This window comes from Mustela lutreola, chromosome 2 (assembly GCF_030435805.1).
Source record: "Mustela lutreola isolate mMusLut2 chromosome 2, mMusLut2.pri, whole genome shotgun sequence".
In the NCBI taxonomy this organism is placed as follows: domain Eukaryota; kingdom Metazoa; phylum Chordata; class Mammalia; order Carnivora; family Mustelidae; genus Mustela; species Mustela lutreola.
Genome location: NC_081291.1, coordinates 10462651 through 10521596, shown reverse-complemented (window position 1 = coordinate 10521596; position 58946 = coordinate 10462651). Strand labels below are relative to the sequence as shown.

The 58946-nt window shown below is 40.6% G+C and overlaps 1 protein-coding gene across 3 annotated transcripts; it reads left to right on the top strand.

Annotated features, from left to right (window-relative positions):
- The first annotated feature begins 11030 nt into the window (after window positions 1-11030).
- Window positions 11031-47682, top strand: LOC131823658 (adhesion G protein-coupled receptor E2-like). 3 transcript variants are annotated; one of them, XM_059160262.1, is made up of 20 exons: window positions 11031-11202; window positions 13136-13189; window positions 19764-19913; window positions 21886-21936; window positions 22236-22370; window positions 26228-26353; window positions 26913-27077; window positions 27578-27624; window positions 27754-27831; window positions 28267-28444; window positions 36716-36823; window positions 36982-37184; window positions 37385-37564; window positions 39126-39323; window positions 39599-39834; window positions 42322-42388; window positions 42786-42877; window positions 43844-44012; window positions 44096-44206; window positions 45375-47682. In XM_059160262.1, the coding sequence occupies exons 1-20, from the start codon at window positions 11067-11069 to the stop codon at window positions 45423-45425; spliced, it is 2535 nt and encodes an 844-aa protein (XP_059016245.1). In that variant the 5' UTR covers window positions 11031-11066; the 3' UTR covers window positions 45426-47682. The 3 variants fall into 3 exon arrangements, with proteins under 3 accessions (XP_059016245.1, XP_059016246.1, XP_059016244.1); XM_059160263.1 differs by having other exon boundaries at window positions 26198-26353; window positions 42834-42877; XM_059160261.1 differs by having other exon boundaries at window positions 26198-26353.
- The last annotated feature ends 11264 nt before the right edge of the window (window positions 47683-58946 follow it).

Below are 58946 nucleotides of genomic sequence, written 5' to 3'. Positions count from 1 at the left end.
CCATATTCAGAGTCTGAATGCATGTGATACAATAAAAAAAATTGAATTATTTGACAAAAGATACATACATATAGATAGATATATACACACATATGTATGCCTTAAAGTCAGTAAGAAAAATAAAGTGGGGGTGCCTGGGTGGCTCAGTGAGTTAAGCCTCTGCCTTTGGTTTAGGTCATGGTCTCTGGTTCCTGGGATCTAGCCCCATGTTGGGTTCTCTGCTCAGCAGGGAGCCTGTTTCTCCCCACCCCCAGCCTGCCTCTCTGCCTACTTGTGATCTCTCCCTGTCAAATAAATAAAATCCTTAAAAAGAAAAAGAAGAGAAAAATACAGTGAATAAAATAAGGCATGCAAAATATAGGAGTATATAATTCACAGAGATGACTGTGAAAATACAAAGACATATAAAAATTGCAGCACTGTTAATGAAATACTAATTCTATATTAAGATAAATAAAAACATTTGATAATACATAATTTTAAGATTCCAAGATATCTGTAGACCCTAAGCCTCCTAATAATTAAATAGAAACTAGAATTGTTAAGTTGAAATGTCTTTTACAGATCATCTAGACTGATTGTGTCATTCTATCAATAAAAAAACCTGTCCAGGGACGCCTGGGTGGCTCAGTTGGTTGAGCAGCTGCCTTCGGCTCAGGTCATGATCCCAGCGTCCTGGGATCGAGTCCCACATCGGGCTCCTTGCTCCCTCTGACTCTATCTTCCACTCTGTCTGCCTGTGCTCGCTTTCACTCGCTCTCTCTCTGACAAATAAATAAATAAAATCTTTTAAAAAAATTTTTAAAAAATAAAAATAATAAAAATAAAAATAAAAAAACCTGTCCATCCTTCAGAGAGACTGGCTTATATTCTTGAAGTCTTTGATTTTTTTTAAAGGTTTTATTTATTTATTTAACATAGAGAGATCACAAGCAGGCAGAGAGGCATGCAGAGAGAGAGAGAAGGAAGCAGGCTCCCTGCTGAGCAGAGAGCCCATGCGGGACTCGATCCCAGGACCCTGAGATCATGACCTGAGCCGAAGGCAGCGGCTTAACCCACTGAGCCACCCAGGCGCCCCGAAGTCTGATTTTTTTTTTCCTGTCCACAATATATAATGGACATGCCTTCCTGACAATTTTAAGTTCCTGTGTCTTTCTCCTATTAATTTCCTTCTAAATGAGATAAATGATTAACAAGAGCCTAAGGGTCACTTAAGCCACAGATCAACAAAATTATTCATGTTAAAAATGAAAAATTTAAAAAGATATGATAGCAGTAGTGTTGATGGCATGTGGAAAATTGATCCTCTCCTATAGCACCTGGGTAATTTGATACAATCTCATTACATAGAAGAGTTGCAGAATTTATTACAATGTAAAATATATATGCTCTGTAACCCAGTATAGAGGCCACCTAGTCTAAGAAAATTTAAAAATGTTCTCCTTATGGTATTGTTGAGACATTCACTGCAGCATTATTTTAGAGATAGGAAACAGGAGGCCATCTAAATGTGCATTAAAAAAGAGAAAAGCAAAATAAATTTTCTAATCTACATGTATACAACAGCAGCTGAAAAGAAAGATGTGGATCTATATACAGTGACATGTAAAACCTCTCCAAATATTGCTGACTAAAGAGTAAGTTGAAAACAAAGTACATAGTAGGAAAAACTTTATTTTAAAAACATAACTTCAGCTAAATTATATATAAACAATTTCATACAAAACAAAAACACCACTCTAAAACATACAGGGAAGGAAGATAGAACAAGGACCTTGGGACCAAAAAGCTCTGCTGTGGCGAGTCCCACAAGCTCTTGTTTGGCTTCATCTATCCCAGGCTTGGAACTGAAGAGGCTGGCAGTCCAGAAATGCCAACAGGTGCAGACAACAAAAAATGTCTCTGAGAAAAGCCAGTTCTCCCTATCCAAAGGACCAGGAAAGGGAGCACCTGGAAAAACAGAAAGTATTTCAGCAGTAACTGCCCAATTCCAACCAAACAGCAGAGAAAAACTGACCCCACGCTTCTTTTCCTCAGCAAAGATCAAGTCTGGAAGCCCAGACCTCTACCCTTGCCCAGCTGTGATGGAAGCGTTCCTTCCCATCCCTTCGGTTTGTGGCAGAGACTTCCATTGTGTCAGAAGAGGCCATGTGGGGAGCAGTTACAAGGCATCCTACAATCCCACATCAGGGTGATGTACACAGAGGCTTGGCATGGAGGGAGAACTTTCAACTCCACCAGGAACAAGTTACCCTTCCAACACAGGAGCGTCAGCAGGCTGAGAGGGAATTCATTCCCACCCTTACTTGCCAGCAACAACATGGCCACTCTTCCCCCAACTCCCAGCATAATGTCAGAAAAGTCTTCCAAAACAGAAAAGTTAATAATAAAATCCACTTAGAAAACACAATACTATAAAGACCAAGGATACAATTTAAGAAATCAGTGTCATACCAAGAACCAGGAATACCTCAACTTGAGATGACACAAATGTTAGAATTACCTGACAAATATTTTACAGCAACAATCATAAAAAATGTTCTAATGAATAATTACAAGCAAACTTTTCTGAAACAAATAAAAAATTAGAAAGTTTAGAAAAGAAAAGAGAACTTTGATAAACAAACAGATTACAAAGACCTAATGGAAATTTAGACCTGAAAAATACAAAAAGTGAAATGAAAACTCTATTAGGCTTATTAGGCTTACTAGCAGAATGGGTACAAAAGAATGGAAATATCAGTGAACCTGAAGACAAAACAATATAATTTATGCAATCTGAATAAGACAAAATAAACTACAAAAAAATTATCAGCATCTCAGGGACCTACAGGACTACCCCCCAAAATCTAATATTTCTACAGTTTAATTCCATGAAAGACTCTTAATTCTAGAGAACAAGCTGAGGGTTACTGGAGGGGTGGTGGGTGGGGAATGGGGTAACTAGGTCATAAGCACTGAGTGTTATATGCAACTGATAAATTATTGAACTGTACAACTGAAACAAATTATGTACTATATGTTGGCTAATTGAATTTAACTTTTTTTAAAAATGAATTCCCCTAGTGATTTTCATTGCTGCCAGAAGAAAAAGTAATAAACATTCAATTTGTTTTAGCAGAAAAAAAATGAATTCCAGAGGGAGATAGAGAATATGGAACTGAAAAGTTCTTTGGAGGGAAAAACTGGTTAAAATTTCTCAGATTTCCAAAAGACAAAAACATAGATTCAAGAAGTTGAGGTAACTCCAAGCAGAATCAACTTAAACAAATCAGGGCCAAGATACAGTATAATCAAATTTCTGATAACTAAAGACCAAGAAAAAAAAAACTGAAAGCAATGAGAGATTATGATACCTCATCCCTATGGGAACAAACATTTCAGGTATCAGCTTATCTCTCATCAGAAATTATGGAGGGGAGGAGTCAAGATGGCGGAGAAGTAGCAAGCTGAGACTGCTTCAGCTAGCCAGAGATCAGCTAGATAGCTTATCTAAAGATTGCAAACACCTGAAAATCCATCGGCAGATCGAAGAGAAGAAGAACAGCAATTCTGGAAACAGAAAAACAACCACTTTCTGAAAGGTAGGACCGGCGGAGAAGTGAATCCAAAGCGACGGGAAGATAGACCCCGGGGGGAGGGGCCGGCTCCCGGCAAGCGGCGGAGCAACCGCGCACAAAATCAGGACTTTTAAAAGTCTGTTCCGCGGAGGGACATCGCTCCAGAGGCTAAACCGGGGCGAAGCCCACGCGGGGTCAGCGTGGCCTCAGGTCCCGCAGGGTCACAGAAGGATCGGGGGTGTCTGAGTGTCGCAGAGCTTGCGGGTATTGGAACGGGAAAGCCGGCTACAGAGACAGAGCCGACAGTAAGCTCGCAGCTCCGTGTTACCTTGAACCGGTCGCAGGCTCGGTGAGCTCGGAGCGCGGCCGGAGGTCAGGCAGACGGGAGTAACTGGGCGCTGTTCTCTGAGGGCGCACTGAGGAGTGGGGCCCTGGGCTCTCGGCTCCTCCGGGCCGGAGACCAGGAGGCCGCCATTTGTATTCCCGTCCTCTGGAACTCTACGGAAAGCGCTCAGGGAACAAAAGCTCCTGAAAGCAAACCCGAGCGGATTACTCACCCCGGCCCCGGGTAAGGGCGGTGTAATTCCGCCTGGGGCAAAGACACTTGAGAATCACTACAACAGGCCCCTCCCCCAGAAGATCAACAAGAAATCCAGCCGAGACCAAGTTCACCTACCAAGGAGTGCGGTTTCAATACCAAGGAGAGCAGCAGAATTCCAGAGGAGGAGAAAGCCAAGCACGGAACTCATGGCTTTTTTCCTGTGATTTTTTTGAGTCTTGCAGTTAATTTAATTTTTTCTTTTTCATTTTTTTTTTTTCTCGCCTTCGGGTAAAATTTTTTTTTTTTAACTGTTACCTTTTTCTTTTTTAACGATTTTTTACTAGTTTATCTAATATATATATATATTTTTTTACATTTTTCTTAGGTGTTTTCTTTTTTAAAAAAAATTCTTTTCTTTTTTTTTTTTTTTTTCTTTTTTTCTTTTTTCTTTCTTCCTTTTTGAACCTCTTTTTATCCCCTTTCTCCCCACTCACGATTTTGGATCTCTTCTAATTTGGCTAAAGCATATTTTCCTGGGGTTGTTGCCACCCTTTTAGTATTTTACTTGCCCCTTCATTTACTCTTATCTGGACAAAATGACAAGACGTAAAAATTCACCACAAAAAAAAGAACAAGAGGCAGTACCGAAGGCTAGGGACCTAATCAATACAGACATCGGTAATATGTCAGATCTAGAGTTCAGAATGACAATTCTCAAGGTTCTAGCCGGGCTCGAAAAAGGCATGGAAGATATTAGAGAAACCCTCTCGAGAGATATAAAAGCCCTTTCTGGAGAAATAAAAGAACTAAAATCTAACCAAGTTGAAATCAAAAAAGCTATTAATGAGGTGCAATCAAAAATGGAGGCTCTCACTGCTAGGATAAATGAGGCAGAAGAAAGAATTAGTGATATAGAAGACCAAATGACAGAGAATAAAGAAGCTGATCAAAAGAGGGACAAACAGCTACTGGACCACGAGGGGAGAATTCGAGAAATAAGTGACACCATAAGACGAAACAACATTAGAATAATTGGGATTCCAGAAGAAGAAGAAAGTGAGAGGGGAGCAGAAGGTATACTGGAGAGAATTATTGGGGAGAATTTCCCCAATATGGCAAAGGGAACAAGCATCAAAATTCAGGAGGTTCAGAGAATGCCCCTCAAAATAAATAAGAATAGGCCCACACCCCGTCACATAATAGTAAAATTTACAAGTCTCAATGACAAAGAGAAAATCCTGAAAGCAGCCCGGGAAAAGAAGTCTGTAACATACAATGGTAAAAATATTAGATTGGCAGCTGACTTATCCACAGAGACCTGGCAGGCCAGAAAGAGCTGGCATGATATTTTCAGAGCACTAAACGAGAAAAACATGCAGCCAAGAATACTATATCCAGCTAGGCTATCATTGAAAATAGAAGGAGAGATTAAAAGCTTCCAGGACAAACAACAACTGAAAGAATTTGCAAATACCAAACCAGCTCTACAGGAAATCTTTAAAGGGGTCCTCTAAGCAAAGAGAGAGCCTACAAGTGGTAGATCAGAAAGGAACAGAGACCATATACAGTAACAGTCACCTTACAGGCAATACAATGGCACTAAATTCATATCTCTCAATAGTTACCCTGAATGTGAATGGGCTAAATGCCCCTGTCAAAAGACACAGGGTATCAGAATGGATAAAAAAACAAAACCCATCTATATGTTGCCTCCAAGAAACACATTTTAAGCCCGAAGACACCTCCAGATTTAAAGTGAGGGGGTGGAAAAGAATTTACCATGCTAATGGACATCAGAAGAAAGCAGGAGTGGCAATCCTTATATCAGATCAATTAGATTTTAAGCCAAAGACTGTAATAAGAGATGAGGAAGGACACTATATCATACTCAAAGGGTCTGTCCAACAAGAAGATTTAACAATTTTAAATATCTATGCCCCCAACGTGGGAGCAGCCAACTATATAAACCAATTAATAACAAAATCAAAGAAACACATAAACAACAATACAATAATAGTAGGGGACTTTAATATTCCCCTCACTGAAATGGACAGGTCATCCAAGCAAAAGATCAGCAAGGAAATAAAGGCCTTAAATGACACACTGGACCAGATGGACATCACAGATATATTCAGAATATTTCATCCCAAAGCAACAGAATACACATTCTTCTCTAGTGCACATGGAACATTCTCCAGAATAGATCACATCCTCGGTCCTAAATCAGGACTCAACCGGTATCAAAAGATTGGGATCATTCCCTGCATATTTTCAGACCACAATGCTCTAAAGCTAGAACTCAACCACAAAAGGAAGTTTGGAAAGAACCCAAATACATGGAGACTAAACAGTATCCTTCTAAAGAATGAATGGGTCAACCGGGAAATTAAAGAAGAATTGAAAAAAATCATGGAAACAAATGATAATGAAAATACAACGGTTCAAAATCTGTGGGACACAACAAAGGCAGTCCTGAGAGGAAAATATATAGCGGTACAAGCCTTTCTCAAGAAACAAGAAAGGTCTCAGGTACACAACCTAACCCTACACCTAAAGGAGCTGGAGAAAGAACAAGAAAGAAACCCTAAGCCCAGCAGGAGAAGAGAAATCATAAAGATCAGAGCAGAAATCAATGAAATAGAAACCAAAAAAACAATAGAACAAATCAACGAAACTAGGAGCTGGTTCTTTGAAAGAATTAATAAAATTGATAAACCCCTGGCCCGACTTATCAAAAAGAAAAGAGAAAGGACCCAAATAAATAAAATCATGAATGAAAGAGGAGAGATCACAACTAACACCAAGGAAATACAAACTATTATAAGAACATACTATGAGCAACTCTACGGCAATAAATTTGACAATCTGGAAGAAATGGATGCATTCCTAGAAACATATAAACTACCACAACTGAACCATGAAGAAATAGAAAGCCTGAACAGACCCATAACCAGTAAGGAGATTGAAACAGTCATTAAAAATCTCCAAACAAACAAAAGCCCAGGGCCAGACGGCTTCCCGGGGGAATTCTACCAAACATTTAAAGAAGAACTAATTCCTATTCTCCTGAAACTGTTCCAAAAAATAGAAATGGAAGGAAAACTTCCAAATTCATTTTATGAGGCCAGCATCACCTTGATCCCAAAACCAGACAAGGATCCCACCAAAAAAGAGAGCTATAGACCGATATCCTTGATGAACACAGATGCGAAAATACTCAACAAAATACTAGCCAATCGGATTCAACAGTACATTAAAAAGATTATTCACCACGACCAAGTGGGATTTATTCCAGGGCTGCAAGGTTGGTTCAACATCCGCAAATCAGTCAATGTGATACAACACATCAATAAAAGTAAGAACAAGAACCATATGATACTCTCAATAGATGCTGAAAAAGCATTTGACAAAGTACAACATCCCTTCCTGATCAAAACTCTTCAAAGTGTAGGGATAGAGGGCACATACCTCAATATCATCAAAGCCATCTATGAAAAACCCACCGCAAATATCATTCTCAATGGAGAAAAACTGAAAGCTTTTCCGCTAAGGTCAGGAACACGGCAGGGATGTCCATTATCACCACTGCTATTCAACATCGTACTAGAGGTCCTAGCCTCAGCAATCAGACAACAAAAGGAAATTAAAGGCATCCAAATCGGCAAAGAAGAAGTCAAATTATCACTCTTCGCAGATGATATGATACTATATGTGGAAAACCCAAAAGACTCCACTCCAAAACTGCTAGAACTTATACAGGAATTCAGTAAAGTGTCAGGATATAAAATCAATGCACAGAAATCAGTTGCATTTCTCTACACCAACAGCAAGACAGAAGAAAGAGATATTAAGGAGTCAATCCCATTTACAATTGCATCCAAAACCATAAGATACCTAGGAATAAACCTAACCAAAGAGACACAGAATCTATACTCAGAAAACTATAAAGTACTCATGAAAGAAATTGAGGAAGACAAAAAGAAATGGAAAAATGTTCCATGCTCCTGGATTGGAAGAATAAATATTGTGAAAATGTCTATGCTACCTAAAGCAATCTACACATTTAATGCAATTCCTATCAAAGTACCATCCATCTTTTTCAAAGAAATGGAACAAATAATTCTAAAATTTATATGGAACCAGAAAAGACCTCGAATAGCCAAAGGGATATTGAAAAAGAAAGCCAACGTTGGTGGCATCACAATTCCGGACTTCAAGCTCTATTACAAAGCTGTCATCATCAAGACAGCATGGTACTGGCACAAAAACAGACACATAGATCAATGGAACAGAATAGAGAGCCCAGAAATAGACCCTCAACTCTATGGTCAACTAATCTTCGACAAAGCAGGAAAGAATGTCCAATGGAAAAAAGACAGCCTTTTCAATAAATGGTGCTGGGAAAATTGGACAGCCACATGCAGAAAAATGAAATTGGACCATTTCCTTACACCACACACAAAAATAGACTCAAAATGGATGAAGGACCTCAATGTACGAAAGGAATCCATCAAAATCCTTGAGGAGAACACGGGCAGCAACCTCTTCGACCTCTGCCGCAGCAACATCTTCCTAGGAACAACGCAAAAGGCAAGGGAAGCAAGGGAAAAAATGAACTACTGGGATTTCATCAAGATCAAAAGCTTTTGCACAGCAAAGGAAACAGTTAACAAAATCAAAAGACAACTGACAGAATGGGAGAAGATATTTGCAAACGACATATCAGATAAAGGACTAGTGTCCAGAATCTATAAAGAACTTAGCAAACTCAACACCCAAAGAACAAATAATCCAATCAAGAAATGGGCAGAAGACATGAACAGACATTTCTGCAAAGAAGACATCCAGATGGCCAACAGACACATGAAAAAGTGCTCCATATCACTCGGCATCAGGGAAATACAAATCAAAACCACAATGAGATATCACCTCACACCAGTCAGAATGGCTAAAATCAACAAGTCAGGAAATGACAGATGCTGGCGAGGATGCGGAGAAAGGGGAACCCTCCTACACTGTTGGTGGGAATGCAAGCTGGTGCAGCCACTCTGGAAAACAGCATGGAGGTTCCTCAAAATGTTGAAAATAGAACTGCCCTATGACCCAGCAATTGCACTATTGGGTATTTACCCTAAAGATACAAATGTAGTGATCCAAAGGGACACATGCACCCGAATGTTTATAGCAGCAATGTCCACAATAGCCAAACTATGGAAAGAACCTAGATGTCCATCAACAGATGAATGGATCAAGAAGATGTGGTATATATACACAATGGAATACTATGCAGCCATCAAAAGAAATGAAATCTTGCCATTTGCAACAACATGGATGGAACTAGAGCGTATCATGCTTAGCGAAATAAGTCAAGCAGAGAAAGACAACTATCATATGATCTCCCTGATATGAGGAAGTGGTGATGCAACATGGAGGCTTAAGTGGGTAGAAGAATAAATGAAACAAGATGGGATTGGGAGGGAGACAAACCATAAGTGACTCTTAATCTCACAAAACAAACTGAGGGTTGCCGGGGGGAGGGGGTTGGGGAGAAGGGGGTGGGATTATGGACATTGGGGAGGGTATGTGATTTGGTGAGTGCTGTGAAGTGTGTAAACCTGGTGATTCACAGACCTGGGGATAAAAATATATGTATATAAAAAATATATGTTTATAAAAAATAAAAAATTAAAAAAAAAAAAAAAAAAAAAAAAGAAATTATGGAGGGCACATATTGGGTGTGATGCATAACAATCAATCTTGGAACACTGAAAAAAATAAAATTAAATTTTAAAAAATGAAATCATGGATGCCAGTGGAATGTATGTAGCACAACATCTTCATGGCATAAATGAATGGATAAAGAAAATGTAGTGTATATATATACATATATACATATATATATATATGCACACACAATGGAATTTTATATATACATATATGAATATTATTCATCCATGTACAAAATATATAAGTCACGGGGCTGTAAAGTACAACATGGTAACTACAATTAATAATATCATATTGCACATTTGAAAGTTGTTAACAGAAAAGATCTTAAAAGTTCTCATCACTTAAGGAGGGCACATACTGCATGGAGCACTGGGTGTGGTACATAAACAATGAATCTTAAAACACTGAAAAAATAAATTTTTTTAAAAGTTCTCATCACACACACACACACACACACACACACACGAAATTTGCAACTATGTATGGTAATGGATGTCAAGAAGATATATTGTGGTGATTATTTCATAATATATACAAATATCAAATCATTATGTTGTATACCTAAAACTAATATAGTGCTGTATGGCAATTATACCTCAATAAAATCATCTTTGGGGGCACCTGGGGGGCTCAGTCAATTAAGCATCCAATTCTTGATTTCTGCTCAGGCCATGATCTTTGGGTTTTGGAATCAGACCCCACGTTGCAGGAGAGTCTGTGCTGAGCAGTGAGTCTGCTTGAGATTCTCTCCCACCCTCCCCTCTGCCCTTCCCCCCACTCACACTCTCTCTCACTTGCTTTCTCTCTATATATATAAAATAAATAAGCACAGGGTGTTATATGCAACTAATATATCATTGAACATTATATCAAAAACTAATGATGTACTAAAAGTTGGCTAATTGAATTTAAATAAAATTAATAAATTGAATAAATAAAATATTTTTTAAAACTGTCTTTTAACAGATACTAAATAATGAATTCTGTTGACTCTGATCCAAAGTTTTCATGGAGTAGAAAAATGAGCAGAGTAATTCTTCATGTTGGGAAGTTCTTATAATACACAGGATCACATCTTCTTATACCACAAAGATTTAAAAACCACCTTCAAGGAGGCTTCCAGTACAAACACCACTAATGCTATGCAAATACTTAAAAAATAGAAGTAAAGTTTCTGAGAAGTTAATCACAAGACAGAGTCTCAGGAAAGAAAGGATCCAAACCAGTGGTTTCCTATGGCAGTCCCTCTGGAGCCCAAGTCAGACTTAAAACAGGAAGTCTTTGTAACACACACAGACCAAGACAAGACGTCCTCTGTGCCTGGGCTCGCAGTTGTCTGCATCATGAGAAACAAAAATCTACTGTTGCCAGGTAGGTAGAATTATAAGAATAATGACAGATAACTAAAGCTATCTGGGAACTCTCTATCCAGTTAGATAATATTCTATGTTCTTGATAATCTGTTTTGTTTTCTCACTTTCTCTCTAAAGGACAAAGGGAAGAGATTTTAAGAAAGATGTTGGCTCATTTATATCTAGTCTCAAAGCAGAAAATCAGTAAAACTTACTCCTGGAGCCAATCCAACAGAGATTTCTCATTTTATCAGCTATATTGGCCCAGCTTCTTCAGAGAAAGAAAATGAATATAATGTGTGTGTGTGTGTGTGTGTGTGTGTGTGTGTGTGTGTGTGTGTGTGTGAGGTGGGGGATGAAGGAGAGAAAGAGAGATTCATTCATTTTAAGGAATTGGTTCATGCAATTGTGGAGGTTGGGAAATTGATATTCTGTAGGGCAGACCAGCAGACTGACTTGATGTTACATCTCAAGTCTGAAGTCATTCTGAAAGCAGAATTTCCTCCTCCTGAGAGGAGGGCAGTCTTTTTTCTCCTGAGGTCTTCAACTGATTAGATGAGTTCCACCCACATTATGGAGGATAATCTGCTTTACTCTGAGTCTACTGATTTAATTATTAATCTCATCTAAAAGACACCTGCCCAGCAGGTGTTTGACCAAATATCTGGGTCCAGCCAAATTGATACATGAAATTAACCCTCCTACCGCCTATAGTATTTTTTTTCACAAGGGTACATAACCAAAGTCTCTGAAAACTCTAGTGAACTAAGAAAAACATCATCCTCCAGTCCATGGGCTTTGTGTGGGTCATGGAATTGTTAAAAGGGCAATAATGGTGCATAATAGGAAGGACAGCTTAATGCTAATTGGTCTTTATTTCCCTCAATGGTTAGGATAATACCTGTTACATAGCAAGTTAAGCATTCCTTATATATTGTCCTTGTTGGTTGTAATTTGTTCCCTTGTTTTTGTGAAAATAGTCACATTTCTTATCATCTGCTGTGTGGAACATGATTATTTTTAATGCTGGGAATATTTTAGAAAATAGTATGAAGGCACTGACATATGGAAAGACTTTTCATAGAGTTCACTGCCTCCCATGAATGGAATGAAACTCTAATAGGTGGGCAGGTGATTGCCTGTAGAGTAGTCCCTTCACACTTGTAGTGGTTTTGATACCATGAAGCCTGTCCAGTGACTCATCACTCAGGACAAGCCTAGAGGATAAAGGGAAAGGCTGTGTCCTCAATGCACTGTAGGATGGCCAGGAGCTCACTTGTTATGAACCGTAGAAGCCATGGTCACTGCACCTGGAGAGGCCACTTAACGACGAAACGGTGGCTCTACCTGCTGGCGCCTTAGTTCTTACCACTTACTTACCTCAGCTTCCCCTATTGTGTTTCCTGGGCTTCCTGCCTCACCAATACTACTGTAAGCTGGACTCAAACTTGGGGCTGGCTGACTCCCAAACCCATGCTCCTCTTGTGTGCCCCAAAATATGTGGGTTAAACAGGAGGTAATAATCCTCTAAGAGAAATCCTCAAGGTATATTTCTGCCATTGTCAGAGAACAAAGGACCTGGCTATGGGCAGAGCACACCAGTCTGTGGACTTTGTGCTTCAAGATTTATCCCCTCCATCAGGAGAGGCCATAATTTCCAAGTTGTGTCCCTGACATCAGTTGTCTGTGTATATATGTCTGTGTCCTCTTACCTGTAACACTGAGACTCCATGAGGATGGTGTCCGTTAGTGACTAACTCCTCTCTAGGGAGAGGGAGGTAATAGGGCTGGTCCTATATAAGGTGCAAGAGTCTTATGGATGCTGCTGGAAAGCTTTAGCTGCATGGTGAGATCCACATCCCTAGGAGGCAATGACCATGCCACTAGGAGTTGAAATTGGAACTCCACTCTCCTCCCTTTGTTCTCTCACTGTTCTTTTTTTTCTGCTGTAGGAATTTTGATGCTGCTGCTGTTGACACTGGGAGCTGCAGCCCAGTACAGTAGAGGTGAGTCTGCAGACTTAGTGACATAAGCTAAGGAGTGCATATGCTGGGTCTGGGTTCTACACCAACAAGGGGAAAATGAGGCTTATTCTCCAAGTGAAGCTCCAAGATGGTCTTCTGGAGACAAGAGAAACTACTTCCTCCTCTCCAAATGTCCAGTCTTTGGTCTTTTTCCTCTTTTGATGGCAGCCATCCCTTCCCTACCTTCCCCTGCTCTACTCATGGACTCTTAGTTGGCAGCTGACTTCATCTAATTCTGTGAAACTTCTGGCTGTGGTCTCCATCCCCACTGCTAGTTCCCCCACACCTGTGCTCCCTGGTGCCCTAAGAACTCTCCATGGGCCAATACCACCACCTGTCGCTGTTCCCTGGGATTCAGTTCTTCATCTGGGGAGATCTTCATCAGCCTGTTGGAGAGCTTTGATGGTATAGGAGCATGGGGTGGTGGAGAGCCAGGGAAACAGAGAGGAGAGATGGTGGAGCATTCTAAGCCCTCAGCCTCACTGAGAGTAGCACCCAGCACTTCATCTAGGAAAAGAGGGAGGTGACAGGGCAGGGGAAGTATGAGGGAAGTGGAAGGTTTTCATGATCAGTAGGTAGAGTGTTGAGAGCTTACACAGCAGAGCTGAGCTATGTGGGTTCAAAGTCCAGCTCACTGCTGATTACATCTGACATGTAGGAAATTATTTCTCTTCTCTGCCTCAGCTTGCTTGTCTGTAAATTGGGGACAATCATTGTACCTATACCCCATAGATGGAATAAGATTTAAAATTCACAAGTATAAAGAACAGGTAAAGACTAGTTCAAAGGAGACTGCCAAACACAAGTTATTATTATGGTCACTGCTATTATTACTGTGATTTTCTCATAGCATAAAGAAAGGGGAGAGAAGTGGAAGCAACAGGAGAGAAGAAATACCCACAGCCTGGAAGCTCAGGGCTTCCTCCTGGCATGAGCTCACCAGGAACTCCTGCCCCCTCAGGATCATGGCTTCCTAATTTAAATTTCCTCCAACAATGCACAAATTTCCCTTTTTCCCACATCCTCACCAAAAGTTGTTATTTTTTGTCTTTTTTATAACAGCCATTCTGACAGGTGTGAAGTGATATCTCACTGTGGTTTTGATGTGCATTTTCCTGATGATTAGTGGTGTTGTGTACGTTTTCATGTACATCTTGGCTGATTAGAGGTCATCTTTGGAAAAAATATACATTCAGGTCCTTCACCCATCTTTAAATTGGTTAAAAGTAATAGTATTTGGGAGGTTGCTATTGAGCTGTATGAATTCTTTATATATTTTGGATGTTAATCCTTTATGTGATAATATGATTTGCAAATAATTTCTCCCAAATTGTCAATAGGCTTTTCATTTTGTTGATGCTTTCCCTTATTGTACAGAAGTTTTTAGTTTGATATGGTCCCACTAGTCTATTTTTGCTTTTATTGTCTTTGCTTTTGGTGTTGAGTCCAAAATATCACTGCCTACACCAATGTCAAAAAGCTCACTCCCAGTTTTCTTCTGTGAATTTCATGATTTCAGGGTAGCATCATTTTTAAATTATTAAATTAAGGCTCAAAGAGATCAAGTGACTTATCCAAAGTCTTACAACTAATAAAATGATAGAAGCATGTCCAGGTATAAAACTAAGGTGATTTTAAGTATTGGTGAGGAAGTGGAGAAAAAGGAAACCTCATGCACTGTTAGTAGGAATGTAAATTGGTGCAGCCACTGTGGAAAACAGTATGGAGATTCCTCAGAAAATTAAAAATGGAAACACCATATGATCCAGTAATTTCACTACTGGGTATTTACTCAAAGAAAACAAAAACACTAATTCAAAAAGATATATGCACCAACATTTATTGCAACATTATTTACAATGGCCAAGATATGGAGGAAACTCAAGTGTTCATCCATAATTGAAATGGTAAATAAGATGTGGCATCCATCTGCAATGGAATATTACTCGCCCATTAAAAAGAGATCTTGCCATCTGCAACAACATGAATGGACCTAGAAGGCATACTGTCAAGTGCAATAAGTCAGTCTGAAAGAGACAAATCCTGTATGATTGCACATATATGTTGAATATAAAATGTAAAATAAAACCAGACTCTTAAATACAGAGAGCAACCTGATGATTGCCAGGGGGAAGTGGCAGGGAGATGGGCAAAAAAGATAAATGGGATTAAGAGTTACAAACTTCCAGCTATAAAATAAATAAGTTATAGAGACAAGGATCACAGCATGGGGAATATAGTCAATAATACTATAATAATATTGTTTGGTGACAAGCAATGACTACACTCACCATGGTGAGCACCGAGAAATGTTTAGAACTGTTAAATCAGGGTGCCTGGGTGGCTCAGTGGGTTAAGCCACTGCTTTCGGCTCAGGTCATGATCTCAGGGTCCTGGGATCGAGTCCCTCATGGGGCTCTCTGCTCAGCAGGGAGCCTGCTTTCTCTCTCTCTCTCTCTCTCTCTCTCTCTCCCTCTGCCTGCCTCTCCATCTACTTGTGATCTCTGTCAAAAAAAAAAATAAAATCTTAAAAAAAAAAAGAACTGTTAAATCATTGTGTTGTACATCTGAAACTAATATAACACTCTTACTTCAGTGAAAATGTATCTTAAAAAAAAAAGAAAACATTCCTAAAGTCTTTTATATTTGAGTATATTCAACACACAATGTTACATTAGTTTCAGATGTACAACATAATGACTAGACAAATTTATACATTATGCCATGTTCACCACAAGTGTAGCTACAATCTGCCCCCATAAATCAACAGATTGCTGTTATATTCCTTATGTTGTGTCTTTTCTTCCCATGATTTATTCATTTCATAATTGATAGCCTGCATTTCCCACTCCCCTTCACCCAAACCCTGGCCCCACTCTCCTTTGGAAACCTAGAATTTGCTTTCTGTATTTATAGGTCTGATTCTGCTTTTTGGTTTTTTGTATGTTTTATTCATTTGGATTTTCTTTTTTTAGATATCATTTATGAGTGATATCATATGGTATTTTTCTTTCTCAATCTTATTTCACTTAACATAATACTCTCTAGGTCCATTCATATTGTCTCAAATGGCATAATCTCATCCACTTTATGGCTCTGTAACATTCCATTGTGTATATACCACATGTCCCTTATCCACTCATCTGTTGACAGATACTCAGGTTGCTACATATATTGGCTATTGTAATAATGCTGTAATAAACAACAATTTAAAAATAAGCTAAAGAGCACTATGCAAGAAAATAAGATAGTATTGTTTAGCGCTGTTTAAATCATTTATTTTCCCCCTGAAATATTTTTAAATATACTTTTTTAAGTATACTTATACTTTTTTAAGTATACTTATTTTTAAGTATTTTTAAATATACTTATTTTTAAGTATTTTTTAAAGCATCTTTAAGTATTTTTTTAAGTATTTTTAAGGATACTTAAGTAAACTTTCAGGGAACCTGGGTGGCTCAGTCAGTTAAACACCTGACTCTTGATTTCAGCTCAGGTTGTGATCTGAGGGTCCTAGGATGGAATTCCAAGGGAGAGGGAGACAAGCCGACTGCTCAGCAGGGAATAAGCTTGTCTCCCTCTCCCTCTGCCCCTCCCCTTGTGCTCTCTCTCTCTACCCAATAAACATTCTTTTAAAAATATTTTCAAAATCCAAGAATTAAATTACTACTTTTGTATCATTTCTGCTTAAGAAATGGTACAAAACCATGAGAGACTATGGACTCTGTAAAACAATCTGAGGGGTCTGAAGGGGCGGGGGGTGGGAGGTTGGGGGGACCAGGTGGTGGGTATTGGAGAGGGCATGTATTGCATGGAGCACTGGGTGTGGTGCAAAAACAATGAATACTGTTACGCTGAAAATAAATTTTAAAAAAATTTTTTAAAGAAAAAAAAAGAAATGATACAAAATTAGAAGGTATGCTTTTTAAAATCTTGTTATATATGAATATCTTTTCAGAACATTTAAATAAATAATAATTTTAACTTAAAAATAAATAACTCAATCAGAGATACCTAATTATCATATGGTTTCACTCAAATGTGGAACATAAGCAATAGGGCAGAAGAAGATAGGAGAAGGGAGGGAAAACTGAATGGGAAGAAATCATTGAGGGAGACAAATCACATGAGACTCTTGACTACAGGAAGCAAACTAGGGGTTGCAGAAAGGGAAGTGGTCAGGCAGATGGGGTAACTGGGTGATGGGAATTAAAGAGGGCATGTGATATGATAAAAAATAGTAATAATAATGATAAACAAATAAATACTAATAATGGACTGGTGAAATAACCTTAACTTTAAAACAACAGTTGTTAAAATATTCTGAGAAATAAAGAGAGAAAGAAGGAAAGAAAGGAAGGAAGAAAGAAAGAAAGAAAGAAAGAGGAAAAAAGAAAGAAATTTCAATCTCATAAAGAAAATCAACTATTTTTCTCAAATCAGAAAAACAAAAAATTGGGTCATCTGAGCGGCTCAGTCGTTAAACATATGCCTTCAGCTCAGGTCTTGATCCCAGGGTTCTGGGATTGAGCCCCACATCAGGCTCCCCGCTTAGTGAGAAGTCTGCTTCTCCCTCTCCTTCTGACTGCTGCTGACCTTCCTTGTGCTCTCTCCCTCTCTTTCTCTCTGTCAAATAAACAAAATAAAAATCTTTAAGGAAACAAAAATTGCTTTTCCTTTAAGATGAAAATAAATACAACTTGCATAATGGAAGCTGAAACTAAAGTTTGCTTCAAAAAACATTTTATAATGACACTGAAGAGGTTTTTATTCAACAAAATAGAATCATAAAAGGAAATTCTAATACTTAAAAATGGTTAAGATGGAAAATTTTGTTTGTGTGCATTTGGCCACAATAATAGGAAAAAGCAAGAAAATACACAGTTTTTACACCAAGAAATATTTTCATGTACTCAAAATAGTCTTAGATGCATATCTATTGATAAGTAAAGGAAAATTTTCTAATTTTTTGAAAAGAAAAGAAAAAAATACCCTAACTTACTAGTAGTCTGTGTAGTGGACTTATACACAGTTTTCTTTGTTTTCATTTTTTTTATATTTTCTTTGTCCTTCTAAGTATCCATGTGTCATTTAATATTTGGGAGAAAGTTAATTTACCATGGAAAAAAAGGTAGTGTTGGGACTCCCGCCCAGTCCCTCTATGCCTGAGAGGCACCCCTAATGGATCCCCTCCATTTGTGCATGTGTGACCCATGGAGGCTCATGGCTGGGTGAGCATGGCCATGAGCCCTGCTGATGGTACGCCTGGATCCCAGCTCCTTCCCGGGAGCATGCCTGTCAGGTTGAGGATTTCTCATATCATGTCTTCCCCTCCTGCATTTGTCATTCCCACCTGTCCCCCACTCGACTCCATGCCACCCAACGACCTTGAAGGCAAGTGTCCAGCTATTGCCACCATCTGAGAAGAGAGGAGGGCAGTCCCTTTGCCCAGATGGGGGTGAACATGAAGGCAACATGTGTGTGTCTTCCCACATCTTGTCATGTCCTGGTGCTGACACCCACAGCCTGGCCTGGGGCCTTAGAAGGGACATCTATGAGGTCAGGTAGGACACTCTTCTCTGGGGGACCCAGTTGCCTGCCCTGACTCTACATGATGCCATGAGTTCTTTCAGGCTCTAAAGTCTTGTTGCCCTGTTTGGATGGTACAGGACCGAACATTCTGTCCCTGCATTTTGATGCATTCTTGACTTGCTAGTTCTCATTCAACTGTTATTTTTAGCCAGGGATGAGTCAGAGCCCCTGCTCTCTGGGTCCCTGAGATACTCAGTGACTCTGGCTCATGAAACTCTTTCCTCTCATGTGTAGAGAAGAGAGAGAGGTAAGAGACCAGACGAACCCCCCTCCCCCAGTGACTCAGCTGTGAGAACCTGCATGTTGCTTCCTCATTTCGTATGTGTGATGGGCTCTGATAAGAGAAACTTCCTCCAGGGTTGGAGGTAGCAAGACTCCTCCAGAGACATCCTTGGACTTCTTGAAAATGCCTGACATTTGGAGCTTGGGACAGTGGATGATGAGGACTCTGTCAGGATCTTGGGCCACTGTTGAGTAATGGGAAGTGGAAGCTGCCAATGGGCAGTGGCCAGACCACCTGGCTTTACTCTCAGGTGGGGAAGAGTGTTACTCTAGCAGACTCCAGCTGTGACACCCTTAACTGACTCAGCATCGAGAGTGGTCTTCAATGCCACCATCACACTGACTGGAGCCCACCCCCAGAACACCAATAGTGCAAGCAGAGACTTAGTGCCTAAGTCCACACCACATTTGCAGAAGGGTATGCTGACCTCCTTCCAGCCCCTATGATGGCACAACAGAGTATCTGAATCTAGGTGCCCTCAGGCCCAGCCAGAGAGTAGAGATGAGCAGAGCAGTGAGCAGGCTTTCTGGAGAAGCTGTCTCCAGCTCATACCTGCCCCAGGAATGCCACCTGCAAGCTGAGTTCTTTCCAGTACCTATGGCTGAGTCAGGCTGGAGGCCAGGGTCTCTGCCTTATGGGAACTGATTCCTTTGGGACATGATCCTTTATCTTGTATTCTAGACATCAACATGTGTGAACGACCGTTGAGAAAGTCCTGTGCAACCTACGCTGACTGCCGGAGCATGGACGACAAGTACTGCATGTGTGGCCCAAGACAGGAGCTCATTTCTGAGACAGCATTCAGGAATGAGAGTGAGAACATGTGTCAAGGTAAGAAAGATTTTTCACCTTCTATATCCCCATCCATGAGGTTTGAGGTCACTAAGCTCACTTTTCCAGGCATCAGAGAGCTGTTCTCGGCACCTATTTGAGTTCTATCCCTCTCCAAACCCCAAGGCTCTGATACCTCCACAAAGGGCCACTCACACAATTTTGGAACATCTTCCCTTCCCACATAGTACTTTATTTTCATAAAACAAAGAGGTGGCATTTAGGAGACTTCACAAACTCACAGCACATTATGTTTCAGTGCAATATCCGTCTTCTGCTTCATCAGTGGTGGCCAGTATAAGACCTTCCCTGCCCACCGCCACTGTCCCAGAATCCATACAAACTTGGTCACACCAGAATGGATCCAGGAACCCTGTCTAGAATTGTAAGAAGGGGGGATATTTGAGGGTGGGCACACCTTTCCTGGCCAACATTCCCCTAGCCAACAACCCTACCTGGAAAAAATGCCTCCTCACATGGTGAACTGGTTTCTTGGCCTTCCGGCTTTAATTCCCCCTGCAAGCTCTGCCCTGAACCTCCCCGATAATTTAGTTTATAGGCCTGTAGGTAACTCAGGTGACTGGGACCTGGAAGATGTTGTATGGGGGTAGGCAGAGTGATGTGGACCACCCTACACACACTCTGAGATTGAGGTGAATGGAAGAGTCTTCCGTCTGGACCAGATGGAAAAAGAGGGGACGACTGCAGAGTCCTGACCCTTTTCCAAGGAGGTCAACCCAGGCCCCGTTTAACCCAGACCACTCAGAGACAGAAGATGGAGGGTGAGTCCCATTTGGCAGTTCCCACAGGTCTATATCACTGGTGGAAGTCCAAGGGTCAAGAAAACAGAAGCATCTGCCACCTCTTGCCCATCAGCACCTGCTCCATTCTCCATCCACCTTGCCCTCCTCCACCACTGACCTTGCTCAAATGCAGATTCTCACCACCATCTTTTAGTCCAGAGATTCCTTCATGGGGATCAGAAAAGAAAACTTCACTGCCCCATAGCTGCCTGACTGAATGTCAGCCCCACTGTCTACCACAGCCCTGGTGGCCACTCTCCAGGTGACCCTGACTGTACAGCATCACCTTCATTCTCTTGATTATTGCCCTTAAGCCCCTTGAAAGTCCTGGATCAGGTGTGGGTTTTACTCATCTCCATGGAACTAGAGTCTCAGAGTTAATGTGGATGGGAGCATGCTGTCTCCCAGGACAGCTGGGATTCCAAGAATTAGGCAGGCAGTGAGATTCCACCCAGGAAATGTCAGGACAAAGGCCAATGCTGGGAGCCATGACAGTTCCTGATTGGGTACATAGCATTTCCCCTGCACTTAGTTTCCAGGAAGGCCCATCCTGGACTTCTTCAAATCCTCAGGTTTGGTGGCTGTGATATCCCCACCCCTCTAGGAGTCACCCAGGAAATCTGAGGGCACCAGGCCTGACAGACTGAGAGGGCTTGGACCAGTTTCATCCACATCTGGACAACAGAACACCTAGCCACTCTCTTGTCTCATAAAATAATCCATGTGAAATAGAAAAGGCACACATTCACCACGGAAGAGAAAGCAGGCCTTCTCCAAGCAGATTTCTGCTATTGCCAGGGAACAAAGAACCTATATAAGGGCAAGACACATGGATTGGAAGAGTTTCTCCTTCAAGATTTTCTCCCCTCCTTTGGAAGAGGTTTCAATTTCTATGTTGTGTCACTGACATCAGCTGTCCATGTATACTCTGTCCCCTTAACTGTAGCACCTGGGGTTCCATGAAGGTTATGTTTGTGGTTATCCTTGACTTACTTCTTGGGGAGCCCAGGGAGATGGAGGGGATGCAGATAGTCTTGGCACAATGTGCAGCAGAGGACGCTCATGGATCCTGCTGGAAAGCTATGCGCTGCAGAAGGCAATGGCCATGCAGTCATGGGTTGAAACTGGGATTCACTCTCATTTCTGTGTTGTCTTCTTTTCTGTCCCAGGGATCTTGGTGCTGCTGCTGTTGACACTGGGGCCTGCACAGAAACTGAAAGGTGAGTCTGCCCAGCCTATCCCACTGGGGACATAAGCTGGGGAGTGAATTCTGGGGTCTGGGCTTTCTTACCATCAATGGGTAGGGAAGGGGGCGTATTCCACAAGTGATGCTCACAGATGCTTTCTGGGTATACAAGAAGCTGATTCCTCCTCCCTAAATGTCCAGAGTTCTCTGAGCTCTTCCAGTAACAGCCATCCCTTCCCTACACCCCACCCCTTGCTCTATCCCTGGACTCTTAGCTGGTATATGTCTCCCTCCATTTCTTGAACCCTCTGACTGTGGTCTTCGTCCCCTCAGTCTCTGTCCCCACAGACTGTGCCCAGTGGTGCCCTCCAAAATCCACGTGTGTGAATGCCACTGCCTGTCGCTGCTCCCCAGGATTCATTTCATCGTCTGGGGTGATCTTCACCAGCCTGTCGGAGAGTTGTGATGGTACAGGGTCTTGGGGTGGTGGAGGGGCAAGGACCCCAGGGGTTGGGAGATGGTGAGGCATTCCCAAGCCCTCAGTATTAGTGAGAAGAGCACCCAGCATTTCATCAAGGAAAAGAGAGAGGTGACAGGGCAGGAGGAGTACAAGGGAAGTGGACAATCTGGTTTTCATGATCAGTAGGTAGAGTGTTGAGAGCTTGCACAGCAGAGCTGAGCTACGTGGGTTCAAAGTCCAGCTCACTGCCAATTACATCTGACATGTAGGAAATTATTTCTCCTCTCTATGCTCCAGTTTGCTTGTCGATAAATTGGGGATTTAAAATTCACATGTGTGAAGAACAGGTAAAGAATAGTACAAGGCACACTGTCAAACACAAGTTATTATCATGGTCCCTGCTGTTATTACTGTGTTTATACTTGTAACACAAGGAAAGGGGAGAGTAATGGAAGCAGCAGGAGTAAGCAACCTGGAAGCTCAGGGTCTCCTTCCACAATAAGCTCACTGGGAACTCCTTCCCCTTCATGGTCATGGTTTCGCACCTCACTCCTCACAGCAGCCTCATGAGGCAGGCAGAGCTAACACGGTTTGTTTTTTGGGTGGGGTGTGTGTGTGTGTGTGTGTGTGTGTGTGTGTTTCATTATGTTACATTAGTCACCATATGGTATATCATTAGTTTTTGATGTAGTGTTCCATGAGCTGGCACAGTTTTTATTTCCCACCTACATTCCTCTGTTCTGAGTTCTGTTTTGTTTGTTTCTTTTTAGATTCCACATATAAGTGAAATCATATGTCATTTGTCCTTCTCTCTCTGGCATATCTCACTCAGCATAATGCCCTCAAGATCCATCTGTGTCGTTGCAAATGGCCATATTGCCTTCCCTTTTATGGCTGAATGATAGTCCCCTGTGCACCTACACCACCTTCCATCATCCACTCAGGCACTGATAGAAACATGTTTCCCTACCTTGCCTTTCTATCATAAATGCTGTGATGAGCTTGCCTGTTATAAATGCTGTGATGCAGATATCTTTCCAGGTTAGTGTTTTTGTTTCCTTCAAATAAATACCCAGGAGTGGAATTGTTGGATCATACAGTAGTTCTGTTTTTAATTTTTTTGAGGAATCTCCAGATTTTTTCCCACAGTGGTTGCACTAATTTGCAGTCCCTTCAATAGGGAGCAAGGTTCTCTTTTGTCCACATCCTCACCAATATTTGCAATTCCTTATCTTTTTTTTTATAATAGTCATTCCAACAGGTGTGAGATGATAGCACCTTATGGTTTGGATTCCCATTTCCATGATGATGAGTGATATTGGGTACTTTTTCATGTACCTCTTGGCCATTTGAATGTCTTCTGTGGATAATGCCTATTCAGATCTCTACCCATTTTTTAAATTGGATTGTTTAGGATTTTTATATTGTGGTAAATGGGTCCTTTATATTTTTTTGGATGTTAATCACTTTTCAGATATATGATTTGTGAATATTTTCTCTTAAATTATAGATTGCCTTTTCATTTTATTGATAGTTTCCTTTGTTTTATAAAAGCTTTCTGATGTGGCATATTTCCTCTTCTTTATCTTTGTTTTCTGGAGTGAAATCCAAAATATCTGTGTTGAGACCGATTTCAAAGACTTTATCTCCTGTGTTTTTTTTTCTATGAATTTTATGGATTCATTTTTTATCATAATTGGGACCAAAGAGATTGGCTTATCCAAATCAAGATTAATAAGATTGTAGAACCTAGATCAACATCTAAAACAGAAGAGTTTTTATTCTTAAACAATGCAAGATTTAAAAAGAAATTTACATGACTTAAGTATGGCCAACATGGTATATCATATGCTATGGGCATTTCACCACAATAAGAAAATTAGTGGAGAAAAGGGGAAATAAACAATTTTCATACCAAGAAATATTCTTCATCTACTCAAAATCATCTTAGATGCATATTTACTGATAATAAAGGACAATGCTCCTAGCATGTTTGAAAAGCTGAGGGAAAAAAATATCCTCAATCTTCAAGTAGTCAATATATAGTGGACTTGTAAGTGGATTTTCTTTGTTCTCATTTTTTAAATATTTTTTTCAGCTTAACAGTATTCATTGTTTTTGCACCACACCCAGTGCTCCATGCAATCCGTGCCCTCTCTAATACCCACCACCTGATTCCCCCAACCTCCCATCCCCTGACCCTTCAAACCCCTCAGATTGTTTTTCAGAGTCCAGAGTCTCTCATGGTTCACCTCCCCTTCCAATTTCCCTCAACTCCCTTCTCCTCTCCATCTCCCCTTGTCCTCCATGCTATTTGTTATGCTCCACAAATTAGTGAAACCATATGATAATTGACTCTCTCTGCTTGACTTATTTCACTCAGCATAATCTCTTCCAGTCCCATCCATGTTGCTACAAAAGTTGGGTATTCATCCTCTCTGATGGAGGCATAATACTTCATAGTGTATATGTTCTCATTTCTCATATTTTCTAATATCCATGTGTCATTTAGTACTTGGGGGAAAGATGCTATCATATTTTTAAAAAGAGATGTTGTGACTATTAGCCAGCTTTGGTGCATTTGCATGTGTGTATTATGGAGACTTATGGCTGAGTGAGTATGACAAGGAGATCCTACCACTAATGTAACTGATCTCAGCTCCTTTCTGGAAGCATGTGTGTATGGTTGAGGAGTTTCCTGTCCTTATGCCTTCCACACCTTGCACCTCCTTCTCAGTCAACCCCCACTCACCTCCACCCCAACCTGCAACACTGAAGATAGTTCTCTTGCCATTGTCGCCATCTGAGAAGAGAGGAGGGCAGTTCCATGGCCCAGGTGGGGGTGAACACGAATGCATCACGTGTGTGTTTTCCAACATCCTGTCATGTCCTGGTGCTGACACCCACAGCCTGGTATGGGGTCTTAGAAGGAATGTCCACAGGTGCAGAGAAGAAACTTTGAAAGTTTTGGAATGTATAGGACCAAATATTTTATGCCTGCATTTTGATTCATTCTTGTGTCCATGGTTTTTATAAAACTGTTGCTATTTTTAGCTGATAGTGTCCGTCCCTAGCTCCCTGAGCTACTCAAAGAGGACCTGGCACACAGACATCTTTCCAGTCATTTAAAAAATAGGGAGAAATAAGATGCCAGAAGACATCACCAATGTTTCAGCTGTGAGGAACTTTGTGCAGCTTCATTTCACATTCCCAATATCTCTGACAAGAGGGGACCTCCTTCAGAAGCAGAGATAGTATAACTTCCACAGAAATATCCTTGGGGATCATAAAAGTACCTGACATTGGGAGCCTGAGGCAGTGGGTGATAAGGACTCTGGGGGGATCTTGGGCCATCGTGAGTAATGGGAGGTGGAAGCTGCCAATGGGCAGTGGCCAGACCACTTGGCTTTACCCTCAGGTAGGAAAGAGTGTTACTCTGCACAGACTCTAGCCGTGACCCCCTTCACTGACTCAGCATTGAGTCACTTTTGTGCCACTGTCACACTAACTGGAACCCACCCCCAGATCCCCAATAGTGCAAGCAGAGACCCACAACACATGCAGAAGGGTATGCTGACCTCCTTCCAGCCCCTATGATGGCACAGCAGAGTATCTGAATCTAGGTGCCCTCAGGCCCAGCCAGAGAGCAAAGATGAGTGGAGCAGTGAGCAGGCTTTCTGGAGAAGCTGTCTCCAGCTCAGACCTGCCCCAGGAATGCCACCTGCTATCTGAGTTCTCTCCAGCACCTATGACTGAGTCAGGCTGGAGGCCAGGGTCTCTGCCCTATGGGAACTCACATCTTTGGGAGGTGACCCTTTGACCTATTGTTTTCCAGACATCAACGAGTGTGTTCCCTCCTCGACAGCGTCCTGTGGGAAATTCGCAGACTGCTGGAACACAGTGGGGAGCTACTACTGCACATGCATTCCAGGTTACAAGCTTGCTTCTGGGGCAAGAACATTCAGGAATGAGAGTGAGAACACATGTCAAGGTAAGAATTCACTTGTGTCTTCCATCTACTCCTCCATGAGGTTTCGAGTCACCCAGCGCACTTTCTCCAGGCATCAGAGACCCATCCTCAGCACCTAGCCAGAGATCTGTACCTCTTTGAACCCCAAGGCTCAGAACTCTCTGTAGAGGGTCACTTATGGAAGTTCAAAGAATTCCCCTTGCTCCTTGGCATTTTACTTTTGTAAAATTAAAAAAAAAAAAAAGGATGGCACTCAAGATATTTCAGGAGCTCATAGAAGTTTCTAGTGGAAAATCCCTCCACCTCACCATCATCAGTGACTGTGAGGATGAGACCTTTCCCACCAGAGCCCACTTGGGCTTGGCCATGCCAGGAAAGCTCTCAGATCTTTTGGGCCATGTTGGACCCAGGGAACCCACCCAGAAACACTACAAGGGGAAGATGGGAAGGCCAACCCTGTTGCCTGGGTCTGTTCTCTCCCTGGCCAACAATTTCAGCATCCTGAACCTCCTTCTCAGCTGCTCGGCCTCTGTCTGTCTCCCTGCACAAGGCTGACCCTGACTCTCCCAAATAAATTCAGTTCACAATCCTGAGAGAAGACCAGATGACCAGGACCCAGAAGGATGTTGTGTGGAGTCTAAGCAGAATAACACGGAGGCACCCCCATACACACGTGGAGAATTGGGTGATGAGAAGGGGCTCCCATCTAGACCAAATAGCAGTGGGAGACATCGGGGACGACCAGGTGAGCAGTTGCCCTGAGGGAATTAAAACAAAAGCTGTCACTGGGAGCCAGACAGCATCCTGGTTGGGAAATGTGGTATATTCCCTCAATGTGGTTCCCCAAAAGACCCAATCTGGTCTTTGTCCAAATGCTCAGGCTGAGACACAGATTGCCATGATGTCCCCATCCTGGCTGAAAGCTGCCCAGGGAAGCTGAGAGAACTGGAGCTGAAGACAGGGAGAATTCAGGCCAATTCCATCCATATCTGGGCAGCTGAGCATCTGGGCACCACATTCACCCATAGCACACCTCGGTGTGAATAAGAAAAGGCACCCACTTACCAGGGAGGAGTCAATGTGGCCTTCCTGATGCTTCTATGTCCAAACTCTGAATAACTAAATGACCACCTGGGAAAGTATCTGGTCTGACCTGATCCCAGGCCCCTTACCCACACACACACACACACACACACACACACACAGAAGCTTTCATACCTAATGAACTGCTGTTGTCCCCTGCAGGCATCTTTTTCCCCACCTGGACCCCACCCCATGGAATCAAGAGCCGGGTGAGTGGCCCCAGCAGGGACTAGGAGACAGGAAATTCTTCCTCAAAGTTCCCCACCCCTCCTGGTTGCCATTTCCCCCAAGATTCCCACATAGAGGCTCTCTGACTACCTCATCTTCCCTCTCCCCAGAGACTCTCCCACTTCTTTAAAAGATTCGAAGATCTAGGCAGAAATTTCATACCAGCCTTTGTCCAGGACACCATACAGGTAAGGTCAGAATCCAGGGGAGACAATTGGAGGCATCTCATGAAGGCCCAGGAGAGCCTTGGTGTGGAAAGAAACCCCCCAACACAATGGTGACCTCCCTGAGGCACTCCTCTCCTGGGGTGGGTGGGAAGAGCAGATATCCAGGTATTTGTACTCACTGTTAGACACCCACCTGCATCTACTAACAACCTTTCATCTTACTTTTCTGGAAATTGGATTTATGTCATCCTTGGCATTCCTCATCCTTGGCATTCATGAAAAGGATTGGCCGTGAGTGGCTGGATTCCAGGGACAATCCCAGGAAACCCCAAACAGTGCCACCTTTTCCCCCAAACAGATAGTCTCTAGGACCTTTACTTTGAGGCTAAGTGGACAGCCTATTCATTCAGTCTTTCTGGCCCATGATGCACTACTTCTGTGTCTGCTTTCCCCCAGGATGTCGTACAGGGTGTGGATGAGCTGCTGCAGACCCCTGAAGACCTGGAGGCCCTGCCCCGCTCAAAGCAACACTATGTGGCCACAAACCTGCTCGCTGGCCTGGAGAATGTGCTGAGTAACCTAAGCCAGGCCCTGCCCAATGGGACATTGACCTTCAATGCATCTGCAGGCACAGGTAAGTACTGGGGTCTGCCCCAAGCTCTGCTCTGCCTGTTCTCCCACATTTGTTCCCCAGCCTCAATGGAATGTGTGACCATGCTTGTATCTCAGTATTATAATCATAAACAAATTAAAATAAGTGGTAAAAAGAAATGAATAAATTATGCTAAGTAAAATAAGTCAGAGAAGGACAAATTCTGGGTGATCTCACTTATATGTGGAATCTTAAAAAAATGAATAAATAAAACACAAACTGGAGCTCATAGGCACAGACTGGTGGTTGCCATAGATTGGGGTTAGAGGGGTGCTTGTGAGGTGTGTGGGGGTAGGTCAGTAGGCTAAATGGGTGAAGGGGGTCAAAGATATAAAATAAATAAGTGATGGTATGTAAGGTGCCTTGTGACTATAGTAAATAATACTCTGTTACATATTTCAAAGTTGCTACAAGAGTAAATCTTGATCAAAAAGTTGAAAATAGAGCTACCCTTCGGGGATAAAAATATATGTATATAAAAAATATATGTTTATATGTTTATAGAAAATAGAGCTACCCTATGACCCAGCAATCGCACTACTGGGTACTTACCCTAAAGATACAAATGTAGTGATCCGAATGGGCACATGCACCCAAACGTTTATAGCAGCAATGTCCACAATAGCCAAACTATGGAAAGAGTCTAGACGTCCATCAACAGATGAATGGATAAAGAAGATGTGGTGTATATATATGCAATGGAATACTATGCAGCCATGAAAAGAAATGAAATCTTGCCATTTGAAATGACATGAAAGGAACTAGAGGGTGTTATGCTGAGTGAAATGTCAACCAGATAAAGGCAATTATCATATAATCTCTGTGATATGAGAAATTTGAGAGGCAGAGTGGGGGGATAGAGGGGGATAGGAAAGGAAAAATTTAAACAAGATTCAGGAAGGAGGCAAACCATAAGAGACTCTTAATCTCACAAAACAAACTGAGAGCTGTTGGGAGTGAAAGCGTAGGGATAGGGTGGCTTTGTTATGGACATTAGGGAGAGTCTGTGCTATGGTGAGTGCTGTGAAATGTGTAAGCCTGATGAATCACAGACCTGTACACCTGGGGCAAATAATATATTATATGTTAATAAAAAAATTTAAATCTTGGAAGTTCTCATCTCAGGAAAAATAATTTTTAACTGTGGTGCCAGAAATTAACTAGGCTTCCTATGGTGATCATTTTGCAATATAAATAAATAAATAATCATTATGTTGTAAACATGAAACTAATGTCAATTGTATCTCAACAAAACAAGAAATGAATATCTATGCTCAAATAATCAACAAAGCAGGACAAAATATCCAGTGGGGAAAAGACAGTCTCTTCAATAAATGGTGCTGGGATGGGACACCTGGGAGGCTCAATGGGTTAATCCGCTGCCTTCGGCTTGGGTCATGATCTCGGGGTCCTGGGATCAAGTCCTGCATCAGGCTTTCTGCTCAGCAGGAAGCCTGCTTCCCTCTCTCTCTCTCTCTCTGCCTACTTGTGATCTCTCTCTGTCAAATAAATTAGCAAAAATCTTTGGGGAAAAAAATGGTGCTAAGAAAATTAGATACTTCTGTATAGAAGAATGAAACTCGACCATTCTCTTAAACCATTCACAAAGTTGAACTCAAAATGAATGAAAGACCTCAACATGAGGGAGAAATCTATCAAAATCCCAGAGGAGAACATAGGCAGTAACCTCTTTGACATCGGCCACAGCAACTTCTTTCATGACATGTCTCTAAAGGCAAAGGAAACCAAAGCAAAAAACTTTTGGGAATTCATCAAGATCAAAAGCTTCTACACAGCAAACAGAACAGCCAACAAAACAAAGAGGCAACCCACAGAATGGGAGAAGATATTCACAAATAACACTACAGAGAAAGGGCTGGTATTCAAGATCTATAAAGATCTCCTCCAACTCAACACACACAAAACCGATAATCATGTCAAAAAATGGGCAGAAGACATGAACAGACACTTCTCCAAAGAAGACATACAAATGGCTATCAGACACATGTAAAAATCTTCATCATTATTAGCTATCAGGGATATTCTTTTTTTTTAATTTTTTTTATTTATTTTCAGCGTAACAGTATTCATTGTTTTTGCACCACACCCAGTGCTCCATGCAATCCGTGCCCTCTCTAATACCCACCACCTGGTTCCCCAACCTCCCATCCCCCGCCCCTTCAAAACCCTCAGATTGTTTTTCAGAGTCCACAGTCTCTCATGGTTCACCTCCCCTTCCAATTTCCCTCAACTTCTTTCCCCTCTCTAACTCCGCATGTCCTCCATGCTATTTGTTATGCTCCACAAATAAGTGAAACCATATGATAATTGACTCTCTCTGCTTGACTTATTTCACTCAGCATAATCTCTTCCAGTCCCGTCCATGTTGCTACAAAAGTTGGGTATTCATCCTTTCTGATGGAGACATAATACTCCATAGTGTATATGGACCACATCTTCCTTATACATTTGTCCGTTGAAGAGCATCTTGGTTCTTTCCACAGTTTGGCGACCGTGGCCATTGCTGCTATAAACATTGGGGAACAGATGGCCCTTCTTTTCACTACATCTGTATCTTTGGGGTAAATACCCAGTAGTGCAATTGCAGGGTCATAGAGAAGCTCTATTTTTAATTTCTTGAGGAATCTCCACACTGTTCTCCAAAGTGGCTGGACCAACTTGCATTCCCACCAACAGTGTAAGAGGGTTCCCCTTTCTCCACATCCTCTCCAACACATGTTGTTTCCTGTCTTGCTCATTGAAATACTACCTTAAATTAGGGATATTCAAATCAAAACCTCATTGGGATACCACCATACCCCAGTTAGAACAGCCAAAATTTTCATAACAGGAAACAACAACTGTTAGAATGTGGAGAAGGGGGAACCCTCTTACACTATTGGTGGGAATGCAAGTTGGTGCACCACTTTGGAAAACATTGTGGATATTCCTAAGAAATTAAAAAAATTGAGCTACCCTATGACCCTGCAATTGCACTACTGGATATTTACCCCAAATACAGATGTAATAAAAAGAACATCTGTACTCCAATGTTCATAGCAGCAGTGGCCACGGTCACCAAACTGTGCAAAGAACCAAGATGCCCTTCAACAGACAGATAATTAAGATATGGTCCATATATACAATGGAATATTATGCCTCCATCAGAAAGGATGAATATCCAACTTTTGTATCAAACATCGGGACTGGAGATTATACTGAGTATAATAAGTCAAGCAGAGAGAGTCAATTAAGTGAAGTCAATTAAGTGAAGTCATATGGCTTCGTTTAACTTGTGGAGCATAAGGAATAACATGGAGGACATTAGGAGAATGAGAGGAAAAGTGAATTGGGGGGAATCAGAGGGGGAGGGGTACCTCGGTGGCTCAGTGGGTTAAGCCACTGCCTTCGGCTCAGGTCGTGATCTCAGGGTCTTGGGATGGAGTCCCACATTGGGCTCTCTGCTTGGCGGGGTGCCTGCTTCCCTCTCTCTCTCTCTGTCTGCTGTAATCTCTCTCTGTCAAATAAATAAAAAATTTAAAAAAAGAAAAAAGAAAGAAAGAAGTCAGAGAGGGAGATGAAATATAAGAGACTATGGACTCTGAGAAACAAACTGAGGGTTTTGGAAGGGAGGGGGTAAGGGGTTGGGTGACACTGGTGGTAGGTATTAAGGAGGGCTCATATTGCATGGAGCACTGGGTGTGGTGCATAAGCAATGAATATTGGAACACTGAAAAAAATTAAAATTAAAAAAGAAATGAATAAAACTATAAATAATATACATGTTAATAAAAAATAAATTATTAACAGAGGAATTGATGATAAATAAGAATTTAAGATAAAATAGAAATGGCTTCCCAAGAAAATAATTTATTTAATTAGGAATAATATGAATTCAATATTATCTGATATTTAAGTGTTTTATTTGTTTTATTTCAGGTAAAATTCATGTACCATAAAATTCTTTTTAAGCAAAAATCCATTTTAAGCAAAGCATACTATGCAGTGGCATTTATTTTTCTAAGATTGATTGATTGATTGATTGATTGATTTTATAAAGAGAGAGAGTAAGAGCAGAGTGGAGGGGCTGAGGAAAAGGGAGAGAGAAACCTCAAGCAAACTCCCCCTGAGCACAAGCCCAAGGCAGGGCTCAATCCCATGACCTTGACATCATCACCTGAACAAAACCAAGAGTCCAATGCTCATCCCACTGAGCCACGCAGGTGCCCCCATTCAGTGACATTTAATATATTCACAGAGTTGCAATCATTGCCTCTATTTCTAAAATATTTTCATCACCCTTGCAGTAAATATTGTACCCCTGCTCAGGAGTCATTCTTCATTCTTCCCCTCTCCCAGCCCCTATACATCACTGGTTTGTTTTCTGTCTCTATGGATGTGCCTATTCTGGACATTTCATATGGAGAGATACACTGCGTTGCTTAATATGTGTCTTCTTCCACCTAGCATCATGTTTTCAAGGTTTATCCATGTTGTAGCATCTATAGGTGTTTTGTTATTCTTATGGCTGTATAATATTCCATTGCATATGGATGCAGCACCTTTTATTCCACCCTTCATCCACTGATGGACATTTAGCTTATTGCCACCTTCTGATTGTTGAGAATAATCCTACTATGAATATTGGTTCACATGTTTTTGTTTAATTTTTATTTATTTTTTATTTATTTTTTATTTATTTTCAGCGTAACAGTATTCATTATTTTTTCACCACACCCAGTGCTCCATACAATCCATGCCCTCTATAATACCCACCACCTGGTACCCCAACCTCCCACTCCCCCGCCACTTCAAACTCCTCAGATTGTTTTTCAGAGTCCATAGTCTCTCATGATTCACCTCCCCTTCCAACTTCCCCCAACTCTTTATTTATTTTTTGATGGGATAACTGGACGATGGGCATTAGAGAGGGTACTTGATGTAATGAGAACTGGGTATTACACACAACTGATGAATCACTAAATTCTACTGCTGAAACTAACACAGTGTATGTTAATTGAATTTTAATTTAAAATAAAATAAAATAAATTCTAAAAAAAACTTTTAATTTTTATTTATTTATTTATTTTAATTTTTTATTTTTTATAAACATATATTTTTATCCCCAGGGGTACAGGTCTGTGAATCACCAGGCTTACACACTTCACAGCACTCACCAAAGCACATACCCTCCCCAATGTCCATAATCCCATCCCCTTCTCCCAAACCCCCTCCCCCCAGCAACCCTCAGTTTGTTTTGTGAGATTAAGAGTCACTTATGGTTTGTCTCCCTCCCAATCCCATCTTGTTTCATTTATTCTTCTCCTACCCACTTAAGCCCCCATGTTGCATAAAATTTCTTTTCAGTGTACTGGAATTCATTGTTTATGTACCATACCCAGTGTTCCATGCAATATGTGCCCTACATAATACCCACCACCAGGCTCACCCAACCTCCCATCCCAGATCCCGCCAAAACCCTCAGATTGTTTTTCAGAATCCATAGTCTCTCAGGGTTTGTCTCCCCCTCCAATTTCCCCCAACTCCCTTCTCCTCTCCATTTCCCCATGCCCTCCATGTTATTTATTATGCTCCACAAATAAGTGAAACCATATGACAATTGACTCTCTCTGCTTGACTTATTTCACTCAGCATAATCTCTTCCAGGCCCGTCCATGTTGTTACAAAAGTTGGGTATTCGTCCTTTCTGAAGGAGGCATAATACTACATAGTGTATATGCACCACCTCTTCCTTATACATTTGTTCGTTGAAGGGCATCTTGGTTCTTTCCACAGTTTGGCGACCGTGGCCATTGCTGCTATGAACATTGGGGTACAGATGGCCTTTCTTTTCACTGCATCTCTATCTTTGGGGTGAATACCCAGTTTAAAAAAATGTTAATGTAGGTCTTTGACCTCTTTTTTTTTTTTTTTAAGATTTTTAAATTTTTTTTATTATGTTATGGTAGTCACAATACAGTGTGTAATTAGTTTTTGACGTAGTGTTCCGTGATTCATTGTTTCCATATAACACCCAGGGCTCCAGGCAACATGTGCCCTCCTTAATGCTCATCACCAGGCTAACACAGCCCCCCTCTAAAACCCTCAGTTTGTTTCCTGGGGTCCTTAGTCTTTCATGGTTCATCTCCCCCTCCAATTCCCCCACCTTCGCTTTTCCCTTCCTTCTCCTAATGTTCTCCACGTTATTCCTTATGTTCCACAAATCAGTGAAACCGTACAATAATTGACTTTCTTTGCTTGACTTATTTCACTTAGCTTATTTCACTTATTTCACTAATCTCTTTCAGTCCCATGCACATAGATGCAAGAGTTGGGTATTCATCCTTTCTGATGGCTGAGTAATACTCCATTGTATATATGGACCACATGTTCTTTATCCATTTGTCTGTTAAAAGGCATCTTGGCTCTTTCCACAGTTTTGCACTAATTTTTGTGTATTGTGTGAGATAGGTTTCCAGCTTCCTTCTTTTGTTTGGTAGCCTGATGTGTCAGGACCATTTGTTATAGACACTTTTCTTTTTCCACTGAAGGGTCTTGACACCAGTTTTTGGAAATTAATTAACCATAGATGTACGGGTTTGTTTCTGGACTTTAAACTCTATTTTACTGATCTGTATGCCAATCCTTATGCCAATGCCCTCCTGTTCTCATTATTGTAGGTTGGTAGTCAGTTTTGAAATTAGGAGATTAAGTGCTTCAACTTTTTTTTTATTAAATTGATTTATTTTCAGAAAAACAGTATTCATTATTTTTTTCACCACACCCAGTGCTCCATGCACTTTTTTTTTCATCTTCAAGATACTATTTGGGTATTTGCAATGCCCTGTGAATTTTAGGTTGAGCTTTTCCATTTCCGCAAGAACTTAAATATCTAAAATTGCTTTGGAATCCTGATAGGGATTGCACTGATTCTGTAGATCTCTGCAGGGACCATTGCCATCATAACTATATTGAGTCGCCCATCCATAAACACAGTTAACAGTTTTCTATGAACAAGTCTTGAGCACCCTTGAATAAAATTATTCCATATTCTTTTGGCATCTATGTTCCTAAAAATTTGGTCTATAGTTGTTGTTTTTTTTCTTGTGATATCATTATCTAGTTTTGTTTGCGGGTAATGGTGGCCTCATAGAATTATTTAGGTAGTATTTCTTCCTATTATTATTTTACTTTATTTTATTTTACTTTATGGAGCAGTTTACAGAGGATTAGTCTTTTAAATGGATATCATCCTTAAATGGAATTCAGCAACAAAACCAACTGACCTGAGCTTTTTGTTCAGGGAAGGGTTTTGTTTGTTTGTTTGTTTGTTTGTTTTCAGCGTAACAGTATCCATTGTTTTTGCACCACACCCAGTGCTCCATGCAATCCGTGCCCTCTCTAATACCCACCACCTGGTTCCCCCAACCTCCCACCCCCAACCCCTTCAAAACCCTCAAATTGTTTCAGAGTCCATAGTCTCTCATGGTTCACCTCCCCTTCCAAGGTTTTTGATAAACAACTCAATGCCTCTACCTACTGCAGGTCTGTCCTGATTTTCTGCTTCTTCTAAAGTCAGTTTTACTAATGACATGTTATGATATGTTGGCTAACTAAACTTAATTTTTAAAAAGTCAGTTTGGGGGAGCCAGGTGGTGGGTATTAAGAAGGGTACATAATACATGGAGCACTGGGTGTGGTACAAAAACAATGAATACTGTTACACTGAAAAGAAATTTTTTAAAAAGTCAGTTTTAGTAATTTTTGTGACTGCTTAGGAATTTTCTCATTTCTTCTAGGTTATCTAATCTACTGTTGAATAATTGCTGATAATATTCTAACCCTTGATAAATTCAAATTTTACATATATATAAAATTATTATGTATACCAAATATGTGCAATATTGTTATTATGTGTGTCAAATAATACTATTATTAATATATTATATATTAGATCTAGAACATTCATATGTTATATTATATGTGCATTCTATAAATTATATAATATTCAACATTATATTTTATACTATGACTTTTATATTTATAAAATATATTTTTAAATTTTATAGTATTTTATACTATGACTTCTGTATGTATTTATATTACATATAAAGTATTTATATTATAGATTTAGGTAATATATAAAATATTTTTATACATACATCATATATACACACATAGAATGGTATTATATCAACCACTACTGTCACAAATACTAATATAACTCCCTTACACAACTCTGGAATCTCATAGACCTGTCCCTGAAGGTGCGGGAGCAAGGAGATAAAACTGTCATCTTGAGTCACAATCAGGTGACGATGATGCTGAACTGGGATGTGGTGCATGAATCTGAGGACTCAGGTAATGGCTGAAATGGGAGGAAGATGCCCAAGGATGTGACAAACAGGAAACTGAAAATTAAAAGGAAATGGGGGTGTAGTGGAGCCACAAAGAGTACATCTGAGGAGGAAGGGGCCCTATTGGCACCCCAAGGTATCAATATTGGCCTCATCCTGCAGGTCCTTCTGTGGTGGGTCTCGTCTCCATTCCGGGGATGGCCAAGTTGCTGGTGGAGGCACCCCTAGTCCTGGAGCCTGAGAAACAGGCAGTTCTGCATGGGGCACGCAAGGGCGTTCTGCTCTCAGATGTCATCTCTGCCTTTATGAACAACAAGGACACCCAGAACCTCAGCTCCCCCATCACCTTCATCTTCTCTCACCATGTGAGTGTTGATGAGATAGGCTGTGGGTGTGGAATGAGCCTAGGTCCTGGGCACAGCCTTACTGCCTACTCAGTCTTGAGGTTTCAGGAGGTTGCCCCATGGATGCATCATTCCTCAGGAAAGCCCTTTGCAAGCCAGCTTTGGATAAGCATTTCCGAACACCAGAACCACCAGTTCCTACCTACATTCTCTTCCTGCAGTCAGTGACCACTGGGCCAAAGCAAAATGTGTTCTGCGTCTTCTGGGAGCACAGTCTGGATGGATATGGTCATTGGTCCACCACAGGATGCAGGATAGTGACCACTGAAGACACCAGTACCACCTGCCAGTGCACCCATCTCAGCAGCTTTGCTGTCCTCATGGCCCACTATGATGTGCAGGTGAGAGCCCTGGAAGGGGCTGCATTCCATGCCTATTGCTCTGGAACACGTTTCCTCATATGTATGGGCTTTAAATAAACAGAAACTTGTATCTGTGGTTTCTTTGGGGCATCTTGGGTATGGTGGGCCTGAGTTGTCTATTCTTAGTCTTATAAGCCTGAAATTGACCAGAGTTGCATTGTCCTTGGTGGCTCAGGGTCCTCCTGGGAGCTCCCTGGTCATTGACAAGGATTCAGTTCTCTGCAGTTATAGGGCTGGGGTTCCACTTTCTGGGTAGCTGTGAGCAGTGGACTTGCTCAGCTCTTTGGGGCTGCATGCATTCCTCCTCCAGCAGCTCTCACATGGCATCTCAGCATTTCTATTCAGAGATGAGTAGGAGGAGCTCCCTTACCACAATTGCTCTCAAACTTCAACTCATTTTTCTCCAAGAGCCCAGAGCTTTTAAGAGGTAACTTGATTAGACCAGGCCCACTCACAATAAACTCCCTCTCAGAGACATAGGATCTGAATTCCATCAGCATAATCCCTTCACAGCAGCACCTAAAATGGCATTTAACTGAAAATCCAGAAGAAAGTGTGTGTACACCTGTTATTGACAAATTAGATTTCTGCTTACCACAGGGATCTTCAGGACAGGAAGTCTGTAGAAAGTGGCTCTTAGGAGCTGTAGAAAGGAAGATTTGGTGATAGCAGAGGCAAAGGGGCCAAGAAAGCCAGTGAGTACAGGTGAGTTAGGAACTATGTTTGCCTGCTCCCTTAGCCAGTTGAGTTACTTTCTCTGGATCACCACATCAAAGACTTCCTTACCTGATATGTAAAGTAAAATAAACCCTTGTGAGTTCCTGGGTTCTGTCTTTTTTTTTTTTTAAGATTTTAAGATTTTATTTCTTTTTTTTACTTTATTTTTTATTTTCAGCATAACAGTATTCATTATTTTTGCACCACACCCAGTGCTCCATGCAATCCATGCCCTCTATAATACCCACCACCTGGTTCCACCAACCTCCCACGCTCCCCCCGCCACTTCAAACCCCTCAGATTGTTTTTCAGAGTCCATAGTCTCTCATGGTTCACCTCCCCTTCCAATTTCCCCCAACTCCCTTCTCCTCTCTAACTCCCCATGTCCTCCATGCTCTTTGTTATGCTCCACAAATAAGTGAAGATTTTATTTCTTTATTTGACAGATCTTTTTCAGGCAGAGAGAGGAGGAAGCAGGCTCACTGCTGAGCAGAGAACCCAATGTGGGGCTCAATCCCAGAACCCTTTTAAAAGCAGAGGCTTTAACCCACTGAACCACTCAGGTGCCCCCCTGGGTTCTGTCTTAAGTAAGGACTCTTATTCCTCAAATCTTCCAAGGTCTGAGTTAATCAATTCATATTTCCATAAAATTCTAGCATTCTAAACCTATAGGAATTTATCCAATAACATAACATATTTACCTACCTCCTTCTTTCCTCATTTGGCTACAGCAAGAATTAAAATTAAATTTAAAATTTTTAGATGGAAGATTTAGGGAAATGTGACTGTAATGTCCTTTTTGCTTCTCTTTGCTGGATCCCAGGAGAAGGATACCTGGCTGGCTGTGATCACGTACCTGGGGCTGGGCCTCTCTCTGCTCTGCCTCCTCCTGGCAGCCCTCACCTTCCTACTGTGCAAAACCATCCAGAACACCAGCACCTCCCTCCACCTGCAGCTCTCAATCTGCCTCTTCTTGGCCCACCTGCTCTTCCTCATGGCCATTGACTGGACTGAGATCAAGGTACTGACACTGTCACAGAGGAGCTCCTGCTGACCCAGGGGTTCTCAGTTCATGGAGCCATGCTGCACTGACACCTTAATAAAATGACATTGGGTTCTGGGGAGGTTAGAGGGTACGTAGCCTATTTCACATCGACTAATTAACTAGAAGACAAACCCTCTTCTGACAACTTGACCATATACTTGAGAGTTCCTTCATGGCAAAGTATGGGACAGGTCCTGGGGTCACCTTCCTCCTTGATGATCCTTCCTGGTGACACCATTCTCCTCCCCCAGGTGCTGTGTGCCATCATTGCAGGTGCCCTACACTATCTCTACCTGGCCTCCTTCACCTGGATGCTGCTGGAGGGTCTGAATCTCTTCCTCACTGCACGTAACCTGACGGTGGTCAACTACTCCAGTGCGAGCAGTATCATGAAGAAGTTCATGTTCCCTGTGGGCTATGGAGTCCCAGCTATAATTGTGGCCATTTCTGCTGCATCTAGGCCTCACCTGTATGGAACACCCACCCGGTAAACACAAATTCCCACATCCTCATCTTCTCCAGCATGACCATGGCCATCATAGAACCAATAGATATTTAATTCCACCAGAACATGATAGACAGAAAAGTCAGTGACCACTCCAAGGACATCTACCTGGTAGAAGATCGTGTTCCTTGAACTGCTCTTTTTTTTTTTTTTTTTTTTTAGTTTGGGAGTATAATCTTTTATTTTTTTTAATTTCTTTTCAGTGTCCCAGAATTCATTGTTTATGCACCACATGTGGTGCTCCACGCAATATGTGCTCTCCATAATACCCAGCACCAGGATCATTCTTAAGTCATTAAGATATAATTGTTTTAAATGTTAACTATAAAATGTGTAAATAATATCATGCATTATGTTATTAACTATACACTAATATAATATTAATGATGTTTAATAATTACTAATTGATCTAGTTAAGATAAATGAGGTGACTTTTTAATCTTTCAGATATAATTATTTTAAATATTAAGTGTATATTACATAAATAACTAAATTATATTAATGACTATAGTCTGTAATATAAATAACATCTTGTGCATTAGTAAATACATATTAATATAGTATTCATTGTGTTAACTGAGGGGACAGTTTTAAATCTAGAAAGAAAAACTGAAATGACGAGATGGCACTGATTTGTGTAAACTTTTCTATCCTAATTTTAAAGGAAACAGAGGGTCATTTGGGTGACAAAATAAATGCAAAAACAGCCAAGATTTAGAAATCACTTCTGATACACAATCAGTGTTCTAAATATTTTTCATATGTCAGCTCAAATCAACAACAACCTGTGCAGTAGAAACTGGTATTGGGCCACAAGACAGATGAGGAACTGAGGCACAAGGAGATTAACTAACATGGTTGAGGTCACACAGCTGGTTTGTGGCAGAACTGGGGCCACATCCAGTCTGGAACTCACACTGTGTGCCTATCCTGATGACACGAGAGCTCAGCTGCATCAGCGAGCCCTGGCCATCCGGCCTCCCTAGGGAGTTAAGCATAAAGGTTAGCAAACTTTTTCCATAAATGGCCAGGTAATCAATATTTCCAGCTTTGTGGGTCCTATGATCTCTGCAGCAATTACTCAGCTCTGTCCTCAGAGCATAAACAAGGCCATAGACACTTTGGGAGGGATGAGCGTGTGTTCCAATAAAACCCAGTTTCAAGAGGAAGTGGCAGCTGCCTGCTTTGCCAACACCTACCTTCAAAGCTATACTTTGATGCTTCCCGCTGGGTCCATCTGACCCTTTCTCCATCTTTACACCTCCCATCTCACTGGGGATAAAGTCCAGCTCTGTCCTTGCTCTCAGTGTGGCCTTGAGATGCCTCATCTGTGAGTGTGTGAGTACCTGTCTCCATAAGTTATGTAACACACATGAGCCTTAAGGCTGGAGCAGGCTCACTGTTTTGTCTAATTTGGGATTTTTCCCTCACTTCTTGCATGGTCCAAAATTTTCACCTGTCCATACTCATTCATCACTCATATTTCACCTTAAATACAATTCAGTTCTTTCAGAGAAATGCTTCCTGACTATCTGGATCTCCTATACCCCAGACTAAGTTATGGATCCAGCTACATATCCTCATAGCTCTTCATACTTGATCATAAAATTAATTACCTTGATTTTGTCTACTAATTGTTGACTTTCCCACCTCGCTGATGTCTCCCTGAGGACTGAGACCACCCCAGCCTAATCCCAGCCAATCTTAGAGCCAAGCACAGACCCTGATACAGAGGAGACACTCAATACTTACCTAAAAAAACCATGAATTAATTTATGTCAATACTGCTATTTTCTTTTTTAAAATTATATTTATTTTTGCTAGTATGTCTGGGTGCCAAGACAGAGGAAGAATTTTTTAAAGGAACTTATCTTTTTTAAAAGACCACTTTATTAAGGTATGACTGACATGTAAAACACTGTATGTAATTAGTGTACACAACCTGTTAAGTTTGGGGCTAATACTCATGAAACTATTGCCACCATCAAAGGCATATACAAAGTTGTAGTTCTTCAAAATAAGTAAGTTTAGGAGATCTATATCACATAGTGGTTTTCCCTAACAATAGTTAAGTATTGCATACTTAAAATTGACTAGGAGAGGGACGCCTGGGTGGCTCAGTTGGTTAAGCAGCTGCCTTCCGCTCAGGTCATGATCCCAGCGTCCTGGGATCGAGTCCCACATCGGGCTCCTTGCTCAGCAGGGAGCCTGCTTCTCCCTCTCCCTCTGCCTCTGCCTGCCATTCTGTGTGCCTGTGCTCGCTCTCTCCCCCTCTCTCTCTATGATAAATAAATAAAATCTTTAAAAAAAATTGACTAGGAGGGTATGTTAAATGTTTACACACGAAAAAAAAAAAGCAATAATAATAATGATGAAGAAGGCAGGAGGGAACATTGGGGGTGCTTATTTATAAATCTTTTATCCAGGAAATCCAATATTTTCTTGAATCTCTTCCCATCTTTCTCTTAGATGCTGGCTCCACACAAACAAAGGATTCATATGGACCTTCCTTGGCCCTGTCTGCACCATCTTCTCTGTGAGTAATGGATGACATCAGAGCAGCCCACTTGCCCAGCTGAGGGTCATTCAAAGACCAGGTGTATCAGGAGGGTGAAAGGCAGGGTGAGCAATCATTCCAGTCGGCCCAGGACGGATGAGGGGCTCCCAGGAGGTGGGAATTCCCACTGTAAAACCAGGAATCAGGTGTTTCCTGAGACGTAGCACTTTCAGTGATAAAATTTGGAATTCCCATGCAAACTGAATTGAAGTGGTCACTGAAGTTACAGGATAAACTCTGATTTAGAGAGTGTTTATTCTGCTTCTCTAGGACTGTTATGAAACACAAAGGCTTCTTCCCTCCCACATTAGCAGCTGGATGAGCTAGGACGAAGGTTTTCTAAATGTGTAGTTAAATGCCTATGGGTTTTCTGCAGATTAATTTGGTTTTCTTTCTGATGACCTTCTGGATTGTGAAAAACAAGCTCTCCTCACTCAACAGCGAGGTGTCCACCCTCCAGAACACAAGGTGAGGATGGGTCGCAGGGTCACACCATGCCCCAGACAGAACATTGTCCTCACGCCTCCAAGGCTCTGGTGTCCCTTCACAGGACTCCTGAGGGGACAGGAAGAGAGAAGGGCAGCAACCCTCCTTGGCAGCCAGCTCAGATTCTGTGGTTTGCTGCTGACACCCATACTAAAAACATTCCATCTGTGCATACCCTCCACAACAAACTACTTCAGCTGCAGAGAGAAATGACTTTGTTCTGACAAGCAGAGATTGCTATCAGAGATCTGTGAAAAATATCCTGTGAAAATTCATATCTTTATAACACACTCAGGAAATCACACAACAGTTTTCGGAACCAGCACACCCCACCATGCTCATGCCTTCATGCATGCTCTGCCCTCTGCTTTCCCCCTTCTCTTGAACCTGGTGAAATCAGTTTCATCTTCCACATATCACATCCTCTAAGAGTTTGGGGATGTCCTTTGCTTTCCTCAACTTTACACAGAATCAATGGCCTCAATTCTGGGCAAAGCATACCCTGGCTCAGTTCATGGAGAGGGTCAGCCCTGGATGGAAAGAAGTACCTCACTTTGCAAATGTTATAAGTGATCATTTATTCTTGTCTTTCCACCAGATTTTAAGGTCTGTAAGAACAGAGGTCTTGTTCTTTGTTTTTTTGAATGCCCTAGCCCCAGCCTAGAGCCAGGTGCATAGAATAATCTCGGTAATGTCAGTTGAACAAAATTAGGGATCTTCATGAAACATCAGGATCTTTTCAAAACTCACATTTTTGAGTGTCACCATTATCCTCAGTCCGAGTCAAATGCCATCCTAGACCCAAATAGTGTTTCTCTTTAGGGAATCATTGACAATAAAGGTCAAAGTTGATCACAATTCAGTCAGAAGCATCATGGAGTGGACATGAAACCAGACCTGGTTGTGTTGCTCTGGATGCATCCTGACCTCCTTCCTCCTCCTACCCAGGATGCTAACATTTAAAGCCACAGCTCAGCTGCTCATCTTGGGCTGTACATGGTGTCTGGGCATCCTTCAGGTGGGTCCAGCTGCCCATGTCATGGCTTACCTCTTCACTATCATCAACGGCCTGCAGGGCGTCTTCATCTTCCTGGTATACTGCATCCTGAACCAGCAGGTACTACTGCTCATTCCCGCCCAGGACCCTTCCTATGCTCACTCCCTTCAGTGAGCTGACCCAAGCATGTTTCGTCTCTACAGGTCCGGGAACAATACAAGAAATGGTTCAAAGGGGTCGGAAAAACCAAAGCTGAGTCTGAGAAGTACACTCTTTCAAGTGGGACCATGTCTGATGACTCCAAACACAGTATGGTAAGATTATCCAGTGTTCCCAGAGCACTTCACTAACCAGTCCTCTTGAGAAGCTCATGCCTACTTCACTGATAACCTGGGTATACATCAGGAGATGCTCTATGATGACTTACACTTGGTTTTCACCTGAACTCACTTGAAGACACTTCCCTATCTTGAAAAGGGGTCTTCCTATACTTTCACTCACTTTCTATGCTCATGTTGACCCTTGCACAAGACTGTCCTCTTTCTCCACAATGTACAGCATCACTTAGTGTGACATGGGTGCATCCCCTTTTTAATTTTTTTTATTTTTTTTAATTTTTTATATTAATTTATTTATTTTCAGCATAACAGTATTCATTATTTTTCACCACACCCAGTGCTCCATGCAATCCCTGCCCTCTATAATACCCACCACCTGGTATCCCAACCTCCCACCCCCCCACCACTTCAAACCCCTCAGATTGTTTTTCAGAGTCCATAGTCTCTCATGATTCACCTCCCCTTCCAATTTACCCCAACTCCCTTCTCCTCTCTAACTCCCCATGTCTTCCATGCTATTTGTCATGCTCCACAAATAAGTGAAACCATATGATAATTGACTCTCTCTGCATGACTTATTTCACTCAGCATAATCTCTTCCAGTCCCGTCCATGTTGCTACAAAAGTTGGGGATTCATCCTTTCTGATGGAGGCATAATACTCCATAGTGTATATTAAATGTACTTAGTAACATGAAACAAAATAATTATAAGCAGAGAATAATGTTGTTATCGACCAAGTAATCAGGAATAAAGATCTGTACCCCTCATGCACACGCTACACGTAGTCACTGCACATCCTTTATCCGTCATCATTCCCCACCAGCCCTGTGTATGACAAACAACAAATATGTGTAAATATAGTCACAAAAGTCAAGTGAAATAAATACTAGGATGGATTGGAAACTTTTTTCAAAGTCTTCTTTCATTCCTAGTATTTCCAAATACACAAACCCTGCAAACCTCACTAGAGAGTCACAGAAGGCAGAGGAGAGATCCTGGCAATGTGAATTGTACCAAGAATTTGTATGTTCAGATTTACAAAACCATTTCTCTTCTTAGACTTCTTCCAATAATATTTTGTAGTTTTCTGTGCACACCATGCACCTTCTAATACAAAATCATGTTTATACCTTCCTTCTTAGGAGAATTATAATGAACAGCTAAGCCTGAAGAACTTGTCTCTTAGAAAATGAAGAAAATGCTGGCTGCCATCCTTTGGACAGAGTATAAAAGATGCTTTTTCATGTTTATCACAAATAACTCTTCTTGGCACCACTTGTAAGAGAAAATAAGCAGTAAATATTTGATATTCAGCTGCTGGAGACTTTTGGTTTTCTGGTGCATACAGCATGTTCATCTCACTCCCAGTGTAATTAGGAGCTATGGCCCAATACCCCAGTAGAAACCTCTTCTACAAAAGTTCTTCCTCAGGTTAATGATATATAACAAGGAAAAACAGCCTCAAAGGACTTTCCTGAAATGACATAAGAGGGAAACTAATATTCACATACCTGCATATAGTATAATCAACTAATCCCAGTTGCTCAAGACTTTCCTGGTTTTAGTACTGGAAATATTATATCCCAGGAAACACTTTGGTTACAGGCAAAGTAGATCAGTTGGTCCCCATACATACATACAATGCCTCAACTTCTTCACTTTCCATTTCTAAAGACTTACTAATTTATTCATTCCAAAAGTATGTGCTGGGAATAGATCAAGGAGATCCAATTCCTGATTTCACAGACTTTAAATGTGGGAAGGGAAGGTTTCATCAGAATAAAATCAGAGCTAGGGGACTAGAGTCTCTGCATCTTTATGTTTATAAGTTGAGTTGTGGGAAAAGGTATATATGGCTACTGCACATTTTGTGAGATTTATTTATAGATAACATATTTTCACTCTCTTCATGCAGTCTAAGCAAGATCTAAATCCAGAGCAGTTACACCTACAAGAAATTTCCTGAGGACTCCCTCTGACCAATTCTGTATCAATTTGAACATCTAAGAAACATGATTATGTTTTAAATAACTTATCCATGAGTCCATAGTGATGCTTTAAAAGACCACTGAATAATTAGAACAGCATGATTCTTCCAATATCCCATAAGTGGCCACTAAAAACATTGAGTGAAAGTCTTTGGAGAACAGGCTAAGGCCAGAGATTCAAGGAATCACCTCACAGACTACCAATTAATTACAAGGGACAAAGTGTACATTGGCAACATGGAGATCTGACAGCCATCATCTGAAACTAATGATGAAGCTTAATATCATCAATGGTAAGCAAACCGACTTTATGTATCTCCTGATATGTCATGAAATTACAACATCCCATTTTTAGTAAAAAAAAAAAAAAGAAGAAGAAGAAGAAGAAGAAGAAGAATTATTAGCAAATCACTCTAATTGAAATCTAATCCAAACTTTAGGCTGTGAATTGGCAAAGTATAACATTCCAGCCAAATGCAGGGAACTGCCTGTTTTTGTTAATAAACTTTTATTGGGACACAGCCAAACACATTCATTATCTAGGCTGCTTTCATGCTACAATGTCAGAGTTGAGTTGTGACAGAGGCTATAAGGATACAAAGCTAAAAATATTTGCCACCTGGCCCTTTATAAAAGAAGCTTGCTGGTCTCTGTCCTTTTATACTTACCTTTCAATATAGATGAAACACAGAGGACAAAATAATTTAAATGACATCATGAAGAAACCGTCAGGCAAATCCTGAATTCAGGCATTCAACAAGACAATTGGCCTGGCCTCTTCTAAAATCAATATCATTTTTACAAAGTGACTAGAGGCTGCTCTACATTAAAAGAAATGAAAGCCTGGTGCTGGGTATCAAGGAGGGCACATATTGCATGGAGCACTGGGTATGGTACATAAACAATGAACCTTAGAACATAGAAAAAATAAAGTTAAATAATAAAATTAAATAAATATATAAATATATTTCATTACTTAAAAAAAGAAATGGAAGTGACATTACAAACAAATTCAGTATCAATTTTAGTGAAGTTCTGGTTCAGAAAAACAGCTATCCATGACATTTTGGAGGCAATTAGGATAATTTGAATATGTATCAGACATTGAAAGTTATTATGAAATTTTTATTAATTTTCTTGGGTATAGTAATAGTATTGTGGTTATATAGAATATTGAATTCTCAATTCTTGAATTCTCAAATATTTGTTGAAGGAGGATTGAAGAATGAATTGTCATGATGTCTACCACTGAGTATCATGTTTTAGCAAGAAAATGTATCCATGTGTGGAAATAAATTGAGAAAAGTGTTTTAATGTGGCACTATGTTAACAATTGTTGACTCTTGATGGAGAATATGAGTGTTTATTGTATGTTTTTTCCAAATTCTCTCTATGTTTAAAATGATAAACAAAAGGTGTCAGAGAAGACAATAAATATATCAATTAGTTATTAATTCATAAATATATATGCCCTCATAAATTCCTAGATGTCCAGATAAAATGCTTTCACCTCTGCACAAAACTAACTTTGTGAATGAATGTTTTTTAAGATTTTATTTATTTATTTGAGAGAGAGAGGGAGAGAGAGAAAACACACAAGCTGGGACAGGAGGGCAGGAGCAGAGGGAGTGGGACAAGCAGACTGTACACTGAGCTCAGAGCCCAATTCAGGGCTTGATCCCACAACCCCTCAGCTACTTAAAAAATTGGCAAAGCAAGAAACAACAAATGTTGGAGAAGTTTTGGAGAAAGGGGAATCCTCTTACACTGTTGGTGGGAATGCAAGTTGGTGCAGCCACTTTGGAAAACAGTGTGGAGATTCCTCACAAACTTAAAAATAGAGCTACCCTATAACCCAGCAATTTCACTACTGGGTATTTACCCCAAAGATACAGATGTAGTGAAAAAAAGGGCCATATGCACTCCAGTATTCATAGCAGCAATATCCACAATAGCCAAAATGTAGAAAGAGCCAAGATGCCCTTCAACAGATGACTGGATAAAGAAGATGTGGTCCACATACATAAAGTAATATTACCCAGCTATCAGAAAGGATGAATACCCAACTTTTATATCAACTTGGATGGGACTGGAGGAGATTATGCTGAGTGAAATAAGTCAAGCAGAAAAAGTCAATTATCATATGGTTTCACTTATTTGTGGAACATAAGAAATATCATGGAAGAAATTAGGAGAAGGAAGAGAAAACTGAAGAGGGGAAAATCAAAGGGGGAGGTGGACCATGAGAGACTATGGGCTCCAGGAAACAAACAGGGTTTCAGAGAGGAAGGGTGCAGGGTATAGGTGAGCCTGGTAATGGGTATTAAGGAGGGTACAGATTACATAGAGCACTGGTTATTATGCGTGAACAACGAAATGTGGAACACTACATCAAAAACTAATGATGTACTGTATGGTGACTAACATAATACAAAAAAAAAAAAATAAGTAATTATAACATATTTTGAAAAATGCCTGAATTAACTGATGTGGGATAAAGAGCTCCCCAGAACATCCTGGATATAGCTCAACAAACTACAGCTCATGGGCCAAATCTGGCTCACTGCCTGGCTTTGTAAGAAGAGTCTCTACATTTTTTTTTTTTTTCTATTCGAATCTAGTCCATTTTATTTTTTATTTTTTGGGGTTTTTTTTTTATTTTTTATAAACATATATTTTTATCCCCAGGGTTACAGGTCTGTGAATCACCAGGTTTACACACTTCACAGCACTCACCAAATCACATACCCTCCCCAATGTCCATAATCCCACCCCCTTCTCCCAAACCCCCTCCCCCCGGCAACCCTCAGTTTGTTTTGTGAGATTAAGAGTCACTTATGGAGTCTCTACATTTTTTTTAAAGAGTTTATTCACTCAGCATAATCTCTTCCAGTCCCGTCCATGTTGCTACAAAAGTTGGGTATTCGTCCTTTCTGATGGAGGCACAATACTCCATAGTGTATATGGACCACATCTTCCTTATCCATTCATCCGTTGAAGGACATCTTGGTTCTTTCCACAGTTTGGTTACCATGGCCATTGCTGCTATAAACATTGGGGTACAGATGGCCCTTCTTTTCACTCCATCTGTATCTTTGGGGTAAATACCCTTATCATATGGTTTCACTTATTTGTGGAGCATATAAAATAGCATGGAGGACATGGGGAGTTAGAGTGGAGAAGGGAGTTGGGGGAAATTGGAAGGGGAGGTGAACCATGAGAGACTATGGGCTCTAAAAAACAATCTGAGGGGTTTGAAGAGGCGGGGGTGGGGGAGGTTGGGGTACCAGGTGGTGGGTATTATAGAGGGTAGGGATTGCATGGAGCACTGGGTGGGATGCAAAAATAATGAATACTGTTATGCTTAAAATAAAAAATAAATTTTAAAAAAAGATTTTATTCATTTACTTGACAGAGACCACAAGTTTTCAGAGAGGCAGGCAGGGCGGGGGAGGGGGGGCAGGCTCCTGCAGAGCAGAGAACCTGATGCGGGGCTCCATCCCAGGACTCTGGGATCCCGACCCGAACTGAAGTCAGAGGCCTTAGTCCACTGAGCCACCCAGGTGCCCCGAGTCTCTACATTTTTAAACAAGTGAAAAAAATCAAAAGAAGAATATTTCATGTCATGTTAACATCACATAATGTTAAGATCACATAACTTCCAAAAATAAAGTTTTATTAAAACACAGTCATGGGGAGCCTGGGTGGCTCAGTGGGTTAAAGCCACTGCCTTCGGCTCAGGTCATGATCTCAGGGTCCTGGGATTGGGCCCCAAGTCGGGCTCTCTGCTTAGAAAGGAGCCTGCTGTAAACCTGGCGATTCACAGACCTGTACCCCTGGAGATAAAAATATATGTTTATAAAAAATTAAAAAATTTTTAAAGAGAAAAATTAAAAATAAAAAGAAAGGAGCCTGCTTCCCTTCCTCTCTCTCTCTCTTTCTCTGCCTGCCTCTCTGCCTACTTGTGATCTCTGTCTGTCAAATAAATAAATAAATAAATCTTTAAAAAATAAAAGCACAGTCATGATCATCAATCATTTATGAGTGTCTATAGCAGTTCTCATGTTCCAATGGCAGAGTTAAACTGTCATTATAGATTCTAGCTGTGATGCTTAATTTCATATGTCAACTTGACTGGGCCACAGGATGTCAGATAGCTGGTTAAAAATGAATTCTGGAGGGCGCCTGGGTGGCTCAGTGGTTAAGCCGCTGCCTTCGGCTCAGGTCATGATCTCAGGGTCCTGGGATCGAGTCCCGCATCGGGCTCTCTGCTCGGCAGGGAGCCTGCTTCCTCCTCTCTCTCTCTCTGTCTGCCTCTCTGCCTACTTGTGATTTCTCTCTGTCAAATAAATAAATAAAATCTTATTAAAAAAAAAAAAAAAAAAATGAATTCTGGGTGAATCTGTAAGGGTGTTTCCAGAAGGGATTAGCATTTGAGTTAGACTGAGTAAAACAGAAGGCCCTCTTCCATGTGGATGGGCATCATCCTGGCCCTTGAGGGCCTAAATAAAATAAAAACATAGAGGGAGGTTGAATTAACTCAACCTGATGGTTTGACTGGGGCATCTATTTTCTAGCCTCCACACACCCAGCACTTAGGCCTTCAGACACACAGTGTAATCTACAGCATCATCTCTCAGGTCCTCAGGCCTTCAAACTACACCACCGTCTTTCCTGAGTCTCCAGATTGCATACAGCAGACTGTGGGACTTAGCTGCATAATCATGTGAGCCAATACCTCATTATAAATCCCTGCATAAAAATGTGTGTGTGTGTGTGTGTGTGTGTGTGTGTGTATCCTGTTGGTTCTATTCCTCTGGACAACCCTGGCTAATATACAGGCCCACAAAGCCTAAAATATACATGTAATCATCTAAGTTTTCAAACTATCTGCATCATCATGTGAGAAGGAAATAAGATGTGTCTGTAAAACGGTTTATATTTCAATTATCCAGCTATAGATACATGTATTATACATATCTTTCAGCCTCTGAGTCAACTCTAGCTACAAAAAAATCACTTTATTTCCCCCTGAAATCTCAATGAAAGTGAAACTTGTGTCTCTCTTGATTTCTGCCTTGGACTTAATGAGAAAAATAATAACTTTCAATGGGTAAATAACTAAACACACAGAAAACAGAAGAAAGAAATTACAAAATCCAGACACTGGTGTGAACACTTCCATTCTTGTGGATGTTGCCCATAGGAAAATCCATTGAGCTGGGTTTTCCTGCTCATAGATGTTCAGTCTGGAAGAGTCTTTGTAGGAAGGAGAGGCCTCAGAAAAGGGTGTAACCAAGAGTAACCACGAAATTGGGCCACAGCTGTCCCTTTATATGATGAAAGTTTTCTGAGCACACTGAAGTACACAGAAAATTCCAGATTTTGCAGATCTTGAGTGTCAAACATGGTTGACTTCTTTCACATTGTTGACATGGTGAATTTCTTGAAAATACACACAATGAAGTCTTATTTATCCTCTCAAGGCTCAGATACTAATAGCTCCAAATTTCCAAGGGATAAGAAGATATAACTTAAAAGCTTTTTTAATAAACCTAGAAAAGATAATATTTTAGAAATGATATAAAACACTACAGAAAGATAATTTTAAAGCTTCCTTTGGGTTCCTGTTGGCTCAGTCAGCTACATGATGAGTCTTGGTTTCAGCTCAGATCATGATGAGGGTCATGAGAATGAGCCCCACATTGGGCTCCATGCTGAGTTCAGAGTCTGCCTGAAATTCTCTCTCCCTCTCACTCTGCTTCTCCCATTCATGCTCTCTAACTCTTTCAAATAGATTTTAAAATCCTGCTTAAAAAAAAAGGAATAAGAAATTTAAGAAGCCTTCAATCACAAAATTTACCTGCCAGATGAATATGTCAGAGTAAGATCAAAAGGGCATATCGGATTATATTAGGTGAGACCCTGCTCTTCCCCAGAATTCCCATCTCCCTACATTTCCTAACCCCCAAGTTACAAAAGATAAGAGCAGTTAAATGTGCTACAGAAAAAAATGATCTATCTGTTTCAGGATGTATGTTGTGATCCCTCTGCTTGTGTGATGGCATCAGCTGTACTGAGAGATGCTACATTAGCTCCTGCTTGGTTTGGAAATCAAGCTTGATTTGGTCAGGAAAGGTCAATTGGTACACCTTTTTTTTTTTTTTTTTTTTTTTTTTGCAAGAGAGGTTGGGAAGAGAAGAAAAAAAAATCACACTTCGAACAAAAATATGTTGATAAACAACTTCAGATAAGAAAAAAATTACAAGAATTTCAGAAATTTTATGATTAAGAATTGTTTTAGCTACAATAACAAAGCATCTACCTTTTAAAAAAATATTTACTAAATTAAAGAGCATATTCTACATGTTCTGCACAAGACAAAGGCAAGATTTTACTAAAAATACTTAATAGCCCCCTCCTGTTCTTTTTTCAGGCCCTCCCTGTAAGTTGCACCCAAAGTGCAAACATTAAAATTAACTGTAAGGCTTTTTTGTCTGGAGACATTAAAGACATGTGCTTCTGTACAATGTAGATTTTCAAAATGGAGGTTTTCCATAACAGCGCAAAATGAAATTTGTAGAAAGACATGAAATAATCATTGTAAGACTGATTTAAAAAAAAAAAAAAAAAGAAAAAGAAAAAGAAGTTGAGCAAACCTGATGTATATTGGTATGAATGTGGGAGATGTAAACAAAACGTGAGCAGGCAAATAACCATATAGGCCCTAATTTCTATGTTTGAAATGACTGAAGGAATAAACCACATAAGGTCCAGAGTGTTCATAGTTCCTGGGATTTTAGTTCTGTACGATACTAAAAATATACAACAAGCATTGAGCTGGATATTTTGGCACCTAATCTTTCTAAATTTCTTATATATTGATAAGATTCTGGCATGGGAATAAATTTCAAGACATAACTCAATACTGCATGATTTCAGGAAAGGTCAATTGGTACAAGTGGTAAGCACATTTTAAATGCTGTAAAGCATCCGTGGCTGAACCAACATCTACAATGTGTGTGGGAGGTGTTCAGCCCCCACCACCAAAGCATGAGCCACCTAAAATGAGCAAATCTAGTGAGTTAGTTGAACTGAAAAAATGCAGTGTTTGAACCAAATGCATAGAAAGAGTGAAAGTAGAGACAGAATACTTCCCACAATTTATAAATATATAATATCCTCAAAAGTACTTATTATCAAATAAAACATGAAAAAATCTATCCTCCAAAAAATAAAGTCTTAATTTAAAAAAAAAAAAAAAAAAAAAAATATCCACATATGGAAGCAAGTAATAAGTACTGATTGAGGTAATCTAAAAAAAACTGTCTCATGTGTAGGAAAAGAGGAAGGTGGCAATGGGTGATCTAAAATTTTTAGGGGCATTTAGGTGGTTCAGTCATTTGGGCATCTGCCTTCAGCCCAGGTAATGATCCCACAGTCTGGAGATGGAGCCCCACGTCAGACTCCTGGCTGGGTGAGGAGCCAGCTTCTCCCTCTCCCTTTTCCCCTCCCCCTGCTTGTGCACTCACTCGATCTCCATCAAATAAATAAATAAAATCTTTAAAATAAATAAATATATATATGAAATTTTTAATGATTTTACCAAGGTAACATAGCAAACACCTGAGAGAGCGGCATTTCATTCCAGACTTGCTTCACTCTGAGGACTATGATGTACATGATGCTCTTGACTCATAAGGAAATATACGGGTCTAAATAAGACGTCATGGTCACATTCTCTTACATGGTACACAAAGATAAACTCAAAATGGATAAAATACCTCAACATGAGACAGGAATCCATCAGAATCCTAGAGGAGAAGCAGTAACCCCTTCAATATCAGCCACAGCAACTTCTTTCAAGATATGTCTCCAAAGGCAAAGGAAACAAAAGCTAAAATAAACTTTTGGGACTTCATCAAAATCAAAAGCTTCTGCACAGCAAAGGAAACAGTCAAAAAAAAAAAAAAAGAGGCAATCCACGGAATGGGAGAAGATATTTGCAAATGACAGTACAGACAAAAGGTTGACATCCAGGATCTATAAAGAACTCCTCAAACTCAACACACATGAAACAGTCATATCAAAAAATGGGCAGAAGATATAAACAGACACTTCTCCAATGAAGACATACAAATGGCTATCAGACACATGAAAAAATGTTTATCATCACTAGCCCTCAGGGAGATTCAAATTAAAACCACATTGAGATATCACCTGACACCAGTTAGAATGGCCAAAATTAGCAAGACAGGAAACAACATGTGTTGGAGGGGATGTGGAGAAAGGGGAACCCTTTTTGACTGTTGGTGGGAATGCAAGTTGGTGCAGCCTCTATGGAGAACCGTGTGGAGATTCCTCAAGAAATTAAAAATAGAACTTCTGTATGACCCTGCAATTGCACTCCTGGATATTTACCCCAAAGATACAGATGTCGTGAAAAGAAGAGCCATCTGTACCCCAATGTTTATAGCAGCAATGGCCACGGTCGCCAAATGGTGGAAAGAACCAAGATGCCCTTTAACGGACGAATGGATAAGGAAGATGTGGTCTGTATACACTATGGAGTATTATGCCTCCATCAGAAAGGATGAATACCCAACTTTTGTAGCAACATGGACGGGACTGGAAGAGATTATACTGAGTGATATAAGTCAAGCAGAGAGAGTCAATTATCATATGGTTTCACTTATTTGTGGAGCATAACAAATATCATGGAGGACAAGGGGTGTTAGAGAGGAGAAGGGAGTTGGGGTAAATAAATAAATTAATTTTAAAAATAAAATAAAATAAAATAAAAATTAAAAAATATTTTGGAAACTTTTTTTATTAAATTAATTTATTTATTTTCAGAAAAACAGTATCATTATTTTTTCACCACACCCAGTGCTCCATGCAATCCCTGCCCTCTATAATACCCACCAACTGGTACCCCAACCTCCCACCCCCCCCCGCCACTTCAAACCCCTCAGATTGTTTTTTAGAGTCCATAGTCTCTCATGGTTCACCTCCCCTTCCAATTTACCCCAACTCTCTTCTCTTCTCTAACACCCCTTTTTTACATCTTGACACGTTATGCTTTGTGATAGGCAATGTGTTTAAATATTTTCCCTAGTTTTACACTTGTTAAATTTTCTTTATTTTTGGACATATAGTTTTCATTTAGTAGAATCCATTCATTTTTTTAATTTATTTTTTATTTATTTTCAACATAACAGCATGCATTATTTTTGCACCACACCCAGTGCTTCATGTAATCCGTGCCCTCTCTAATACCCACCACCTGGTTCCTCCAACCTCTCACCCACCGCCCCTTCAAACCCCTCAGATTGTTTTTCAGAGGCCATAGTCTCTCATGTTTCAACTCCCCTTTCAATTTCCCCCAACTACTTCTCCTCTCTATCTTCCCACGTCTTCCATGCTATTTGTTATGCTCCACAAATAAGTGAAACCATATGATAATTGACTCTCTCTGCTTGATTTATTTCACTCAGCATAATCTCTCAGCCCCATCCATGTTGCTACAAAAGTTGGGTATTCATCCTTTCTGATGGAGGCATAATACTCCATAGTGTATATGCACCACATCTTCCTTATCCATTCGTCCATTGAAGGGCATCTTGGTTGTTTCCACTGTTTGGCGACCATGGCTATAAACATTGGGGTACAGATGGCCCTTCTTTTCACGACATCTGTATCTTTGGGGTAAATACCCAGGAGTGCAATTGCACTTCTGGGTATGTAGGGAATAGGGAATAGGGAAGTTCTATTTTTAATTTCTTCAGGAATCTCCACACTGTTCTCCAAAGAGGCTGCACCAACTTGCATTCCCACCAACAGTCAAAAAGGGTTCCCCTTTCTCCACATCCCCTCCAACACATGTTGTTTCCTGTCTTGCTAATTTTGGCCATTCTAACTGGTATAAGGTGATATCTCAATGTGGCTTTAATTTGAATCTCCCTGAGGGCTAGTGATGATGAACATTTTTCATGTGTCTGATAGCCATTTGTATGTCTTCATTGGAGAAGTGTCCCTTCATATCTTCTGCCCATTTTTTATATGATTGTCTGTTTCATGTGTGTTGAGTTTGAGGAGTTCTTTATAGATCCTGAATGTCAACCTTTTGTCTGTACTGTCATTTGCAAATATCTTCTCCCATTCCGTGGGTTGCCTCTTTGTTTTCTTGACTGTTACCTTTGCTGTGCAGAAGCTTTTGATTTTGATGAAGTCCCAAAAGTTTATTTTAGCTTTTGTTTCCTTTGCCTTTGGAGACATATTTTGAAAGAAGTTGCTGTGGCTGATATTGAAGAGATTACTGCAACAATTCAGCAACGTGGCAGGATACAAAGTCAATGTACAGAAATCAGTGGCTTTCTTATACACTAACAATTAAAATACAGAAAGGCACATTAGAGAATTGATTCCATTTCCTATAGCACCAGGATCCATAAGATACCTGGGAATAAACCTAACCAAAGAGGTAAAGGATCTGTACTTGAGGAACTACAGAACACTCATGAAAGAAATTGAAGAAGACACAAAAAGATGGAAGACCATTCCATGCTCTTGGATTGGAAGAATAAACATTGTTAAAATGTCTATACTGCCTAGATCAATCTATACTTTTAATGCCATTCCAATCAAAATTCCACCGGTATTCTTCAAAGAGCTGGAGCAAATAATCCAAAAATTTGTATGGAATCAGAAGAGACCCCAAATCACTAAGGAAATGTTGAAAAATAAAAAATAAGATGGGGGGCATCACATTACCTGATTTCAAGCTTTATTACAAAGCTGTGATCACCAAGACAGCATGGTACTGGCATAAAAACAGACACATAGACCAGTGGAACAGGGTAGAGAGCCCAGATATGGACCCTCAACTATATGGTCAATTAATCCTTGACAAAACAGGAAAGAATATACAGTGAAAAAAAGTCTCTTCAATAAAAGGTGCTGGGAAAACTGGGCAGCTATATGTAGAAGAATGAAACTTGACCATTCTCTTACACCGTACACAAAGATAAACTCAAAATGGTAAAAAGGCCTCAATTTGAGACAGGAATCCATCAGAATCCTAGAATTCATCCATAGTCTCTCATGATTCACCTCCCCTTCCAATTTTCCTCCACTCCCTTCTCCTCTGCATCTCCCCTTGTCCTCCATCTATTTGTTATGCTCCACAAATGAGTGAAACCATATGATAAATGACTCTCTCTGCTTGACTTATTTCACTCAGCATAATCTCTTCCAGTCCCATCCATGTTGCTACAAAAGTTGGGTATTCATCCTTTCTGATGGAGGCATAATACTCCATAGTGTATATGGACCACATCTTCCTTATCCATTTATCCGTTAAAGGGCATCTTGGTTCTTTCCATAGTTGGGCGACCATGGCCATTGCTGCTATAAACATTGGGGTACAGATGGCCCTTCTTTTCACGACATCTGTATCTTTGGGGTAAATACCCAGAAGTGCAATTGCAGGGTCATAGGCAAGTTATATTTAATTAAAGAGATAAATTTAATGCTATTTTGGTTTCAACTAATAAAAAATGTCCAAGCACCATTTATTTCAAAAACTTGCTTTCTTCATTGGTTTTTATTCATTTTGTTGTTGTTGTTGTTGTTGTTGTTGTTGTTATTCAGAGAGAGAGAAGAGAGAGGGGGATGGAGAGGGGTGGTAAGGTGAGACAGATTCTAAGAAGGACCCACATCCAGCAGGGAAACCTACCAAGGGCTCAATTTCACAACCTTGAGACCATGTGACTTGAGCTGAAATCAAGAATTGGAAACTTAACTGACTGAGCTACCCAAGCATGTTTACTTACTGCTTTCGATACCACTTTTATAATATAACAGCTTTTTATTTTATAAAATTTGTCTTTTCTCATTCTTTTGTCATGACACCAATTTAAGCTTAAGCCAATTTCACAATTTTTTATTAGTTTCAGAAGTAGAATTTAGGGATTCATCAGTGGCATATAACACCCAGAGCTCATTAGATCAAGTGGCCTCCTTAATGCTCATCACCCAATTATAGCATTCCTCCACTCATCTCCCTTTCAGCAGTCCTCAGTTTGTTTACTAGAGTTCAGCATCTCTTATGGATTGTCTCCGTCTCAATTTTCTCCTTATTTTATTTTCCTTCCCTTCCCCTGTTCGTCTGTTTTGTTTCTTAAACAGAGGCAAGGTTACTTTCTAATATGGATTATCTGCTTTTCCTAGTGACAGGACAGTGATTTGATAAGGTTGGCAATATACTCAGATGAAAACATCAATATAGGGGTGATCAAGTCTCTTGGTTTACTGTTGTTATGGTAACCAGTGACCACAGACTTGGTGGCTTAAAAAGATCACAAAAAATAATCAGAAGTCCAAAATGGGTCTTCCTGGGATAAAAGTCAAGTTGTCTGCATGGTTGTATATCTTTCTAGAGACTCTAAGGGGAAACCCACCTTCTTGCCTTCTCCAACTTCTAGAGGAAGCCTGCATCCTTTTTCCCATAGCCCTACCCTCATCTTCAATGCCTGCAGTGGCAGGCTAAGTTTTTCTCATGTCTCATCTCTCAGAATCTTATTGCTGTTGCCACCTTTTCCCATTCATGGACCCTTATAATTCCACTGGCTTCATACAAATAACTTCAGCTAATCTGTATTTTAATGTTAGGTGATTAGCAAAACCAAATTCCTTCTATAACTTTACTTCTTTTTTCTTTTTTTT

What these genes read in the sequence shown, in the direction of transcription:
- LOC131823658 (XM_059160261.1), top strand. Translation starts at nt 11,067, where the DNA reads ATGGCAGTCCCTCTGGAGCCCAAGTCAGACTTAAAACAGGAAGTCTTT. An exon ending in CAAAAATCTACTGTTGCCAG is followed by an intron (nt 11,203 to 13,135) that starts GTAGGTAGAATT and finishes TTTCTGCTGTAG; the next exon opens with GAATTTTGATGCTGCTGCTG. An exon ending in ACTGCATCCTGAACCAGCAG is followed by an intron (nt 44,013 to 44,095) that starts GTACTACTGCTC and finishes TCGTCTCTACAG; the next exon opens with GTCCGGGAACAATACAAGAA.